General features: G+C 33.5%; 3 protein-coding genes across 5 annotated transcripts; 1 reads left to right on the top strand and 2 right to left on the bottom strand.

Moving 5' to 3' along the window:
- Positions 1-15,890: 15,890 nt before the first annotated feature.
- LOC127151307 (uncharacterized) lies at positions 15,891-30,176 on the bottom strand. 3 transcript variants are annotated; one of them, XR_007824176.1, is made up of 6 exons: positions 29,793-30,176; positions 29,602-29,709; positions 22,820-23,427; positions 22,542-22,745; positions 22,365-22,454; positions 21,993-22,288 (listed from the first exon to the last, which is right to left on the bottom strand). XR_007824176.1 is itself a non-coding variant. In XM_051090790.1 (4 exons), the coding sequence occupies exons 1-4, from the start codon at positions 22,611-22,613 to the stop codon at positions 15,974-15,976; spliced, it is 333 nt and encodes a 110-aa protein (XP_050946747.1). In that variant the 5' UTR covers positions 22,614-22,687; the 3' UTR covers positions 15,891-15,973. The 3 variants fall into 3 exon arrangements, 1 of the variants encoding a protein (XP_050946747.1); XM_051090790.1 differs by lacking the exons at positions 22,820-23,427; positions 29,602-29,709; positions 29,793-30,176 and adding an exon at positions 15,891-16,036 and having other exon boundaries at positions 22,181-22,288; positions 22,542-22,687; XR_007824177.1 differs by lacking the exons at positions 21,993-22,288; positions 22,365-22,454; positions 22,542-22,745; positions 22,820-23,427 and adding an exon at positions 28,776-29,205.
- A 3,429-nt stretch (positions 30,177-33,605) lies between these two features.
- LOC127151365 (26S proteasome regulatory subunit 7 homolog) lies at positions 33,606-37,733 on the top strand. Its single transcript, XM_051090936.1, has 8 exons — positions 33,606-33,609; positions 35,411-35,462; positions 35,576-35,588; positions 35,677-35,798; positions 36,571-36,603; positions 36,703-36,790; positions 37,429-37,539; positions 37,626-37,733. Exons 1-8 carry the CDS (start codon positions 33,606-33,608, stop codon positions 37,731-37,733), a joined length of 531 nt encoding a protein of 176 aa, XP_050946893.1.
- A 6,359-nt stretch (positions 37,734-44,092) lies between these two features.
- On the bottom strand, positions 44,093-49,615 carry LOC103500258 (cucumisin-like). The gene is made up of 10 exons (XM_008463503.3): positions 49,499-49,615; positions 49,288-49,376; positions 49,101-49,195; positions 48,572-48,818; positions 47,198-47,711; positions 46,980-47,083; positions 46,648-46,869; positions 46,409-46,520; positions 45,608-45,821; positions 44,093-44,805 (listed from the first exon to the last, which is right to left on the bottom strand). Exons 1-10 carry the CDS (start codon positions 49,613-49,615, stop codon positions 44,276-44,278), a joined length of 2,244 nt encoding a protein of 747 aa, XP_008461725.2. The 3' UTR covers positions 44,093-44,275.
- Between the last annotated feature and the right edge of the window lie 21,033 nt (positions 49,616-70,648).

The following is a 70,648-nucleotide window of genomic DNA, read 5'->3' as shown; positions in this document are numbered from 1 at the left end:
TGGCCTAAAACATTAACGACGTAGAAACTTTTAAAACAATTTGCAAATATTGTAAAGTTCTATTTTATTTTTATTTTATATTTCTAAAATACTCTTGTTTTAATTAGAGTAATGAGGATCAGTAGCATTTTTAAAAGAATTAATTAATGATATAGAAACTTGAAAACAGATAGCAAATATAACAAATTTTCTTGAATATTCTTATTATTTTTTAATTATTCTAAAAATAGTCTTGATTTCAAATGAAAAAATGAAATCTAGCGTGATTTTATTGGTCATCCTCTTAACCAAACACACTCATCATATTTGTTGGGATTCTCTCATCTTTTACTTGCTCAACTCCAACGTTTCTCTCCTCCTTTGCTCATACCAAATTTCGTAAGAAACAATGAAATTGAGAATTTGATCATTTTCTCAACAAATGAGTAGCTTTTATAATAGAGATTATTGAAAGCTTATCACAGCTAATGGAGTTTTTAACTAAAGCAACAACAATGGATCAGGTGTAATCAACTTATGAGTTTAGACTTCATGTAATCAATTAATATGTGGAATTCCAAGTAGAATATCTTAGTTTAGACTTAAGCCACAACCTTTTAATTATTGAAATCCCATTGATTTTCAATCAAAATTTTCGTTATACCTTTTCTTTGATTTAACATTAAAACAAATTCATTGGCGCCAAATTTCATCGCTTGTTCATATAATTAAATATTTCTATAATCAATTACATGAAACATTACTCGCAATAGGAGTGTTTTTATGAGAAATAACAAGATAAAACAAAAGCATGATCGATAGGAATCTATACATTTTCTTGAAAAATAAATTTAATTTTTTAAGTATGTAATTTAGTGATAAAAACTTAATTAACATTGATAATCCAAAATAAATAAATAAACAACAACGTAATTATCTTTCAAGTCTATGAAACCTATTGTCGATAGACTTAAATTAAGAACACTAGAAAAACAATAATGAACTATACCTTTACTTATTTTTCATGAAATTAAATTCAATACATTTTTCAAGTCTATCAATGTTAGAAACATGGCATCGATAGACACTTGTTAACAAGTACACTAAAATAACAACAATGATATCCATATTATTCTTATTTTCCATATGAAAATTCAACTTTCTCTAAATCTATCAATGATATAAACTGACCGAAAGAATTTTTTTTTAAAAAGAAAACCAATGAAAGTCAGCAGGTGCACCCAAGCATCCCCACTAGGTGGACACCCATTTAGAATCCTCATAATCCCCAAAAATATATTTAATAAGCTCAAGGGGAACAACAATCTCAAAAATTACAAAAAGAGCTATAAAACCTATTGTTAAATATGTTGGGGTTGATGCCCTAAATCTCGTGGTCTTTTAGTTTGTAATTGTATATATTATACAAACTTTTTATTTATCTAATGAAATGAAGTGTTTTATTTTATTTGACATTTAGTTGCATTAACCCACAAAACCAATAAACAAACATCCAAGGTTATCTTCTGTAACCTAAGCATGTATGTGGAGACATACAAGTGGATCATGTTTAAATGATAACCTAAATGATCTGTAGTAAAAGGATAAAGCTGGATATATACCTTATCAGGTGACAATATGAATACGACTTACTTTGTAGTTGTTACAATTTTTCTAAACTGCTACAAATGATTTGATCCTCATCATTCATGTCGAGACATTAGAGCGAAGGTATTCTATACAAAGAGTTTGTATAAGATCGGACCATGAAATGAATAGTCTTTCTTATTAACACCGTTATTAGTTGAGACTACATTTCACTAGGATGACCATTGGTGACTTGACCTGAATCCTGAGTCTGCCTATGAAGACGGTCCTTTGATTTTCATGGGTGAGAGTGGCCTATGTCGCCGACTCAATATGCCTACCATTTTAGAGATTTGTTTGATTAGGGAGCTGGAAATGCAACTACACAAGAAGGAATTCACTTGTTCTCTATAGATAGAGTAAGTAGAGAAATTGCTCTCCTAAGAGCTGACAATAGGACTTGAACAATGATGTGCCACACACTCTCTTGGCTCAAGAGGAGTTTAGTTATAGTGAGACTATAACTATTGTTCATTAGAGGAATCAATGGTACTAAAGGAGTTAGATGTAAATATAGGGGTAAAACGGTAATTTTTGGCCTAGCTGTACTTACGAGCAATTTGTGAAGGGTTATTGCGCTATTGATTGGTTATATCTAATAGACACAAAAATATATCTACAGTAAGAAGAGTGCAACTATTAGTCTTTAATGGAATGACTAATAGTTAATGAATAGAGATTAATTAATTAAGAGTTTAGTTAATTAATCTCATATCATTGGAGTTTCAATCTGTAGGTCGATAAGGTCCTCTTGTTAGCTCAATAAGGATAAATGAGAATCAAATTTATTTTGTTTTAATTTGAATTGTTCAAATTGATTAAAGAGAATAAATTGTATACATTGTAATATAAAGTTTTTTTTTTTAGAGAAATTAAAATTTGAATATGATTCAAATAATATTAATGATTTGAATAAGGTTTATAAATAACCTATACGTTAAATTAATATGGATTCAATTCATATCAGCACTATACATATATGAGAGATTTAAATCATTGATAATATTATATATGATATAATATAAAGTTTATATTATATGAGATATAATATGAATTAAATTTATATTAATTCTTTATTAATACATATTTAAATAATAAAGTATCTCCCACTTGTAAAGAATGAGGGAGTTATTTTGATAACTTCCCTCTATCTCTCTTAAAGTTGGTTGAGATCACTCTGAATTTTAATTGCTATGTTGTCTCTTTTTTGGACGTTCTCTGTGTTCTAAAAGAAAAAAAACAATTTTCTCCTAAATTTTTTCCTCACCAAAATTACAGAAGCCGCACAATTCTCTATTAGATTCTTTCCTTGAGAATAACAAGGAAGACTTCGTGTTGTTCTTGAAAGCTTGGAAGAAGAGTTTTACAAAGGTTAGTTTCTTTTTCTTTTTTCCTCCATAGAAACATGCTTAGGCTTTTGTTTTTGTTTTTTTTTGAATTTGTTGGTTTTACAAATTGAATTTCACTTGCACGGTGTTCATATGCTTCGGCTTTGGGAATCCATTCCTTCAAAATAATCTCTTGTTTCTTTTGAGCCAAATTGACCAAATTATCGCCACCATAAGGTTATGGAATATCAACTCCTTTTGGTCTTTGTATTTAAGGACAAAACATGATCATAAAGACTATTATGGTTATCAAAATTATCAGGCCGACCCATCAAAGATTTAACTTTATTCCAAAAGAATTATGTTGTGGTGCAAAAAAGAGAAAGATTATCAGAGGACTCACTATCTGATTTGCATAACACGCATCGGTTTGGATTCAAAGACAAAGTCAATAGTGAGGATCTCATTTTATTTCATTAGTAGAAAAACTTTGCATTTCTTTAGGACTTTAGATTTCCAAAGGTGTTTGAAGGAAATCTGTAAATTATTTTAAAGCAGAGAAGAACAAGGTGGCTATTTTAACAGATATAGTAGAGAATTTTCTATTGCTGTTCAGATTCCATATCGGGATATCCTTATCTCTTTGGTTAGAGATGGTAATAAGATTGGATTTGATTAAGAGTCACTAGTTAATTTCTCTTTCATTGAGAGGTCTTCTTGGTTTAAAGTTCCAATCATTGATGTTATCATTCTATGCATCTTTGATCGATCCATCTTTGATGAGGGAGAGAGCAAAAAGCCTGGGATATTTGAGACTAAGAGGAGAATTGCCACACCAATTACCATTCTAGAAGGAAAGATATATGCCATTGTTGACTTCCCATTCAATTTGGTCGTTAAATCATTGTATGCAATTACAAATAGCTCTCCAAGGGGTGTTTGTACTAAAAAATCTACCAGTGTATGGTATATTGCCTAAGCAAGGCTTTGAGTATTTGGCATCGATAAAGGATCTTTAAAGAGACTTCGGTTCATAGTGGTACCTTGACAACCATTTAGTTAGAAGGGCAAAATTTTGTGCTGCCAATTAGAGTGATTCAAGTCCTTCTTTCCTTCATGGAGTAGTAATAACAGACCACTTTACCTAGCTTAGGCTTGTCTTTGATGTAGAGGTTACCAAAATTTCCTTTTGATATGAAAGTCTCTCTAATGCTTTTCAATTTTTCTATAAGAAGACGTGGGGGGTCTGAAAACATATAGTTGATATGTGGGGAGGCTAACCAAAGCGGAGTTGATCAGTATAAGCCTACCACCTTTTTAAAAGAAAGCATATTTCCAATTGCTGAGTTTTTGTGAATTTTATTAGTGATATTTTTCCAAAAGTAGCAAGTTCTAGGCTTACCCCCAAGTGGCATATCCAAGTATGGGATAAGAAAAAAAATGTATGTTAATACCCAACATTTGGAAATTCTATCTTTCCTTTCCTCGTTCACATTAATGGGAGAGATAGAAGACTTAGATAAGTTGATGTTCAGTCAAGAGGTAGCTTCAAAGAGGTGAATAGTAAATTGGAGATTTCTGATGTATTCATCATTATTCTTAACAAACAAAAGAATTTCATCTGCAAAGAGAAGGTGAGTGAGATTAATATTTTTAATGTGGACCTCTTTAATTTTATTGGTTTGGCCAAATGAATAAGAATACGACTAAGATAGTCCATAGCAATAACAAAGATAAAGGGGAAAATAGGGTTTTCCCTTCTAACGCCTCTGTTGGGGTTTATTTTGCCACAAGGTTCACCATTTATAATGACTGAGTACTAAACACAGTAGAGATGCATGCATTTGTCTAATCCCTCTATTTCTGAGAGAAGTTTTTGTTTTTCATGAGCATGAAAATCTCCAATCGATCTTGTCGAAAGCTTTTTCAATGTCAAGTTTAATGACAAAGCCTTTAACTTTTCTACTTCTCCAATAGTCAATTGCCTCTTGCAATAAGGATTACATTAGTTATTTATTTTCCATGAACAAAGGCCATTTGATTTTCAGAAATAATGTTTGAGAGAATATTTTTCAGTCTTGATGATAGAGCTTTTGCAATAATCTTGTACAGAGATGTAGTTAGGTTGATAGGCCTAGAATCCGAGGCAAGTTTGCTACTCTTTTTCTTTGCTATCAAAGCAATGTAAGTTTTGTTTGTAATTTTATGGATCACCCTATTTTTGAAAAAATCATAGAACACTTCCACTTCCAATAAGTTTAGCTTAAAAATGTTCCAGAATTTTTATAAAATTCAAGGGAGAAACCATCTGGGATAGGTGCTTTCTTGCCTTCAAAGGAAAAAAAGGGAATCTCTGATATCATTGTCAGTGAAAGGGGCCGTGAGCTTTTTTGTAGTAGGTCCCTTAAGGTGTATCACTTCGAGATTATAAATAAGGAGATGATCGTGAGTATTGGTGGTATATATTGAGATGAAATGATCTTTGAAGACTTTCTCAAGCCCCACATTAGTGTTGTAGTTTCACCTCCAAGTATCATAGATGTTTGCAACATAATTTCTTCTTCTTCTAGTTGAACAAGCTTTGTGAAAGAAGCTTGTATTTTCATCACCTTCTTCTATCTATAGCCTTTTGGCTCTTTGGGCCCAATATTGAGATTCTTTAATGGTAGAATCTACCAAGTTAGCTTTCAAAGCTTTTCTTCTGTCACTATCCTCCTCAGTAAGGAGGTTATGAGCTTCCAAGGGGTCAATTTTTTCAATTTCTGATTTCCAGTGGGAAGCATTATTAATTAAGTCAATTTTTCTCTCATGCTGCCAAGACATTACTTTTTTGGTTATTTGTTTAAGTCTATGCATGAAAAAGTTCAAAGGAAAACAACAAGAGACATGCAGCAGCGGAATAAAAAGAATCATGCTTTACTCTATATGCATCTAAACAATTTAGAAGTTAACATGCATGTGCTTTACGATGGACCTAAACGAAGAGTATAAAAGGTAAACGATGAACTTACCTTTTATAGTTTTGAAATTTTTCTTCGATCCAAAGCTTCTTCTTTGCCTTAAAATCACGAGCAAGGATAACCACCAACTTGACCTATTAATCTCAGGACCAAGAACGAAGTTGTGGGACTCGGTTTTGTAAAGTAAAATTTAGAGAGAAAGGAAAGGAAGGAGGTGTATCGTTTAGGTGTTTTTTAGCAAAAACATCATAGTTTCTCATTCTGTAATGAGAAGTTTATATATGAAATTTACATGCAAATTATTTCATATAATCTCGACACCTAATTAATCCATTAACTCTTAATGGAATTAGTGGCTTCAAATTCTCAATAATCTGCCACATTGCCCATTAACTTTTAATTAATTAAGTAATTAGTCAAAGGGGCAATTTGGTCATTTAACCAATTAAGTCAAAGTTAAACTTTGACTTTTCTTAGTCAAAAGTCAACTTTTGACTTTTTGCTATTTTACTCGTCTTTACTAATTCTAACCTCCCGAGTATGAATCCACATTCATTTCTCTAAAATTTAAATCATATTTGAATATAAATCCGATCAAAGTTCAAAATTAAAAGTCAACATGTTGACTTTTACAACTTTGACCGTTTCTAAACTTTCCAAGCTTTTAAATATGAATCTATATTCGTATTTATTTAAATCATATTTAAACACAAAGCTTAAAGTTTATATCTACTGACTTATATCTTATATGTTTGTCGGTTTCTCTATTTTTTCTTAATTCGAACAATTCGAATTACTTCAACATACTTGTTCTTAGTTGAATCCATATGAGCTAGTAGGAGAACCTAATGGACCTATAGATCGTGAGCTCCAACGATTCGAGATTAACTGGCAAAACTCTTTTAGACCAAGCTTAATCAACATTAGTTAACTAAATAGTCATTCCACTAAAAACTCTTAGTTGCACTCCCCTCAATATAGATATATTTCTGTCCACCTGATATAACCATGATGAGTAAGTTGATCCTTCACAGGTTGTTCGTAATCTTGGCTAGGTCAAAATATCGTTTTACCTCCGAGATTACATCTTGCTCCTTAAGACCCACTGATCCATTATTGAACAATTGGTTTAAGGTCTAACTTATAAACCTAAATTCTTCTTGGGCCAATGAGAAGGTGGGACCCTTTGTTCAAGACTTGGATTTAGTCCTTAAGGGAACAACCTATCTACTATCCCAGAAGTGGGTAGGAGTGAATTCTGTCGTGCAGCCTATGTCTATATCTATCCACTTGGTCTTATCCCTAAAATGGGAGGCTTATTGTGCCAACGCTGATGAGCTGCCCTCACCTATGCAGATCTAAGGATATTACCGAGTGAACCGAAGTTCATAGTTAGCTCAGGATTAAAATCCAGTTACCTAGGCCATCATAAATGAAATAGTCAGTTTATAGTTTACAGTGTTATAACTAAAAGTGACTATTTCGTGGTTTCAGACTTATGCAAACCATTTACCTAGGACGCCCCCACCCTCATGTCTCTACATGAACGATTCAGGATTACATCGTTTGTACTAACTATGGAGCGGACCACATCCATAGTGTTTTTCCAAAATAAGGCACCCAACCTTATTCATACACTATAGACTATTTGGGCTATTAAATCGAACTTAATCTATGTTTATGTCTCTACATAAAGTTCAAGTGTGCTAACAAACTCAGTAAAATACCCTCGAGACCATAATTTATTGGTTTTAAGATTATAGTATTCAATAATAAATTTTATTGAATCAAATAATAAAGTACGAGTTTTAGGACACAAATTTCAATAAAAGTATCCCTGGTGGCCATCTTGTTTAGCTTCAACCCATCATCTATGAATATTGTTTTGAAAACAAGCTTCCTTGATCCAAGAATTGTTAAGTCTGAAAGGAGTCTTACCCCATTTATAGTTTAGAGATTCCAAAATAATTGGAAAGTGGTTAGAAGTGATTCTAATCAAAAGCTTGCTCAGATGATTTGGGAATCTCTTTTCCTTGTTAGAAGAGTAAAAGAAACGATCCAACCGAGATAAAACAGGTTGATTCCTCCAATTTTACCAAGTAAATTGAGCATTAATAAGAGGAGGGTCTATAAGATTCATATTAAGGATTAAAGAGTCGAACTTATTCTTGCTGTATCCGGCTGGGTTTGAAGAGGATGTCTTAGTTCTTTATCTAACCACATTCAAATCTCCCCCCAAGAGCCAGTTTGGACCACAAATGGATGCAAAATTGGTAAGCTCCTCCCAAAAGAGTTTTTTTTTCTTTCTATTAACATGACCATAAACAATAGTAATCCATAGTTGAATCCATCATGCTCAATAATGTTTTCAGAAATAGTAAAGGATCCTTCTATGAAGTTTATCATTTTATGTTTTAAATCATCCCACATAAGAAGGATGTCACCAGATCTATCCTCAACTTGTTTAGATATCCATTTTATGCCAAGTGAACTCCATAAGGATCAATCTCTTATTAACATCATGCAATTTAATTTTAGATAAGCAGACAAAATCAGAAGAATAGCAAGAAATTTCACGTTTTATTTAAGCTCTTTTTTGGGATGAGTTGATCCCTCTTACAGTCCAGGGCATGATTTTCAGGGGGAACCATTGGACCCAGATGACTTATAGCCAATTTCAACATTGTTTTCATTTTCTACATGATTTTTGGAAGTACTTAATTGTTGTTAAAAGTTTAAGCTAACTTGAGATTGTTGTCCTTTAACAAGATATAACAAGCTGTTTCTTGAAATTATTTTCATTGATTTCTTTTTTCCCAATCCAATTGTTTGATTGGCCTTCTTCATCATCACTATCAACTAAAGAAACCAGACTATCTTAGATTATTTATGATTAAGTAGGAGAGATCTGAATTGTAGTCATCATGGGGATTCAAGGCTGGAGATATGCTCAACTTCCATATCATTCGATAGAGGAGATATATTTCCAAGGTCCACCGTTAAGATTATACCTTTCTCCTTTCTGCCTGGTGAATCGGAGATGAACTGGGATTTTGGCTTAATGTCATTGCTTGATTTCACTCTATAAACCAGTCTTCAACTTTTTTTCCTTTGATCAAATTTAGATTTCGGTAGGCTGATTTGTTAGGGTTTATGTGGGTTCTGAAACTTTGGTGGTTTGCTATGTGTTGGGCTTTTGATGCGTAAGAGCTTAATTGAAGCATTGTTAGGATTGTAGAAAAAAGTTTTGGTTTTTAGGGGAAGGGAAACTAACTTTTCTTTTTTGAATTTGTATTTTGTTGGTGTCCAGCTGGTTCTTCAGGAAAGACCATAATGCCCTTACATACCCTTATCTAAGCTACCTGATATGACTGATTTGAGTCTGCCGCCATTGCCTCTGCCACCGAGTTGTGAAATATAATTATGGGCTTGGATTTTTCAGGTGAGTAGATTTTGAATTTGTCGGTTGTGGATCACCTTTTCGACTAAATTTTGTTGCCCTATTTGATTTTCCACCCTTCTTCTCTGGTGGGATTGCTACAAAACCACTAAAACAATGTTGCTCAACATTAAATTCAAATTCATCAAACTCCGTAATTGCATGTGTTGTGAAAGATCCATGAATATTTGTATTTCTTTCATCTTTGCCTTCCACAAGAGAAACCATTTGAACGGTAAAAGCCTTTGTCACCTGTGATGTTAGTTTCGACTAGGATGAATCCTTTGTAGTTGTGCCTCACTTTCAATCGAACTTCAATAAGATCAGTTTTTCTTAATGTAGATTTGGATACTTCAACTAAAACTCTACTTGCATTTCCAATTTGCTTGAAGGAATCCATGTTCCTACTGTGAAGGGTGGACCTCAGAAGCTGGTTCAGCCTCTATGGTTGGGAATGAGTTTGGGGCATTCATGTAGATCCTTTGCCCAAGCTTCAAATTTAAGGTAGAACTTACCCACAGTGATCAAGTCTTTGTTGCTACATAATAATCTTGTCTTGTAGAAAGATAATGGTCTTCTTAGCATGGAAGGGTTGATAAGTGAACCTTTATTCGATTTTTCTTGCAAGCTTGACGAAAATCCTATCCCAATCATCATGGAGGTATCTTCTAGTTATGATCATGGTTTTTTTCCTCTTCAATGTGTGTTTCTTCTCACTACTACAAAATCTACTTTACTTGACACTAGGCACTTTTACATACTTGACGCTTTTGTTAAAAAAACGTCAAGTATTGACAATTTTAAAGAAAAAACGTTAAGTATAGTCACAAAAAAGCGGAGATTTCACGGAGTTTTTCGGATAATTTTACGCTAACCTTTACTTGACGTTTTTTTCGCGTCAAGTATAAAGGAAATTTTACTTGACGTTGTATTCGTGTCAAGCATTGCGAAACATTACTTGATACGAAAACAACATCAAGTATAGTTTAAAGAAGACAAAATTTTCACCAAAATTTTCAAATTATTTTTACTTGACGTTTTGTGTCCCGTTAAGTATAGTTGAGATTGTACTTGACGGTTTTGTCGCGTCAAGTATAGTGCAGATTTTACCTGACGTTGATTCCGCGTCAAGTATAGTTGACATTTACTTGACGTGGAAATAACGTCAAGTATAGTTAAAATTTTTATTTGATACTTTGAAAATTAATATTTTAAAAATGTCAAATATAAAAATATAAAAACATTAAATATAAAAATAAATTTATTAAAATAAAATTACTAAAATAAAGTTATTACAATGTTATTAAAATAATCTTATTAAAACAAACTTATTAAAATAAATTTTCCAAAAGAAACTTATTAAAAATTAATTTAGTAGAAGAAATGTATTAAAATAAATTTAATAAAAAGAAATGTATTAAAATAATTTTTAGTAAAAAGACATTTATTAAAATAATAAAAAAGTTTATTAAAAAATTCCCTCCAAAACAACCTTTCATTTTCCCCATTTTCTTTCCCAAAACCCTTCAATCTCTCTATCTCCATCTCTATCTCCACATCTCTCTCCAGCCGTGACGCCGACGACCCAGACGCCCGTCGCCCAAGTCGGCGACAACCGCCGCGAAGTCCATATCCCAGCCGACGACCGCCGAAGACCACGCCGCACGAAAACACTCGCCGTGCGAAGACCCCCCCCCCCCCCCCCCCCCCCCCCGCCGAAGACCACGCCGCTCGAACGCCTTCAGCCCGAAATGCCACCGCCCGAACACGCCCGCCGTCCGAACACGCCTGCCGCGCGAAGACCCGCGCCAACGTCCCGTTTTCAACCCTCGTTATCTTGCATCAACTTTTCGGTCACCAATTAGCAAGGTTTCGAGCCTTTTCGGTAAGAGTCGGTAAGGATTATTGTTATACTTTCTTTTTCGAATTGGATTTAAGTATTTGAATATTCATATGAGCTATTGGAATTCGTTTGTTATTCTGTTTGGGTATATTACTAACTGTCTGACTAAGATTCAGCAAGGTTGAACACATTTTGGACTAATTCGCACTTGATTAAAATGTCTTAGATTAGTTTTGAACCGGAAAAGTTTGTTGGGCTTAGTTCTGAATTAATTTGGAGTGATTAATTAAGGTTTATGGTGGATTTTGGATAAGTATATTACTTTTGAAATCCCATGGTGTTGATTAAGGTTGATATTTATCATTTAGGCTTTCTAAAAGTTGGTATTTCTTCAAGTAAGTGGAATTTTGGATTGAGAATTATATGATTATTGAGCTAAGTAGTTTCCACATCCCATCTACAAAGTAAATTTTGATAAATATATGTTTTAGTTAGGTGTAGAGCACTTTTATGATTGCATCGGACAAGACTATTTTATTGTTTGGATCATCTTGAATTTCTGATAATTGGTGGGTATCGTAAACTTTTCTAGATTTGAAATATATCAATAGTTATATAATTCAAACTTAAAAGTAGACATAAATGCCTTGTTTAACGAATCTTGCATTAGAAACTTAGATTAATGGGTGGTGTTGGAAGTAACAAGGATGAATTGGTTCTTGGCTTTTGATATGTTTATTTTTTATAATTTTGTTTTTCTTTTTATCTCCACTTTTGGTTTGAATTGGTTCTTTTTGTTTATTTAATTGGAACTTATTTTCTTAAGAAAACAAACCAAACCATTACAACACTTGTTAATTTGAGCTTGATTTCGAGTAGTAGAACACTTAGGCTAGATTGGGATTTGTTTGTTGATAGGATAGTAAGTTGCATGAGTTACCTGATTTTGAATATTGTAATTTTTTTTATAGATCCAAGATTATCATATTATAAGTATTGATAAATCATGGATGTCAAAGAGTAGATTATCTAAAGAGTTTGAGTTGGGTGTAGAGAACATCATCAGATTTGGATTTTCCAATACAACTAATACTTTTATACATTGCCCTTGTTTAAAGTGTGGAAATTGTCAAAAACATAAAGCCAATGATATAAGAGATCATTTATATTTTAATGGCATTGATGAAAGTTATAAGACTTGGTTTTGGCATGGTGAAGAACTTCCTAATTCATCATTTCATGGAGAATCCTCTAAGTGTATGTATGAGGAGAATGATGTTGGAAATATCAAAGAAATGGTTGAAATAGCTCATGAGCAATATTCAAAGGATCCAAGTAGTTTTGAGAAATTGCTTAATGATACTGAAAAGCCGTTATACGAAGGATGCAAAAAATTCACCAAGTTGTCTACATTAGTGAAGTTGTATAACTTAAAAGTTAGACATGGATGGAGTAACATTAGTTTCTCAGAACAACTGAAAGCGTTAAAAGATATCTTACCTTCTCCTAATGACCTCCCTACATCAATGTATGAAGCAAAGAAAACGTTAGGTGCATTAGGAATGGAATATGAAAAGATTCATGCATGCCCTAATGATTGTTGCTTGTATCGAAAGGAATATGCCAACGCAATTGTGTGCTTTAAATGCGGTGAGTCTAGATGGAAATATGGTAGAGATGCAAATAAGAAAAAGAAAATCCCTGCTAAAATAATGTGGTACTTTCCACCTATTCCACGATTTCAACGGATGTTTAGAAGTGTTGAATGTGCTAAAAACTTAACTTGGCATTCTACTGAAAGAGAAATTGACAATAAATTAAGGCATCCTGCTGACTCTCCAGCTTGGAAGTTAGTCGACACCATGTGGCCAAATTTTAGTTCTTAACCCAGGAATCTTCGTTTAGCATTGTCAGCAGATGGAATAAATTCTTATAGTGATATGAGCTCCTAGTACAGTTGTTGGCCAGTTGTGATGGTGATTTATAATCTTCCCCCATGGTTATGTATGAAACGAAAGTTCATGATGTTATCAATTTTGATTTCGGGTCCAAAGCAACCAGGAGATGACATTGGGATATACTTAGAACCATTGATTTATGATTTAAAACTTTTGTGGGAAAGTGGTGTGCAATGTTATGATGCCTATAATGAGGAACTATTCAACCTAAGAACAGTTCTACTATGGAAGATTAATGATTTTCCAACCTATGGAAACCTTAGTGCATGTAGTGTGAAAGTGTATAAGGCATGTCCAATTTGTGAAGATAACACATCTTCAATACGATTGAAATATGGAAAAAAATGGCATACCTTGGGCATCGAAAATTTCTACCACATAATCATCATTTTCGGCGTCAAAAGAAATCGTTTAATGGTCAGCGAGAACTTGGAAGTATTCTTGAACCTTTGTCTGGGGAGGTTGTATTTGAAAAAACTAAAGATCTTGACTTTCAAAGAGGAAAAATAAACAAAAAAAGAAAACATTCTAAATGAAGCACCAAGAGTTGTTGGAATAGGAAGTCTGCTTTTTTCGAGCCCCCCTATTGGAAGCATCTTCATGTTAGACATGGTTTAGATGTGATGCATATTGAGAAAAATGTTTGTATGAATATTTTAGGTACATTTCTCGATATTCCAGGAAAAACTAAGGACAATTTGAATGCTAGACGTGATTTAGCTGATTTGAAGATTCGACCTGAGCTTACTTTTATTAATGGGGAGAAAAAAAATTTCATTCCCCCTGCTTGTTATACACTTACTAAGAAAGAAAAGTGATTTCTTTTGAAGTCGTTATCAGAAATGAAAGTTCCTTGGGGTTACTCATCCAATGTTATGAATCTTGTGTCAATAGAAGATTCAAAACTAAATGGTCTAAAATCTCATGATTGTCATGTCCTCTTACAACAATTGCTTCCTGTTTCCATCAGATCTGTGCTTCCAAAACATGTTCGATATGCTATAACTCGTTTGTGTCTTTTTTTTAATTCTATATGTAACAAAGTTATAGATGTTACACAAGTAGAGAAGCTGCAAGAAGACATTGTGATTACATTATGTTTACTAGAGAAGTATTTCCCTCCTTCATTCTTCACGATAATGGTCCATCTCATTGTACACCTTGTTAGAGAAGTAAAACTTTATGGGTCCATTTATTTGCAATGGATGTATCCATTTGAAAGGTTCATGAAGGTTATAAAAAACGCTGTGAGAAATCGAAATCGTCCAGAGGGTTGTATTGCTGAAGGTTCTATATTATAAGAAGCTGTTGAATTTTGTTCATAATTTTTATGTGGAGTAGATCCTATTGGACTTGGTTGTCAAAAGTTAAGAGACAATTCTGACTATTCAGAACTTGGTAGACCATTGTCAAGTGAAGTTACTAGCATACCTGAAGGAGAGCTTTTATATCAAGCTCATCGATATGTTTTGGAGATGTGCAACCATATATAGAGTAAGTTCTTCTGTCTATAATCCATTTATTTCATTGAAATTCATGAAACTACAAGTAATTACATTCTTGTTGTACTTCATAAGGAAACATTTGATTGCATTGCAACAACAATACCGAGGTAGATCAAAGAACCAGAAATGGATTCAAGATGAACACAATCGAACCTTCGTATCTTGGTTACGAGAGAAGGTATAACTTGAAATTAGTTATTTAACATTATCCGTTCTCATTTATATTCTAATTGTTTCAGACGTTGTCACTTAGGTTGAAACAGAACTTGCAATAGGAGATGTTGAGGTTTCAGATAACTTGCAGTGGATTGCTCATGACCCTCATCCAGATGTTACTACTTACAATAGTTACGCTATTAATGGATGTCACTACCACACAACGTCGCATGACAAGAATAAAACTGTACAAAATAGTGGAGTTAGTTTAGTTGCAAAAACAATGCAAGTATGTAGCTCGAAAGATAAAAATCCTATAATCGGAGAAATGTCCTTTTATGGCGTGATAGAAGAGATTTGGGAACTTAATTATAATTCATTTAAGGTTGCCATTTTTAAATGTGATTGGGTTGAAAATAGTGGTGGTATCAAAACTGACGAGCTTGGGTTTGTGTTAGTTGACTTAAGTAAAGTAGGGCATTAGAATGATTCTTTTATATTTGTAACCCAAGCAAAACAAGTGTTTCTTGTTGAGGATCCAAGTGATAGTCGGTGGTCTATTGTTCTTACTCCACCACAAAGAGATTTTGCGGATCAATTAATGATGACGAACTTGGAGATACAGTTTTAAATTATCAAGGAATGCCTAAAGCTACAATAGATATTGAATCTATACTTGATTTAGACGAAAATACTCCAACATATGTACGAGCTGATTGTAAAGGCACATGGATTAATAATGAGTAAATGTTTGGGTAGGTTTATACTTATTAATTTGTATGAATATGTTGCATCTTATACTTAGCTAACTAAACTTTATTTTTTTCTCAGATTCATTCTTATACAATGGAGCTACTAACTGATGAGGACTTAACACTTGGATTGGACGAGGTTGAAATAGGTTTGGATAATGCACATACGGATCACTTAAAACAAGTTGATGCATCAAAGAACGAGAAGAAGAAAACAAGAGGACTAACATTGATGCATGATGTTACAAGAATTAAGAGTACGGGGGAGAAAACAGTAGTTGAATACAATGAAAATGGAATACCTATTGGGGAGAATGGGCAGAAGCTTCAATCTTTCATTGGATCTTGTGTGCATCATCATTTCGTCAATTCAAGAGTTGGTTGACAACTCAATATATTATCTCTTTTATGGATGAACCACAACTCTTGATAGATCCACCTTCGTTGTATGCTCGCATAATTGATAAACCTGTTTGGCAAGAGTTTGTTAGGTCAAAAATGTCTTCAGAATTTTAGGTATTAACCTTTTGTCTTGTAATCAAATCAATCATAGTATAAAGCACATGTTTTTTATTTTAATCTTTTTACGTAAAATTTGTATAGAAACTGAGAAGGGAACAACAAGATCGAAGAAAGAGGAGTAAATATACTCATAATATGTCAAGACGTGGCTATGCTAATCTTGCCGAGGATATGGTAATTAAAAATGTTGTTGTATTTTACAAATATCCTAAAATTTAACTATGGTGTGCTTAATGATATACAGAAAAAGGGTTCTTTTAAAGAATAAGATTTTGGACGAGCTAATATGTGGAAAAAAGCTCAGACAAAAGAAGATGGAGGATACATAAACAAAGATGTACAACAAGTTGCCAATGAAATAGTAAGATTCTCAATGCTACATTTGCACCAAATCACATGAATATACTTCTAACGTATTACTGGTCATATTTAATCTTTTTTAGGATGAGATTTTGGATAAAGCACCCAATGAGGAATCACCCAATGATGCATTGACTCAAGCGTTGGGTACTCCAGAATATGGCGGACGAGTACGTGGTGTGGGTGGTTTCATTACACCTACTGTTTATTTTAATCAAACAAAGCCAAGAAAGTCAAACAAGGTGGATACAACCCAACAAATTATTGATGAAAATGAAGCACTTCATAAACGTATTCGAGAGTTGGAACAAAAAGTTCAAAGCATCCCAACGTCAGAACATGGTAGTTGCTCCAAGAGCAAAGTCCAAGAGAAGGTAAAATGTTTGTTTCTAAAGCAAAGTTACAATATTAATTGTTTATCAAAGTGAAGCTATCATTTACTTGTGCTTTGAAAATATTGATGGTTTTAGGAGAAAGTTTTAGAAAATGTAGTAAAAGAGAAGAAAGGGATTGCTTCTAGTGTACCACCGGTATCTCTTACATCAAAGAAGAAGGTTGAAGAAGAAGAGGAAGTGAAAGAGGAGGAAATGATTGCTACTACGCCGATGACAAGGAATGAGGTAAATGTGAAGGTGGATTGTAAGCAAACAATTTTACGTATATGAGTTCTTAGATTGTTACTTACTTGTGTTAGGTAAAATCTTCAAGGCCGATGACAAAAGAGGTGGAAGTTACTAGTGAACCATTAAATGTACCAATACAATTGAAGTATATTCTTAGATATGCTGAAAGGGTAATGGTTGATGGGTCTAGTTTTTCATTTCAACTACCTCTTGAGTTATTTGGTATATCTCGAAAGAGTTATGTTTTGCGAGAAGATGTTATTGATTTTTGCAACATGCAAAAAGTTAAGACTTTATCAATGGTGGCTTATATTACGTAACTAAATGTTACTTCTTCATGATATATATATTCACACTTTTTAGTTAGTAGTAAGTTGATGTATGCAATTAAATGTTACTTCTTCATGATATATATATTCACAATTTATTGTAGGTACTTATACTCACTCATTATTGATTTAAAGAAGGTTTCAAAGTACGTTTTTGTAGATCCATCTCTTATTTCAGCTGGCCATAGTACTCGAGAGATTAGAGCTCGAAACCTTTGTAGTAGATTAATGACTTCTAAACAAGATCAATTGGTTGTTGCTCCTTATAATCCTGGGTAAGTATAATTTTTATCAATTTAAACTTGCATTAGTATGAAAATACTAATTACTTGTATATTTATTTCATTTAGGGATCATTGGTCATTAGTAATTATTAATCCATATGATGATGTGGTGTACCATCTTGATTCCTTGAGAACAAGCTTCCGAGATGATATTAAATACGTAACGAATATGTAAGCTAACTATATTTATGTTTCTTTATTTTTAATCACTAAAGAAATTAGTTCATTTTAATTTATACTATACTTTGGAAAATGTAGGGCCTTGACGATTTTCCAATCTCAGAAGAATTTGAAAAAGACCAGAAAAACAACATTCTGGAAAGCGGTAAAGGTAAATATATTTATAAATTTATTTAAATTTTAATTTAGCACATAACTTAATATGCATTTTTATTTGGTTTTGTGTTATAGTGTCCTTTACAGGTAGGAACTGTTGAATGTGGATATTATGTCATGAGATACATGCGCGAAATCGTGAGCAAGGACACAAGAATTATTACTGATGCGGTATGTTTTTAAACTACTTACATTGTAACGTTATAAATACTATAATATGACTATTTTTTTAACAAAGTGTCTACTTGACTTTTTATGCTTTATAGATTGATACAAGAAACTCGTACTCACAGCTTGAATTGGATAAAGTATGAGTGGAGTGGGCTGAATTTTTATCCCGGTACATATGATAGATACACCTAGATATGATCTTCTTCTTAATTTTGTAAATGGTTAACATAAGAGAATGCCCATAATATTTTTTGTGTAAACGTTTTGTTCATAGCCATTATACTTATAGATGGTGTAATAGATGCAAGGGGATAGAGACTTTAGTTTTGGTATACAAGATAGCTATTATTATTGGTTATATAAGAGGTAGCTATTATTATTGTTGATTTTGGAATAGGCCACAGATAAGAAATTTTAGTTGGCTATATTTGGATTGGAATTATGTAATCGTTGATGACATTGGTGAGAACAAATGAAATTATTGTTGGTTTACTTAATTATTTTGTCATTTTCTTGTTGCGTAACTATACTGGTTCTGAAAATTTTATTTTATTGAAACAAATGTACCTAATGCAAGAACCAGAAAATGAAAATTGTGTATATTTAATATATATTAATAAATAGTACTATACATAACGTTACATATATGTCAAGTATACGATATTCCTTTACATGTAAAAACGTCAAGTATATGTTTACATGACACGTATAAGGCGTCAACTATACAACATTACTTGACACATAAAAGGTAAACTTTGATGGATTACTTGACGTTAATACAGTGTCAAGTAAACGTATACTTGATGGTTTTTTAGTGTCAAGTAAACGAATACTTGACGGTGGTTTAGTGTCAAGTAAACGTATACTTGACAGTGTTTTAGTGTCACGTAGACGTATACTTTATGGTTTTTAAGGGTCAAGTATACTTATACTTGACGGTGTTGTAGTGTCAAGTATACGTATACTTGACGGTTTTGGAAAAAAGATATTTAGTAAGGGAGAAAAAGTAAAATAATTATATTTTGGGAAAATATAATTATTTGTAAAAAGATAAATAATAATTAATTATTGTGGAAGATAATTAATTATTTTTGGAGAAAGATAAATAATAATTAATTATTGTGGAAGATAATTAATTATTTTGGAGAAAGATAAATAATAATTAATTATTGTGGAAGATAATTAATTATTTGGAAGAAAGATAAATAATAATTAATTATTGTGAAAGATAATTAATTATTTTGGAGAAAGATAAATAATAGTTAATTATTGTGGTAGATTATTAATTATTTTGGAGAAAGATGAATAATAATTAATTATTGTGGAAGATTATTAAATATTTTGGAGAAAGATGAATAATAATTAATTATTGTGGAAGATGATTAATTATTCTGTAGAAAGATAAATATTAATTCTGGAGTGAAGTTGTTATGGTTGGGTTAAGATAATTCATGTTGGAAGTTATAACTGATTTATTGGAAAAGATTTGATTGATTAAATTAATTGAGAATTTAAGTGAATTTGAGATTTTTGGAGAGAATAGTGATTTAAATAAATATATATTTTTGTTGTAGATTTTGGTGAGAGAAAAATAATAATAATAATAAAGAAGCATTATTATTATTATTATTATTATTATTAATGGTTAGAAATGACTAAGATTTTGTGCATTAAGGCATTTATTTAAGAGAGATAATGGGAATAAAGATATATATATATATATATATATATATATATATATATATATATATATATATATATCCTAAAAAGAAAAGGAAAAGGAAATAATAATAATAATAAATATTATTGTTATTATTTGGGTCTATAAATAACATCTGAATGCTTAAGTTAGAAAGTAAAGGAAAAAGAAAAAGGTTCTTCATCTTCTTCTCTAAGATAACCCTCTACTGTCGCCGCCTCAGTTGAAGTTAAGATTGGTCTCTTTGGAAGCTTGAGGATTTAAAGTGATGAATTTTTTTCCATCAAGGATAAGAGGATTTTTCAACCTCCATCTGAGTAACCTTGGTAAGCTAATGAAATTAAATTAATAGTTTATTAATTTAATTTTGGATCTATTTTGGGTTTCTTTAAAGGTTCAATTGGCTAGACTTTTTATGATCTAAATCTTGGATATTTCCCAATCAAGGTTGAATTGGTTTCAACCCTTTTTGTTTGAGAAGTTAATTAATTTGGGGAAAATTTTTGGATGTTAGCCAATTGCTGATTTCATTAATTAAGATACTGAGTTTTCCTTTTATGATTAGGATCAAGTTAATTGGAGACTTTTTTTTACTGTCAGATAGGGAGTACTTTGTTTGGCTAAAATCTCCAGGTAAGAGATTCTCCTACTAGACCTTCAAACTGAATTTAAGAGACCGCATGTAATTATGATTATGCATTGATGGTAGCTAAAATGCATAATTCATTATATTGATTGATATTGATGACTGAAGTCATGTTAATAACTGGTAGTATGTTGTTGATTACTGTTGATGTTGATGCATGATATATTAATCACATGATTAAGGACGTTAAGATTAATACTCATGCCATGTTATGATGTTATGTTGTGCTACATGCTATGGATAGGGTGTTCTGTTAACTTTGTCTATTAGAGTCGTACCTGCATGAGTGTCATTCGGGATCACCACCTATTTAGGACTGCGTAGTCCGACGGGACTGCCAGTCTAGCATGGATATAGATATGATTCGAGTGATTCGACGGGATGCTCGCAACCCGATTGTCTTAGTGTTTCCTCCGGGTTCGCTACAGACCAGTATGTCCTAGGTGCTCCCTCGGGACGTCGAAGACCAGATTCTGTTCCTACGGGAGCGCATGTTGCACGTGTTCGGGAACGTGCCAGTTATTGGGTACCTTTTTCAGGACTCTAATGGGAAGTTAATAAACACCTAGCGGGACTAGTAGTGGGTCCCTTGCTGAGTATATGTTTATACTCACTCTTTCTATGTTTAACATTTCAGGTGAAGGTAAAGGTAGAGGAAAGCTGGCGAGCGACAGAGAAGGATCCGTGACATGCCATATGGGGACTCAGTTTTGCTTCGGCGTTTATGTTTCAGTGTTTTAATATTCTGTTTTTAAAGAAAATTTAGTCTTCCCTCGCTTCAAAAAAAGTGTCTCTTGTCATTGTTTCTTTTTAGTAATGACCTCAGCTTAGTATAAAGAGTTTGGTCGTTACAATATCCTTGAACGAACTCACAGCAGGTTTGATGGAGATACTGCCTCCAACTGACTCAAGGTTTAGACCACATCAGTTAAATGGAGTTAGCAAATGCAGAGAAGTTAAGACTTGAACAGTTGCAGAGACAGGTACTTTAATCCATACTATTTGATAAAAGTTAGTTAGAGCAATAGAGTTTTGATATTCGGTCCAAATTTTTGCACAAGCTAAGCTTGTTAGCACTTAAAAAGTAATTTCAAATATGCACTTTCTTGAATATTTTTCAACCAAAATTTTGATAAGATGGATTGTATTTGTATCTAAATGTCTCACAAAAGTTACCATACTCTCTTCGTTAAGTGTAATGAAACCACCATTTTCTAGATTCCTAAAATACATGATCAAATATATTGAGATATAGTAGGTGACCAAACTACAAGACAAACTAAGTTATTTGATGTACTTGGACACTCCCCTTTGTTTATAACCAAGTAGTCTAAGTAAGTAAAGTCCTACCTTTTTGTTCCCATGATCTAAGTGGGAATTTTTGCTGTAGGTATTAACTTAGCTTTCTCTCAAATTGTAGTATTAGCAGCAGTAGTAGAAAGTCAAAATATTCAATACTGTATTTAATAACTAATCAGAGGAAGAACAAAGCATCATGCACACAGAAATAAATCTCATAAAACTAAAGATTCCTGCACACAGAAAGACCCAACAACATATATAATCAAAGATAGCAAGATTCAACAAGGTTACAACGATAATAAAGTCTAAGAACAAGAACATAAATTGCAAAGAAGACATACAAGTGTCTCGGCAACTTGTGAATTCACCGGTTTTCCATCCTTCCTTTTGTGTGCTTTAGTCCATAATGCAACCCTTGTGACCGAAGATGGATCTGAACTAATTTTTCTCTACAAAGTGAGATTTATACAATGAAACCACATATACGATATGGAAGCAAAATTGAAGTATAGTAACGAACTTTACCATCTCTTCAGCCAAACGAGCATACCCTTTTCTACTATATGTATGTGGGAGTTGTTTTTTCTTCATGGCTTTGTACTTTTCACTTTTCAACTACTCAAATAAAAGACATTCAAACTTCACACAAATTAATAATAATCAAATGTAACTGTATATGTTTTTAAGTAGAGATTTACATACCTTGAAGTTTGCACTAGTCTTGTCACTCACAAAATCCATCCAATCATCTACAGATTGCAAATTATCAGGCATCAACTTCAAAATTGCATCCTTTGTTGAGGCATCTCGAATTTATTTTACTAAACGAAATTTTCCAGCCCTTTATAATCTACCTATCTTTTGTAAGAAAAACTTTTTTTGCCAATCTTCCACATTGTACCTTGACTGAAGTATAAAAGAGTTAGAAATGAAAAGCAACCAACTTATTCTTATTAGAGAAAAATAAAGTAAATTAATACCTGGATAGATTTTCATAACACGACTTTCAATCTTGTTGGTAGTTTTAGCCAATTCTCAAGATTCACTGGTACAACCTCCCTCACTAGTGGTCCAAGAAAAGAGGCCAATCCTACCAATTCATCACCAATGAGTTGTCCATATTCATTGAAAAAAGTGTCCACTCTTGATTGTTTTTCAATGGCTATTCTCTTCATTTTTGTAGGTCCTCTTGTCTTTTTTGGCAAAGGCATCGTTTCAAATGGGGGTTCTTCATTGACAACATGATCTTCAAGCGCCTTCTCACTAGGAAAAATTGTCTTTTCCAATGGAGGTTCTTCATTTACAACATGATCTTGAACTGGCTTCTTATTAGGCAATGGCTTCTCATTCACGATAGAAGTTGTTGCTTGCCTATGAATTGTTAATCTTGTTCGAGCAGTTGGTGAGTGTAATATAGGATTACCTTCAACTATCTTCTCACTAGGCTTGGGTGATAAACTTTCCTTGTTTTGCTCATTTGGAATAAGTAGACTATCGTCAATAAGCTTCCTTCGTGTAGACCTTCTCTTTCCTTTTACTTTTAGTCCCACGGTATCTTGTAAACCTCTCTCCATTTCAACCTAAAGGACTTGAATAGAAAATAACTTATGATTAAGGAAATGAAATAACATATGTAAACAAGCATTGGGAATAAGCAAACAATGGATTGCGAGTAAAAGTATTAACTGACCTTTGGCAAACTATGTTGGATTGAAATGGTGAAAAAGTAACACAAATATAATGATGAGATGAAATGGAAGCACACAAATATATGTTTTTAGAAAAGAGTGAAAGACCTGAAGTAAGGAGTTTTTTGACATAGCCTTTGTCTCCATCTCCATAATTCATATGAAGTATTTTGCAAACCTTAATATCCATTTGGCCTTTGCTTCTTTAATTAGGATTTGGTGTATGGAGGGAGGGACCCTTTTATCTAGAACTCTATCTCTTCATCCTTTCCCAATATCCATATTTAATTTATAATATGCTTTTCTAGGTGAGAACAGTGTCATTAATGGAGTCCCTAGAAAAATTAATAGCTTTTTAAAAGTGTTTAATTTTCAAATACAGGGACCCTAAAGAACTAAAAGGAAACAGTAGGAATTGATTTGTTTGTTAAGAAAATTTTAAATAAATTTTTTAAATTGAAAGCATAGAGAAAAGGTAGATGCAGACTAGATTACAGCTATGTATTATGTAACCCTACCCAGTGAGAGTGCAATAATACACTGCCATGTTTCAGATAAATATAACTGATTTATCATAAGTCATATGATAATATACATAAGTCATATGAAAATACATAAAAAGAAAAAGACAGAGGGAGTATAACTAGATATAAAACAGAATATAGTGCTTACTGATGATTCACATTTCACATAAACGAAGAGGCTAATTCAAATGAAAACACATATATAGAGAAAAGTGTATATATAGTATCTTGCTGCAGGTTAGTTTGTTTACTTCTCAAACTAATTCTCAAATAAAAACACCTTCACAATCTTGTCTTGCATACGTAAGCTCGTCACTTTCATCAACATCTTCAACCGCATTACTTATGTTTTCATTACTAACCAAAGTATCATCCTAATTCTCATCGTACATTTCCAAGTCATGAAACCCTCTCGGTGGTGCTTTTAATACAACATACCAATTTGAAGTGTCCTTTTCTCTAGCATAAAACACTTGTTTGGCTTGGGAGACGAGTATGAAAGGCTCTCGTACAAACTTGCTTTGACTTTGATGTAAGTTAACAAGAACGAATCCTTCCTCAACTTTTACTCCATTGCGAACATTTTCCCAATCACATTTGAAGATTGGAAGCTGGTAGACATAATAGTTTAACAAGATTATTTCTTGTAACACTCCGTAATAAGCAACTACATCCATAACTTGAGATTAATCTTTGGCACTAGATCTACATAATGTTGTAGCATCTACAACAACACCACTATTCTGAGTTGATTTTTCAACATTCTTTGTGTGAAATCTTTTCCCATTTATAATGTACCCAGTGTAAGACATCGTATTCTTTCTTGGTCCATTCGTAAGCCATTTTAACAAGTCAGAGTAACCTTCAAAGGATGAATCTAATTCAATTTGATAAGAATAAACATATCTACCTGTTAGTTAAAGTATCTTACAGTTTCATATATCCAGTGTTTGATAGGATGTTTACAAATTAGTTAGTATCACCTTAGACTTCGACCATAATGGAAATTGTTCCGTATGAATCTTCCAAAGTAGATTGGAATCTTTTTCTAGTCTCTTATCTAAAACAATGAGTTCATTCATATGCATCCTGTCCCAATAAACTATCATTAATAGACTTAAATTACAGTATTAAATAATATTGTTTAGGGTTATATCTCACTCTATAAATGGTTCCACCTCCGATGTGTTGAATAAGACATATCGATGTGCATTTTCAAGTATATCATCAGATAGTTCAATTGAAGTTCCAGAAGATATAGGATGACCCTCTAAGATGACATCGTTTTGGTATTCTTCATTACGTTGTTGACTATTCGCTACTTCAACTGATTGTTTAAAATACTTGTTTGAAAAGTCAACACATTCATCAGCTAAGTAACATGTTGTAATGCACCCTTCTGGTCGTGCTTTATTTCGTACATAACCTTTCAATACCTTCATGTATCTAAAATAAATGTTATTAGTACGCCAAAAATCATAATTATCAATAGACCAAAGACATGTACCTTTCAAATGGGTACATCCAACGAAATTGAATTGGTCCACATATGCAAGCTTTGTGACCCAAATGAATTACCAAATGTGTCATTATGTCAAAAAATGACGGAGGAAAGTACCTTTCAAGAAGACATAAAATGTCCACCACTTCTTTTTCAAGATCCAACATAACCTCTCTATTAATTATACGTTGGCAAAGTCTATTAAAATATGAGCATGGCCTGTATATTGCATGTCTTGAACCTTTTGGGAGCAAACCTCTATACAACACTAATAAAAGTTGTTGCATCAATACATGATAATCATGAGACTTCAAGCCCATCACTTTGCATTCATCTAATGATACACACTTTGAAATGTTTGAACTGTATTCGTTAGACAACTTCAGTTTGTACAACCTTGAACAAAATAATTCCTTCTCGAACTTCAACAATGTGTGTGGAGCCTGAGGTAGATAAGTTCTTCCTCCACGGTCTTGAGGATACTGGTCAAGACGAATTTTCAAAAGTTGTAAGTATTTTCTTGCATTAATCCCATCTCTTGACTTTCCATTTATATCTAATAACATACCTATAATACTCTCACATACATTTTTCTCCACGTGCATGACATCCAAGTTGTGTCGTATTGGTAATTCCTAGACAATCAAAGTTTCAAATTGTTTATGACGTAGTTCAAACCATACTAATTCAAAATGTAATAAGATATATCATAAAATTAAAGTTGGTTTACCTTTCAATATGGTAGATCGAAGAAAATCGATCGCTTCTTCCACCTTTGATTTGACGATTCTTTATGACTTTTGCCCTTTTTCTTTTCACGTTTTCACCAACAATTATCAAAATTTTGAAGTTGGACATAAATTGCACTACTTGTAGCTATTTTGGGAGGTAACTCTTCTTCTATTCTACCATTAAACAATGCTTTTTTTCTTCGTTATGGATGAGCCCTTGTTAAGAATCGTCTATGACCTATATATGCAAATATTTTACTATGTTTCAACCAATAAGAATGAGTACTATCTCCACATGTTGGGCATGCATAATTACCTTTTGTAGTGCATCCAGCAAGATTTTCATATGCTGGAAAATCATTTATAGTCCACATAAGAATTGATCTCAAATTAAAATGTGAGTTATCTACAATATCATAAACTTGTATTCATTTCCATAGTTGTTCTAAATCTTCCACAAGGGATTGTAGATATACATCAATATCATTTTCGGGTTGTCTAGGACCAGGAATCAACAGTGTCAACATGTTTTCTTTTTTCATGCATAACCAAGGAGGAAGATTGTAAGTAACAAACATGACCGACCAAAAACTATACCGACTACTTAAATTGGAGAATGGGTTAAAACCATCGGTAGCAAGGCCCAACCTAAGATTACGTGGATCCATTGAAAACTCAGGCCATTTTTTATCAATTGTTTCCCATGCAACAGAGTCAACGGGATGTCTGATCTTTCCATCAGTACTTTTATGGCTCCAATGCCAATGTAAACTTTCACTAACTTCATGTATTTTAAACATCTGTTTATGTCGTGGAATGATAGGAAAGTATCTCAATATCTTGGCGAGCACACCTTGTTTGATTTGGTTTGTTCGTTCATCAATCTTCCATCTTGAACTCGCACAATGAGGACAATTTTCTAACTTTTCATTCTCATTTCTAAATAAGCAACAATCTTTTAACACATGCATGAATTGTTTGGTAACCTAAATCAAATTCCTTAAATTATTTTCTAACTTCATAAATAGATATTAAAATAACATTGTCCATTCAGAGCATGTCATGCAAAAACCCCAAAAGGTTAGTGAATCTTGTATCTGACCAACCATTAAAAGTTTTCAGTTTGTACAATGTTACAATTGCTGACATCTTTGTATACTTCGTGCAACCACCATACAATGGCGTATTTGCCTCTTCCACCTTTTGAGAAAAATTATTTTCCTTCCTTGATGTAGAATTGTCATGAATGATATCCTCTTCTCCCATATATGTGCTCTTATAGAAGTTCGTTGCTTCACACATAAAACTATCATCAACTTCATTCTCCATTTCATCTCCTTCACAAACTTCCCCATGATGGTACCAAAAATTAATGTAGGATTCATTCCCTTAATGACCAAGTGCTCATATATGATTTGAAAATCATAACGCGCCATGTTTCTACAATCTTTACATGGGCATAAAAATTTAGTGGCATTTAGCTTCCTTTTCTTCACTTCTTGCAAAAAATCCCATGCTCCTTCCATATACTCATTAGTAGTACTTTTAAATAAAGTTAATTTAGTTAAATATGCATTAGAGGTTAACTCAATATTAAATGTTAGTTAGTTTCATACCTATTTAAATGTACCCAATCATTGTTGAACATTTTTGTACCCAATATTATTCTCGTATAGTCACTTTACTGCAACTGTAAAGATATTAATCTCATCAATTATCAATACGTTTGTATGAGATTAATATATGATGATAAATATCAGTTTAAGTTTTAATTATCAATACTTTAGTTTCTCTTAGAATATGGTGTTTTCTCCAACAAGTTTTGCAAGAGGAACAAATAAAAACACAAGTTCATGACATCAAAGGGAGCTGGCTACTATAAAAATGGGAGAAAGAGAGTAGTTGAATTGCAATTTTCCAACGACTAGCAAGCAAAGAGAAGCATCAATTTTTGAACAAGACAATAACTTATCTTGTTCCATATCTTATTATAGTTAAAAAAAATAAAAGATTTTGGGAACTTATTATCTATGCGCACATGTACGAACTAATAATTTCATATTACCTAGAGAAAAAAAAAAGGAAATTTTTTAGCAAATTATTCCAAACCTAATGCTAGTATGTTTGACGTAATAGTGCACTTGTGATTTGTAGTTTTTCCCAATGATACATATATTTCAGCCAAATGCTTAGACTCGAAAACATTTTCATGGAAAAGAAGAAACAAAGAACAAAGATTCTTATTTAAGATTTTTATTTTGATATTTCCTTTGGAAAAGTCACAATCTTTATTATTCAGTCCTACAAAATGAACAATATCTTTCGATATGACACCACTTGATAATGCAGAAATAGATTATGTTCATTTCACTACTACTTCCAACTAACAATGAACTTTTGTATAAATCATAGGCAGATTCTGGCAAGTAAATTCATCAAACTGAATTCCCATCTTTTTTAGAAACAATAAGATCGAAAAACCAAAAACAGCGTAAACATAAGTTGTAAAATATTCATAATAAGGAGTATGAATAATGAAAGACTCCTCCAAAACTGTTTGCATAAGGTAGTATACCAAATACATTTTAACTACAACGAACATGAGAAAGGGAGATAACCCTCTACCCTTAGCCTTATCAATAGAGAAAGAGATAACAAAAACGTCATATTGGTGCATTAGTCAACAGATATAGCACCTTTAAATTCAATCAAAAAGTTTGAAAAATAGAGTCAAATACTCTCCAGCTCAGGACAATGGTTATCCCAAAACTATTTCCTAACAATGATAAATACAACCAAGTACGAAATCATTGCAAAAACAGACCATCTTCTTCACACATATCTTATATGCACACTTACTGATTCCCATTCAGCATACCATTTCTGACTTTAGTGCTAGAGAATTCAAACCAAACCATAGACCTGTTAAAAATTTCAACCCTATTTGATAATCACGTCATTTTTTCAATTTAAAAGATTAATCATACACTAATTCTACTCGTAAGTTTTGGTTATATTCATTAAATATTAATATTTTTAAAACACCCAAACTAAAACACGAAAAAGAATAGATTTTATTTTTAAACTTGGACTAAAAATTAAAGTATTCTTTTCAAAGAAATATGAAAACAAAGAGTATGAAAGATTGCCAATAACTTTCAACACATGCATGTCTGAAAGTAAGTATTTCTCTGTTATTTCTGATGTTTGATGAAATGTCTAGCTCAGTACCATGGACCAGATCTCCAATAAGTTTTACCAATATTCAAAATCACAACTTCAGAAATATTACGAACATCCAACAAAATGTAAAATTACCTGTAGATGGATCAAAAGGGGAGTTCCACGAGGTATAACCCACGATTGTGTTGTTGGTTGCTGAAGAAGAAGAATAAATATTTGAAGACGATGGTATATTGGCAGAATCTAAAACCACAAGACTTCTATTCTTAGAAATAGTGAAAATCCAAGAAGTATTATTAAGAGAAATGAATAGATGGAAAAATTACTTTAAACGACCCACATCCTTGATTCGAAAAACGCAAAAATGGGTTTCAGTTGAACGATGAACAAAAATCTGGTATCGTCAAAAAGTATTGTTTTGGCGTGGGTTTCGGTTGAATGACGAACAACGTGGCCGTTAGGCTTTGATGACAACGACAAACAGGCCGATTACATTTCAGTGGCCGGTTGAATGACGAATAGGCCGGTTACGTTTCGGTGGCCGATTGAACGACAAAAAGGAGAGTGACGATGGACGAAGACAACATCAGATGATAGAGAGACGACGAACTCACAAACAACAATAATGTGTTTTACGTGTTTTGAACAATGAAGAGAGGAGAGGGAGATCACAGTAGAACATGGAGTAGCTATCGCGAGTGTGAAATGGAGAAAGAGTGTGCAAAAAGAAGGGGGGTCGGGAAAGGTGAAAAATTGGGCGGGCTTAAATTAAGTTTTTTATTTTTTCACTTTTTTTCAATAGCCCAATTTAAAATGGGCTATCTTCCAAGGCTATTAAAAGTCTTATTTCTTGTAGTGTCTAAAGACTTAGTTGGTGATGTTTCCTTCGTTAGAGAAAAGTTTTTTGAGCTAGCAGGATTGTTTGTCTGAGGAGAATCAAGCTATAGTAGACCATCACCATCATCTAAATGACCTTTGTTTGTATATCTGTGATCGTTGACAATAACATTAATAGTCGAGATATAGTCCTCTGTGAGACTTTGAATCGCATTTACGGTGATCTTCCCTATCACTTAGGATATAACATGTGCTTCCAAAAATATGGGAGTATTTAACATTGGGTTTTCCATTTCACAGTTCATAGTTTGTAGAGGATATTCTAGGTCATAATGTGACTCAGTTATGTATGTGACAACCAGCAAATGATGTCTCAACCATCTTCTATAATGTTCTATTCTTTGGCTCTACAACTCATTTTGTTGTGGTGTCAAAGGAGAATAGAATTCATGGAGAATACCTTCAGATTTACAGAAATCATTAAAGTTGCTATTTTGGAACTCTCGACCATGATCACTCCTAATACGAATAATGCCTCTACCATTTTCACATTGAAGCTGTAAACACAAGGCACGATAAACTTTGAATGTCTCTGATTTTTCTTGAACAAACTTTATTCATGTACAACGAGAGAAATCATCTACACATACAAAGGCATACTGCTTGGCACCAAGGCTTTCAACTTGCATTTGTCCCATTAGATCTATATGTAAGAGTTCAAGTATGCGAGTGGTTGTATGGTGATACGTAGCTTTATATGAAGATTTAATCTATTTCTTTGTAGGACAACCTGAGCAACATTTGTGTGAATTAAATTTTAATACATGAATCCCTAGAATGGCATCAGTATTAATGGTTTTAGAGATTGACGAACTACCGATGTAACCTAATCTTTTGTGCCATAAATTAGCCTTATCAGTTTTTGAAAAATTGCACACATCCATCTTAGAGTTCTAGTGATAACAGTTATCTGATAACCTTGTACCATCAATGATAACTTGATTTTTTCTATCTATCACTTTTCACTTGTCTATATTAAAACTGACAGAATATCCTTGATCACGTAATTTGCTGATGCTAATCAAATTTGAACATCATGTAGATATGGAAATCCTGATTGATCTATAACTCATTTTCCAATGCTTTTTCCTTTCACACCATCACCAAACATAACAGACCCTGCTGGCATTCATTTAACTCAGAGAAAAACATAGCATTCCCTGTAATGTGATGCGAGCATCCACTGTCAAAATACCAGTTAGTAGATTTTGAATTATGAATAGATGTGAGAGCAATCTTGCATTTGTTAAGATTCCAATAGCCTTTTGGTCTCCATTCCGTGCGAGAATACATATTCAGCTTACTTTTTCTAGCGTTGGATCCATTTATGTGGTAGAGATTATGGAACATATCACATAAGAGACGTATAAGTTTAGATCTCCCTCAGAAGTGACAAATTCACTTCTTTCTTCCATTGGAACCTGAATTCTTGACAATAGGGATATCAACGTGATTGACAAATTCATCGCCATGATAGCAACCTCCATCCAATCCAACCATGATAGCATACTAAATATACAGTCCGGAATAGCTCATACGTGATCTATATCTACAAGGAAACACACAGCCAAATAGAGCTCACACATAGTTAACACCTACCACAGTAACAACATCCATCCAATCCAGCCATTATAGCATACTAAATAAACGACCTGGAATATCTCACACGTGATCCACATCCACAAGGAAACACGCGGCCAAACAAAGATCACGCATACTTAGCACCTACCACAGTTAACAACATCCATATCTCTCCTATGTGCACATAGAGCCACCGACTATGGGTTATGGTAGGCTCAAAGCCATATCACAATCCTCCATCCACATCCTCACCAAGACTTAGGTTCTCGGATCTCTGGTCACAACCTCTTTTAGCCATGGAACCCCCTGCAACTATAGGTGGCGCTATGGAAACAAATTCACGTAGCCTTGGGGAAATCACCTTCTCGTTCACCATAAACATCGATTAAATATATTTCAAACCAAGTATAATCAAAACTTGAAATACAAACTTTGAATTCAAGCCATGCGCATTCTTAAAATCGAGACGGACAAACACATCGTTTAAGTGTAAATGAAAACAGGAACTTCAAACCCGCTTATATAAAATTCAAGTCATAAACATTCTTAAAATCATAACGTGTAAACACATTATTTAAACATAAACAAAAATGTGGTCATAAAAAGTGTAAATCATGGTAGTTTCCAAGCAATATCATGAGATAACATGTATAAGTATAAAAAAAAAGCTTGAAAATAAGCCATTCACAGTCAATAACTCGATCCCCCGTGGTTATACGCTTTCTCCACTTCAATTTGGCCTGAAACAATGAACAATGACCCTCAGTTTTCTTCGCATATTAGTATATCACTACTACAAAATCTGCTTTACTTGACACTAGCAATTTTTAAATACTTGAAATTTTTATTAAAAAAACATCAAGTGTTGACCACTTTAAAGAAAAAATGTCAAGTATAGTTTAAAAAAAGTGGAGTTTTCACAGAATTTTTCGAACTATTTCACATTAGCTTTTACTTGACGTTTGTTTCGAGTTAAGTATAAGGGAGATTTTACTTGACGTTTTATTTGATGTCAAGTATAGTGAACATTTACTTGATGTTAAAAAAACGTCAAGTATAGTTTTAAAAAAGCAAAAATTTCACGGAATTTTTCGAACTATTTTACATTAGCTTTAACTTTACATTTTCTTCGCATCAAGTATAGTGGAGCTTTTACTCGACGATTTTTTCACGTAAAGTGTAATGGAGATTTTACTTGACATTTTTTTACGTCAAATATAGTTAACATTCACTTAATGCAGAAAAAAAAAGTCAAGTATAATTTTAAAACATAAAGAAATAATTATTCACGAAACTTAAAGAGCCTTTCCTTTTTAACAAAAATGAAAACCATTCAGTAGCCTTAGCCTTTGCCGAAAATGTTGAAACAAAAATGTTTACGCAGTGCCGCAACCTGTGACAAAAACGTTTACAATCGGCCTCCTTCGATTTTGCAATGCCTCACATCTCCTCTCTCCAAATGCTTCTCCTTTTCTCTTTTAAACATAAATTCATCATCAAATCTCAGAACCCATCTGAATCTGAAACCCATTTCAAAAATTGTTGATGATGCTCTAATTGCAACTTCATCCAAGCCATGTACCTCATCGTTTAAAGGTTTCAGCTCTTCAATACCTCAATCAACATCCATGAGCAAATCAGCTCCAAAGGATGCGATGTAGATGGGTAAGCATCAAAGGGCATCCATTACCCATTCCCTAACAACTTCATTCCTCTTCGGTGAGAAACTATCGGTATAACATTCTAAAATTCTTTTCCAACTAGTTTAGGGTCTTTTAGATTCAATGGGTCGACTTCCACTTTTCTTTTTAACTTGCAACATTCACCACATGCTTTAATTTAGCCTAAAAATTTCACTTTTGGACCCTTAACCTCAACTTAAACTCCTAACGCCACAAGCAGCCAAATTTAAGTTGTATTTTAAAATCTTATGCTCATATATCACATAACGATGCCTAAGAGGTTTAAATCCATTAACAAATTAATATCAATCGAACTAGTCAAAACTGAGGAAGTTACCAAAACTTATCTAAAACGATCTTAAACGTGTTGATCAATGTTTCTTAGTCCTCCAAATCTTCAATCTTACTTACATAAGAATATGAGTAATATCAAGTTCATGTTACAATTAAATGGGTATTCATTAAACTTACCAAAATTACTCAAAATCTTACTAAACACTTATTGAAGTAGCTTTTATCCTAATGGATAGCACCTAGTGATTTTCTACTTCAAAAACAAGCATCCACCATCATGAGTCATTCAATTTTAACGCTTAAACTTAATGGGCATTGAAGAACTCTAAAAGAACTCAATAAAATTACTCCAAAACTTATCAAGAAGTTAACCAAGTAACCTAAACTTCAATGGACAACACCAATACTACCTTCTAACTTCGAAATCTAGCTTACAACACCATGAGCTATTCAATACTATCAATGAAGTTAAATGGGTACTCAACACCCGCTCCTAAAAGCTTAGAAAATTACCAAAGTGGTGTCAAAATGCCTAATTTTGAACTTTTGAATCGCTGGACAATGGCTCAAACTCCATTAATATTCAAATTTAGCATTAAAAAGTAATGGGTATCGTGAAAACCAAGTTGAAACTTAATGAATAATAGAAACTCATTAAGAAATCCAACTAAAATAAAGAATATTTACCCCAAAACTTAGATCTGATGATAAAGAGTTGGAAAAGAACGAAGTTGGCAGCGATTCGACTTGTAAAACGATGGTTAGGTGATAGGCAACTTGAATGACAACGAAATCCTTGGAGGGACTCAAACAGAATGTCTTGATCGAACCCAAAGACTTTAAATTTGTGTGACCCGCGAAGGGTTCGATGTGGTGTGGCTGTGATTGAAGGCGTCGTGGCTGACAAGCAAAGAGGAAGACCTAAACGCCGGTGTCGACTAGGTTACGTTGGCCGGCGAGTCCAACGCCGCAAGGGGTGGCTGATGGTGGCATCGACTACAGGAGAGAAAGAGAGGCACTAAGCCCGTGGAGAATGCCACTAGAAGAAATATGGTCTTTAATTTCGGTTGGAAAAAATGGAAATGGAGCTTTAATGTCGCTTTTTAAAATGTGGATGTTTAATGTCGGTTTTAAACCGACATTAAAGAGAGAGCTTTAATGTCGGTTTCAAACCGACATTAAAGGTATAGTTAATTTTTTTTAAAAAAAAAAAAACTTAAGTATCTTCTCCCTTACTTTACTCTTTTCTTTCTCACGATGCCACGCCACATGATTTCTTCCCTCTCCTTATCAATTTCTTCCATCTCTTCTCAATCTCACTTTCAACCCTCTCTTCTCTGGCGAATAGTCACCTCACATACAGTTGTCATCGTCCCTCGTGCCCAGCCACGGTTCTTTTGTGTTAAAGCATTTATGTGTGGTTTTATCCTTTTAGGTTTAATATACACATATGTTCCTTTAACTCTGAAAATTGAAAATTTGATATTCAGATGTTTACGATCAGGGAAGCTTTATAAATCTTATAGCGAAGCATAGAAAATGGTTTGTAACTTTCTTATGTTTAGATTTCAACACTTTTCTTTTGTATGCTAGTTTAGTTTAGTTGCTACGTTGTATGTAAACTCTAGTTGACTTATTTCTTATACTTTCATTAGGCTTTTCGACTTGGTATGGTGCTTCTTGTTTTGAATGCATCTTAGATATTGTCATTTATCTTGTTTGTTAATTTTTCAGATTCTTTTCTTGGGGTTTGTAGGCTACTTTGGCTGATTCCTTTCTAGCATATCTTGATGAACTCTCTAATGAAAACAAGTTTCAGGTTTCTAAAGGCTTTTTACTTCTCCGTGTAAATGAAGTAATAACTATGTTGGTTTTTATGTAAGTGAAGTCTTTAATTTGTTTGGTTTACTTAGTGACTTTAATTTGTTTTGTTAATTTGATGGAGTTAATTGTTGTAATGTTTATAAGATTTGACCTTAAACTTAGTTTTGTAGCTATATTTATCAGTTCTTACTATAGCAAATAACTTTCTTATCTTAAAGTTTTGATGAGAAATTTTCATGAGATTTTATTTTGACGATTGTTTATTTTAAATTACTTTTCATAACTTAGTATAACCTTTTTGTTGTAGTTAAGGTGTTTGAAAAATATCTGAGAGATATTCACTAGATTTTCATAGTTACTAATGTGGCAGCTATTGGGTCTCCATGGTTGTCATCAAAGTTTAACTTTATTTTGAGATGTATTTACGAAACTGAGAGCTATAAAATATGTTTTCTTGTCATGTTCCATAAGTAGAAATCTTCATGGAGAGTTTGAAGACTTGTCACAGACTTAAGCTAATACAATTTCGTACTCATCTTTTTCATTAGAGAAAAGTCATTCTACTGAAAAAAAGAAGAGATATTCTCCCTCTCTTCCTTTTGTTGTGGTGGAACTCGTAGAAATGACTTTTCCTTTTTCGATTTTGGTTTTATAGTAAGTGAATGGTCTAGAGGGCTTTATAAAATAGCTGGAAGCAAACCCAATGGCTTGATTCCTTGGTCTTGGGGGTGTCTTTGAGAGAAGAAGGTATCTACAACGTCAATCTAATGACACTCGTTGTTGTTGTTACTTGGCTTTGAGCTCACTGTGGTTTAATTGCTTACAGATATCATGGAAGTATCAAAGAGATACATAGGAGGTTCATTCTATTTTAGTATGCTTCCTATTCATCTATTTAAGCTATGAAGAATTGCACAAGGTGATTTTCTCTTTCAAAATTCAGTTCTTTTTGGTGTAGAATAAATGAAATTCTCGAGTTATTTGTTATCAGAAAGTCATACATGACAATTATAGCATTTGGGTCTACTGCTCTTGACATTTATGAAGTCAGTGACATTATGCCATCAAAAGGCTGGCATTTGAATGCCTTGCAAAAGCCTAGTAGGTCAGCTTTCTCAGAGATATCATATTAGGATTACATTTCTTCTCACAACAATCTTTCAGTTTCCTCTCATAGGTTGTTAAAAGAAGAAGCTTGATTATTGAAGATTGATTACACAAAGATTGACATGTTCTCGAAGTGTCAAAATGGACAAGAACAGCTGGAGTGAGACAAATCTAATCACAAACTTTCATAAAAATCTTAGGTTACCCTTATAAATATGGTGGCATGTATGGAGCTGAAAGTCCATGGATGTTATGCATTTTCGTGCAAGCCATATAATTAAAAACTTTAGTATATATTACTTTAAGTCCTAAAAGATGTATTTTAGTTTAATACTCAGAACTTAACTTCTAAAACATAGTTGAAATATAGGTTCTTATTTATGAAAGAAGTTAAATTACAAGTTTAGTCTATAAATTTTGTTTCAAATAGATCTCCAAACTTTAAAGTAGGTTTATTAAGTCATTAATCTTCAATTTTGTATTTGATAGGCAAAAATTTGAATTGTTTATGTAGTAGCCCTTTAGTATCAACTCTCTTTAACTATGATGACCTTATGGTATATTTTCTGTAATGCAGTCTCATTTTGATATCTTAAAAATACATTCGAGAAAAATGAATCCAATGCGAGGGATCGACTTGAAAGGGATTGCTGAGAAGATGAATGGTGCATCCGGTGCTGAAGTTAAGGTCAGTTAGATTTTTACACGAAACATTCCTGTTTTTTCTACTTCAGGTGAACAAACTTTAATGTCAATCTTGTTTCATCTTTTCAGGCTATTTGCACAGAAGTTGGAATGTTTGCTCTAAGAGAAAGAAGGGTTCAAGTGACAGAAGAAGATTTCGAGATGGCAATTGCAAAGGTTATGAAGAAAGACAAATAAGAACATGTCATTGTGATTGCTTTGAAGTAGTAGTTTTACCGTTTGATCCCACACTAAAACTTTCAAACCAAGAAGAAAATGAAGGCAGCGACACAGTTTTCCACAACCAACCTGTTTTGGGAATTAAATGCGGTTGTTGCGTGTGAGACCAGTTTAAAAGACTCTCCACTCCAATCTAAGCTTCTTCTCTAAGTCCTTATTGCACACTTTAAAACGTGTCTCTGCCAATTCCAACTTTGAAAAGTAAATACTTTGAAGGGCCCTCATCAGCTATCGTATATCTCAATAAATAAACCTGTTGTTTTGAAGGACATCCATGCTTTCTTGCAATCTTACTTTATTTTCCAGGTCATCTGGGTGAAAGATGGCATCATGTTTTCTTCCAAGTACACAAAAAGTCACATTTATAGTAGTGATTATGAGGGAGTAATTGTCTAAGATGTTAACACTTGTCAGGTGGTGGTGATGCTTTAAATTTTGATGGCGATGCTTTAAATTTTGAAGCTAATGGAGTGATGCTCATTCTGAGTTGGCAAACGTCGGTGATAGCATTGAGGATGAAGGCAAGGAGGTGGACAATTTTGATGGCTAGGAACTTAAGGCTGTAGAGTCGGTTATGCCTAAGGGTGATGATCAGAACTCAAAGGTAAATTAAACATAGAAATCAGTAACAATGTTCAAGGCTTTTTAAGGAAGTTGAAATTAAACTCCATGAAGTGGTTTCATTTTCAAATTTGTTGAAGTTTCGAATCATTGGAATTGAAATGTAAGTTTATTAGAGTTTCAACATATTAAAAGTAGAAGATAGTTAAACATAGATTAAAAATTGAAGCAAGTGATATGAAATCTTTTTTTAGTTTCAAATTTGTTTTCGTTGGAAGTGTGGTTTTCTTTGCTCTGTTTAGTTGAAGATCGTAATTAAGAGTTATGTCTTCTTGTGTGTTCTCCTATCTACTATGTTTTCTCAACAATAATATCCTGGTATATGATAGTTTCTTAAAAAACATAGCACACCATGGATTTACTACGTTTCGTTTAGTTTTTCTTACTGTTTTATTTCTTATCCAAATTTGAAGGTTGTTGCAGAATAACAACATTTTCGGTCCAATTCCCATTGAACTTGGAACTGTCCTATTGCTTCAAACATTAGATCTCTCAAACAACCGGTTCTCTGGTTCGATACCAACATCTTTTGCTCAGCTAAACGGTCTACACTATCTGCAAGTGTTTGAAAAATTTTGCCGGTCATTTTTTTCTGTTTGGGTTTCTGCAATATAGAAGATGTAGAAAACACCTCAAAATTTTCACTTTTTCCAGAGATTTCATCATTTTACATGTGTGACTCCAATGATGTTTTGATTTCTAAGGTTGGATTTTTTGATATTATTTAATGCTCTTTATTCTCAATTTTTCTTAGAGGTCATGTACTTGATGCATAAGTTGTTGCTTGTCCGTTTGCTCCTTTTCTGTTATTTATAAAAATTACTTGCTCTTTCTTACTTTGTCTTGTAATGAGTAGCAGGCTGAACAAATATCTTGACGTTGTCTTTCTAAAGCTTGATTGCAACCAAGACAATAAGGTTCATCTCATGATCCCTAATTTCTTGCTGGAAATTAGAAATGTATTTGCAGAATAGTTCATATAAGAAGTAAGAACACTTAAATTGTCTTTATCTGGCAAACATTGGCAAAGGAACTTGGGATAAAAGTGGTGTCAACTTTCAAAATTCTAAAGGATAAGAAGGTCGTTAAAGAACTAACTGGAGCAAAGTTCGATGATTTGGTTCATGCCATTGATACTATAAGATCCAGCTAAAAACTCTCCTCTCATCTCTTCTTTGTAAATTTAAATAATATGAAGGGAAAAAGTTAGTATCAACATAATTGGGAATAAATCCTAAATAAACATTTTCTTTATCAAAATAAATCTTAGATTTTAGCCGAAAGTATCCATCTTGAGTTTTAGTATGTGAACAAATACCCACATTGGCATGTAATATGTAGGTTGTTGCAATTTATCTTTTTATTTCTTTTTGGTTTACTCCTAACAGTTTTGGTTATGGGAATCATTGTTTTCATAACAATGATCACTAACTTTTAGAACCATCCACCAGGGAAGTCTGCCGCTGAACTTGTGATTTCCATCACTAAGACACAAATAGAAGTGGAACTCATCCTTGAAGGTACTAAAGTTTGAGGAAGGAGGTATTCTTTGTATGCACACAACACGAAATACCTATTTGAAAAGTTTGATTGTCTTTGAATTTGTTTTTGTTATTTGCATAGTTTTGTGTCTGGTTATGACATAGAGGAATCTTATTGAAGAGATCTGGAATTTAACTCATAATCACCTACTTAGTATCAAGGGCAAATTCTTTTATTTTTTAGTAAAAGACAATAGGATGTGAGAGATTCCAATAGCAGATGGGTAATTTTTTATTCAGCTAGCAACTACGTAAAGTTCATGACAATGTTTCCTCTTTATGTTGAATGATTGAAGTTATATTGGGTTGAAAGCTGAGCGATTGTATAGATAGCCAAGCGATCGTTGAAGGTTGAAGATTGAAGGTTGAGAAGACGTTTAGAATTTTTCTTATTTACATCTTGTATTAGGATCTTTTTTCATGTACTGATGTAAGATGTATATATAAACACAATATTAAGTTTTCATTTTGTGTATACAAATGTAAAAGATAAATATTATAGTTTCTAAAATAGTATTAATTTTATTGATTTGTTGGAGCGAGAAAAAAATATTTATCTATATGGATTCAATGTTGGTTTATAAAAAATGCACAATAATACAACAATTAAATAAATATAAATTTCTAAAAATGGACAAAAACAAGCCTTTAATGTCGGTTTTAAACTGACATTATTGGCCTCTTTAATGTCGATTTTCAAACGACATCATAGCCCAATGACATTAAAGGGCTTCAATAACACTATCAAAGATGTCGGTTTAAAACCGACATTAAAGCCCAACCGACATTAAAGGGCTTCAATAACACTATCAAAGATGTCGGTTGAAAACTGACATTAAAGGCCTTTAATGTCGTTTTTAAACCGACATTAAAGAGGCCTTTAATGTCGTTTTTAAACCGACATTAAAGGCCTTTAATAACACTCGCAAAGATGTCGGTTGCCAAGTGACATTAAAGCCCTTTAATGTCGGGTTTAAACCGACATTAAAGGTCAAATTTCTTTTAGTGTGGTCAGTGGAAGAGAGATTTCTAGAGAGGGGATGGGGGGGGGTTTCACGATTTTTGGAGAAGAAGAAGAAATTTTCTTCTTTTCCTTTTTTTTTAACCTTAATAATAATAATAGAATGACCAAAGTGCCCCTCACTTCAATTTAAACGTACTTGGTTTCCTTCTTCATTATTTTCAACATCTAAAAAAAATAATTTAAGTTTTAAACCCAACTTAGAAGATATGAAATACTCCAAGAATGTCAACAACAACTTTATCACTCTCATTACTAAAAAGGATTGTTGTTGCAGACCAACTGGCTACAAGCTTATCAGTCTCATTACCCTCCTTGTACAAAATTATAGCCGAAACAATGGCAGAAAGACTAAAGTGTTCACTCCCTAATACAATTTCAAAAAGTTAGCTTGCTTTTTTTCAATGAAAAGCAGATAAAAGCTTTTATCTTTACGATCAAAGAATGGTGGAATATTGGAGGAAGCAAGACTAAAGGTTTTGTTTTAAAGCTTGATATTGAAAAGGTGTTTGATTCAATCAGTTGGGATTTCATAGATTTTATGTTGATGAAAAAGAACTACCAAGAAAGATGGAGAGAGTGGATTCAAGCTTGCATCAAAAATATTCAATACTTAGTGATGATCAATGGAAAGCCTCATGGAAGAATCATTCCTGACAGATGAATCAGGCAAGGTGACGCAATATCACCCTTCATTTTCATTATTGCAATTGATTACCTAAGTAGCCTTCTGAACTTTCTACAAAGGGAAAAAGCCACAAAAAGGGTTGATCTAGGTGGAAAATGCACTCTTAATAACATCTTCTTTGTAGATGATATCCTACTTTTCACTTAGGATGATGATACCTTTATAAAAAATCTACAAATGGCAACTCTTCTATTTGAAAAAGCCCCAGGCCTCACCATAAACCGTTCTAAGTCAACACTAACTCCCATAAATGTTATGGATAAAGCCAATCAAGTAGTAGCTAAGTGGAACGTCCCTTGCCAACCATTGCCAATTAAATATCTTGGTGATCCTCTGGCCGAAAAACCTCTCTCAAAATGATTTTGGGCAAACATCAAAAGAAAGAATACATAAAAAATTGAACAGCTAGAAATACTCACATGTCTCGAAGGGAGGTAAACTCACTCTCCTTAAAGCATCTCTTGGGAGCTTGCCAACTTATCAGCTTTTAGTCTTCAAAGTACGTGCATCCATACATAAGGATATTGAAAGACACTGGAGAGATTTCCTTTGAAGAAGCAACAAACAATCTTGCGCATCCCATTTGATCACATGATTTGTCATCACTAGAGCTAAAGATAAAGGGGGTCTTGGTATTTCGAGCTTAAAGAACACTAATTTTGTTCTCTTGAGTAAATGACTTTGGTGTTTCCTAACCGAAACTTATGCTCTTTTAAGAAAAGTTATCTCAACCAAATATGAAGCTTCCTAGGCTGGAGAGATCCCTTCTAAAGACAAATATAGCAACTGGAGAGCTCCTTGGTTTTCCATCACCAAAGGACTTATTGGTTTGAGAGAAATTACAAATGAGATGTTAATAATGGCGAAAATCTATCATTCTGGCATGCTAACTAGACAAACAGGGGTCCCTATCAAAAGCTTTTCCTAGATTATTTGCTTTAGTCATTGATCAAAACGCAACAATCAAAGATAGATGGGACAACTCTCTGTAGGAATGGACGTTGGCCACAAGAAGTCCCCTTAATGAAAGGGAATCAAATACTTGGAACCAAATCAAAAGTGATCTACAAATCCCTGCCCCTAACAAAGGTTACAACAAGCCAAAATGCATGGATTCTCAATAGCGACCACAACTTCACTATAGCCTCTATCAAACGGAGCTTCAGATGCATTACATAACTCACAACATAATGATGGGCAGGTTTTCTTAAACTTATAGAAATCTTCTCTGCCAATGAAATGTAAGTTATTCTTCCTATGGTCCTTACTTCATGGAAAAATCAATACAGTAGATGTCATACAAAAGAAGTTTCAAAATTCTTGCTTGAATCCACAGTTATGTGTCTTATGCATTGAGAATAGTGAGGATATAGACCATCTTTTTCTCCAGTGCAAGGTAACCAATCTCTAGAATAAATTATGCTAAAACATTGGCGACTTTGCAAATAGAAGTACTATCCAATCTCTCAGTAATTCTCTATGCTCACTCAAGCAAACAAGTGAGGAAAATGTTATCAAACTTAGTTGGGGTGCCGCTCTTCTCTAGACAATATTATATGGAAGGAAAGAAACAACAAAATTTTCAAAGAGAAGCAAAATCCAACCATTAAGATATGGGAAGATATTTGTAATTATATTGATTTGTGGTCTAGTAGAAATAAGCTATTCACAAACTATAAACCGATTTCTATCTCTTTGAACCTTCAAGCTTTCATTCGCTAATCTGTCTCTTTTTAGGCTTCTCTCTAGCCTTCAAACTCCTTCTGTTATGTCTCATATCTAATTCATATATTTGGAGCTCTTTGTGCACCAGTCTCTCTAGAAGTTCCCTGGTTTGTAGTCTGAATTCTATTGTTTCCTTCTAAAAAAACAAAAACATTTTAAAGAGCGCAATATCAAAATTGGAGATCCAAAGGGAAAGAAACTAAAAAGTTGTGGTTAGTCTCAATCAAAATGAGCATAGTGTTTGAGGTTTAGTTGTTTGTGAGAATATGTAGCATTCGGACTTCCAAGTGTATTTTGGTTATTTGATAAATCCTTTTATTTTCAAATTTAAAAAATGCACAATCTCGGTGTTGATCACGGCCGAAATGGACCGAGAAATTAGATTACATTCAAAGAGCTTTTTAAAATTTTTGAAGAATCTCGGTGTTGAGTTCAGATGAGATATATTGACCGAGGAAAACAACATTACGAGTTTTCCGAAATTATGCTACTTTTGAAATGAAAAACTAAAATTGTGCTGCTTACTGTTATTTGCTCAAATTAATGATAAATTAAGCAAATCTTATAAGCTTGAATGTAAGGTTGTTTTATTTTTACCCCAGGTGGATCCTGAACATGGTAATACCATAAAACAAAACACCTCAACTATTTTGTGAAATTAAAATGGTCTAACAATCCAGTTTTTCATGGTAAAAGGAAACATATAAAGCTAGACTATCAGTTTGTGCGAGAAAAGGTAGCTGTGGGTTTTCTTATATTACAAGATATTGTAGCTGACATATTAATAACAATTGTATAATTTGACATTTTGCGCCACACAGGCAGAGCCAACAAATTTATTAACATACAAGTCCAACTTAAAATTAAAAGAAGAAAAAACGCACCGACACAAACCAAACCAAACTTAAGAGACAACATATATTGTAATAGGGCTTCTCACATCGTGAGAACTGTCACTCCACACCAACGAAGCAGATACTATACTTGTAGGATCAATACTTCCTTGAATTGTTAACGTAAATGTGTTCTTTTCTCCCATGCCACTGAATGACAAAACCTTAGGGTTCACTGTGATTGTGAGGCCTTGTGGTGCGCCAAGAATCGTAGATGTATATGTTGATGCATTTGAATCAACACTTGTTAGAGTTCTTGTGAAGAATTGGTTGATGGATTGTGAAGGGGTGGAAGAAAGTGCAAAAGAAGGATAGTTTAAATCCCATACTCTACCAATGTTGGCTGAATTACAAAGAGTATTGTCATTGGAGAGACTTTGGACCATGGCGGAGGTGTAACCTTGGCCACACAAGAATTTCACGTAGTCAGATTCATTGGCATCATAGACCAACCCTGGATTTATTGCCTTTAATGGGTTGATTTGGCCTGCACCATATGCGAATTCTGCTTCTACATTGATATCAGGTTTCAATGGTGTAGCTAAAGAAAATGAAGGGAAAATTGCGAGTTAAAACTATTTTTAGAAATAGTTTGTTCATATACAATCAAAGATGAACGAAAGAACTTAACCAATAGAGAATCAACATAGAAATTTCAGTAGTATGTTAGCTACGGTCTGAGGTAGAGAAAACAATTTTATTATTTTAGAGTGGCAAAATCTAGATTGCAAATCAATATGCATTGTTGATGGTTCTGATACAATTAGAAAGAAACATTGCCCAAACCATCTATGAACTCTGCAGTCTGTTATATCCAATCATATTCCTAAACTTTTTAATTTGATTATTAATCGCTCCTTAGACTGTGGTTTTTTACAATTACACCCAAAACTTTTAATTAGATTAATTAGCTTTCTATAACTTGTTACGTTGTTACATTCAACCCTATGTTAGCAGTGATATCGATATATATTTGTAAAATTAAATTTCATCAATATAAAAACAGTTGAAAATATATGCATCTCATGAACAAGGGTAAATAGAAAATTTTAATATACTTAAGAGATGTTCAGCTACACCTATTGATGATGACTCCTCTCCATTAATTTCTTGTTCAGTTTTCTTTAAATAAAGTAGACTATTAATTGTTACAATTAACAAACTAAAAGGGTTTAAGTGATCAAATTAAAAGTTCGTGAGTGTACGTACTTCTAACAAAGGACAAATTATTGTTCGATTGAAATTAAAAGTTAGGGTGGGTTCATGGTAACAAATTCCATAATAAATTTAGAGTGGTTTGTGCAACTTTAAATTAAAATTGACGTATCCTATTATATCATTACCTGTAGTCATGAGAGCTGACTTGATCGCGGCGGGAGACCAAGTGGGATGGAATGTTTTAACGTACACAGCAGCTGCAGTGGCATGTGGGCAAGACATTGATGTTCCTGAGATTATATTATACATTGTTGTCCTCGAATCTATTACTCCGCTTGAGACCGGTCCAATAGGAGACCATGCCGCCAGAATTTCAGCTCCTGGAGCCGTCAAATCCGGCTGCATATATTGATCTTAGCAAAATATGAAAATGTTATAAAAACAAAAAATGAACACATAGAGAGTTTCTTTTCGGGTAAATCAAATATTTACGAGGGGAGTAACTCGTAAAAAGACTGCAAGATGATTTTTCTATCTTTCCAACGTGAGAATCATCAAAGATAAACACGAAATTTTATCTTAAAATCAAATGACAACGAGAGAAGTATCTCATATGTCTTGTAATGGCAATGGTCGTCGTTGAGGTTTCATCATTATTATCTTTTCAATAGATCCTCAAGTTTTTGTCCCTCTCTCTTCAAGTATGTACAAAATATTATTTTGAGCTTTGTAGTCTCTATATTGATGAATTCATTTCACAACTAATCGACATCTTATATAAAGAACTATAGAACATGTAGTGATCTCTCAGTTTTCTTTTAAATGTGAGATTGATTCTCAAAGCCCATCAAATATACGCAGTACAAAACAATATTGCAAATCACTTCAAATTTCCCTCCACACGACCACTTTAAAAATTCAATTAATTTTATGATAAACTTCATGTTTACTATGTACAAATAACAATCAACAGGAGAAATACAAACCTTGAGAATGTCCAACGTTTCGGGATTAGGTCCCCTAGAGGAAAACGAAACTACGAAAGGAGCATAACTATCATTCACTGCATCACTCTTAAAAATTGTTGCGGTCGGAACTCTGTCGATTGAGATCACATAATCAATCGGAAGTCAATATTAAAACATACAAGACTATCAAACTTTTACTATCAACGCACACTAACATTACGTCGAGAACTCAATTTTCTGAAAATATGGAAGCGTACCCGTTTGAAGCCATGTAGGTTTTAATGGCGTCACCATCCACCGTCTGGAGGTAGGAAGAAGGCAAGGGATAGGAATTTGAAGGATACTTCACGCCATCATCATTCATTACTACGCCGACTGCTTCACTAAAATAAACGAACGCCGAAGGGGCCACTATGGAGTCACAAAGAAGGATTTTTCCACTAACAAGATTGGCATCAACTGAGCCTTCAGAGCAGAATCTATTTTGAACAAAGTATGAAAAATGTTAGTAAAACAAAAACCCGAAAACTCACTCCATAATTATATATTGGAGAGTAAAAAGTAATAATTCTTTTTTCCCTTTCGATACCTGGAGATGGAACCAGTAAAACCTCCATCGATATTGGGAGCATCTCCAGCATAGATTAGAGGATATTGTTTTCCCAAAGGATCAAATGTGTTGATTGTATATCCCTGAACCCAATATTCAAACATATTTGTTTAGCCATTAAAATTTGTAGTTGTATATTATAATTCAATCGATATTCTCTCCCACTTACAAAATAATATCCAAGTGAGAGTCACTACCTGATAAACATTCGTATTGCCAATCTCCACTCTTGACACCAACTTCCTATCTGTAGTGCTTGCAGCAACAGAGAGAGACCATGGAGAGAAATTTCTAATGGTGAAGTAGTCAGGGCCGTCATTTCCAGCAGAGTTGGAGGTCAATATTCCATGCTTCATCGAGTGGAAAGCTCCAATGGCGATTGAGTCGTTGAAGTAATACCGTGCTTCGCTTCCCCCAACCGAAAGAGAAATAATATCAACACCGTCAGCGATTGCATCATCAAACGCTGCAAGAATGTCAGCGTCACTGCACCCATCAGACCAACATATCTTGTAGACAGCAATACGAGCTGAGGGAACCCCTCCTCTGGCTGTGCCAAGTGCAAGACCATACAAACTTGCTTGGCTCACTAGACCGCCAGCTACGGTCGATGCAGTGTGCGTCCCGTGGCCGTTTGAATCTCTAGGACTTGGAATGTCTGCCGTAGGAAACACGTTGTCGCTACGATATGCTCGAGCTCCAATGATTTTTCTAATAATAGATTGGAAGGGTTTATTAATTAGTAATGCCAATATATATTTTAGTCTTTTGATGTTTAAGTCATTTTTTATTTCAAATTTTCTTCTTAATTTCTTAAAAGCTTTTTTTTTTTTCATGAATTGACTTTTTTTTTTTTTTTTGGATTGAGTTTGTATTTCTTTAAATTAACAAAAAAAAAAAAGAAAAAAAAGATGATGTAATGAATAATATTATTTGAGTTGAAAATGTTCTCTATATTGTTTAATTTGATGATAAAATAGACGAAGTAGTCTTTCATCACGTTTTCTTTCTAAAAAACTCATGTTAGTACTTACCACTTGGAAATTAGTTTATTGTTGTAGAATAGACAATCTCATGAACTTATACCTTTGAAGCTTTTCGGTTTGTAATACCATTTTTTAGATTTAATTAGTTTCTATTTGGTCCAATAAACTGAGTAGGATATATACCATAGAAAATAGGTATCAAAAGATGCACCAAATGCATCCATTATGAATTACAAATGCACTCTTGGAAGAACTTCGATAGTTCTTAAAATTGACCTTTCAATTAGGCACAAATTATTAATTAAAAGTGATAAATTTTAATGTTTTGTTGAAAATAGAATCTAAATTTATATCAAATAGTTCAATTAACTTCATAGGTTATTTATTATAAAATTATTAGATGTAAAATTGAATCTTGATGTAACTTATTCGAAAGTGAAAGTCTTACCCAAAAGAAAGTTTAGAAACTTATTAGAGCCATATTGGGTCAAATTTTTAGAAAAATATATATTTTTTTTATTTCCTCTTTTAGATGTTATTTATTATTATTGTTATTATTATTTAAAAACATGAATGAGTGGTTACTTGTTGCAGGTAAAATTGGCAGAAGTTTGGCAAGTGCCCTTCCATTTAGCAGGTATAGGACCATAACCAACGTCACTGAAGCTTGGATTTTCTGGCCATATTCCTGAGTCCAAAACTCCGACCACTATGTCACTTTCAACTTGATTTACACGAGGAACATCCTTTGTAAAACCAAGGAAATCCCATGATCGTGTTGTATGAAGATGCTTCTTTCCACTTGGAAACACTGACACAACGCCCTCCTTTGCTGAAAATATATACATGTCCCAAAAAGAATTATATGGAATATAACTAGTTTGAGTCTTAAATAGGATGAATTGTTGGAATTATTATATGAGGAATACTTAAGACGCATCCTACAGTACTACACCCATGTTTTAACGGTCCTCTCCAAGCGTTAGATATAGTTTGTGCATGTGAAAGATTATGATTGGATATTTGGATGAGTCAGAAAATAGATGACTATAGTATTTCGTTCATTTATCTTAATTTGTTCAATTCACTCCAATGGCAAATAGACAAAACATACCGGAAATCCTATGAGCTTCTTCTTCGGTGAGCTTCACCACGAATCCATTGAAACTTCTCTTGTAGCTGTGGAGTAGGGATTCTGGGGCGAAATTGCTAAAAACATTAAAAAAAAATTGAGTAATTAATTTTTTTAAAAAATCAATTCTAAATAAAAATTTCATTGTAGTGAAAAAATGAATATGAACCTCCCAGTGACTTCTCGCAACATCCTCATATGATGGGAAGGAGTAGAAGCTGTATCCTGTGGTTTATTCCCCATGTATACAATATAAATCTGCATAAACAGTTTTACGCATAGCACACCATTTTAATTTAGCTAGGGACACAAAATTACAGAAAATAAAAACATTAAATTTCTAACATAATTAGACATCTAAGTCTATCAATGTTTTAGACCTTTCGATCAACATTTTCAGAATCGAAGCCAGAAGCGAGCAGACTAGAGACAAGGCCGAGGACGAGGACAAGCGCGAGCTTGAAGATCAGAGAAGAGGACATGATGTTTCTTGTCATTACTAAGGGTGGAAAAACACACATACATATATATGACAAGTTTAAGAAGAAATTAGATAAAGTGAAAAGGAAAAAATTAAGCCTCTTTCATTGAAACTTAAAGAAAGTCAAATTGCATATTACAACCGAATCATCTTCGAAATTCTTCGTTGATTACAAAATTGATATTACAGCCGACCCTTTCAAGCATTTGGTTTAGTCAATCATATATTGAAGAACTTCAACTTCTAGAGTTAGGAGATAGAGGGAAACGGCCCTCTTGATCACAATATTTTTAAAGGTATAATGAATAAAATAACAAGCACACGATATTACACGTAAATAACTTGTTTTAATATTGTTTGAATTGGTCGAATGTATGTTAAAGTTTAATCATTTGGCATGTAAATACAGCTTCTTTTGCAACATGATCTCACTATTGATAGCTTCCTAATCATTCGTGCTTAGATCATCCATATATATTAATTTTTTTTTAACAAAAATACTAAACGGAGATAAAGGATGAATAGAGACATCGATATATCTCAACTAGACTGACACATTTGTAGCATGCTCGTAACACACTAAAGCCAATGGGAGATCTTCATTACACAACTATTAGTATAAAACTTTGAAAGCTCTTGTTTGACAATTGTTTTTCTTTTATATGTCTCATTTGGTAACCAGTTTGCATTTTTAATTTTATTTTTGCTTTTGAAATATGTGATTGCTTACTCACTCTTCTTTTTTAAGTTTCACATGAATCCGTTTAAGCTAACGTTAGAACCTGATTCTGTTTTGGTTTGATGAGCAAAAAGATAGAAGTAGTGTTATAAAATTTATAAATAAATCCTAATACATATAATTTAAAAAAAAAACAATAGTATTTTTTAGATAGAAAGATAGAAGAGAAAGGATTAGTAGGTATATTTGGACATCTAAACTTGGTTACATCCTTTAGCACCTTAATCATATCCAAGCTAAAAAACTAATAGTATTTATAACATGACATGGTGCATTTATGAATATGTAAATATAATATTTTATTTTTAAGCATTAAAATTTTAAATTTAAATACACTAAAAACATAAAATTGTTTTTTTTTTTTAAGAATGTTGATCTTCCGAATTTCATTGGGCAAATGTGAACTGAAATAATTAAACCGAATCTACCACGATGAACCAGCTGCCTTAGTGACAAAATAATTGGGTCAAACACAGGTAGTATGTAAATTTCTCAATCAAATAGTTAAAAGCGCAAGAGTAACTAAATGGGAGGGGGAGTGGGTTGAAGTTGTTTGTTGCAATTGCAGAGAATTTAAATAGAAATTGAATTAGAATCATTAAATGGTCTACCCTAGATTTTTGAGTTCTTTTTCGAATTATAAGGTTAATTATAGATTTATCGAATTAAAAATATTCTATTTTATCTAAGCTTAACTAAATCACATGGAACAACCAAGCGAGAGTCTTAATTGATCAATTAGCTAATTTAGTTAGTTGAAAGAATCATAATTAATTTAAGCAAAAAAGAGTTAAGAATCAGTATTACGCTAAGGTAAATATCAACTGGGAAATTAATATTCATTGTGGTTCCTCCTATGGTTGATTAGAACAAACAAGCGAATTTAACCTTTTTGCCACTTGGGTTGAATCACAATTATATGTCATCTATTATGTTTAGATGCCTAGCTACCAGCAGTACGTACACATACAATCATAAACTTAAACATAGAAAAGGAACAAACAGATGAATCATACAATTATTATATATATCTAATTCTGCCAGGTTAAAATATATATTGTTTTTAGAGGGAAACAGTGCCGCCTATGAACAATAGGCCACCCGGGAGTGGACCTAAATATGAACATGACGCAAACTTCTATTAATTATCGAAGAGGGTACACGAGGGGTTAGAGTGAAGCGCGTAGTCCTTAATTACATAATGGAGCGAAATTGAGAGCTAAGGAGCTAGAAGTATAGTTCTCGAAAAGGGTATGAGGACTGCACCATATGCCTATGAAATTGCATGAATCTTCTCAAAGATTTAGTAAAGTTTTGGGTTTGTGATTATTTGAGAATATTCTGCTATTTCTTTCAATCCATAAGCACCATAAGACTCCAACAACTGCATTGCACACTAGAAGAATTTTGGCCTTTAATGTCGGTTTTAAACCGACATTAAAGGCCTTTAATGTCACTTGGCAACCGACATCTTTGTGAGCGTTATTAAAGGCCTTTAATGTCGGTTGGGCTTTAATGTCGGTTTAAAAACGACATTAAAGGCCTCTTTAATGTCGGTTTAAAAACGACATTAAAGGCCTTTAATGTCACTTGGCAACCGACATCTTTGTGAGCGTTATTAAAGGCCTTTAATGTCGGTTGGGCTTTAATGTCGGTTTAAAAACGACATTAAAGCCCTCTTTAATGTCGGTTTGTCAATTTTCAACCGACATCTTTGATAGTGTTATTGAAGCCCTTTAATGTCGGTTGAACTCTGATATCTCGGTTTAAAACCGACATTAAAGCCTAGTTTTTTGATTCATTTTTACAAATTTATTTTTATTTAATTGTTACATTATTGTCCTATAGATCGATATTGGGTCAATGTAGACAAATATGTTTTTCACACGCCAACAAATCAATGAAATTCATATTATGTTAGAAACTATAACATTTGTCTTTTACATTTGAATACACAAAATAAAATATCAATATTATGTTTATATATACATTCTACAATAGTACATGAAAAAAGATTCTAAGACAAGAATTAAATAATTAAAAATCCTAAATGCCTTCTCAGTCTTCAATTTTCAACGGTCGCTTGGCCATTTCTACACAATCGCTTAGCTTTCAACCCGATATCACTTCAATTATCTACAAACAATATCAAATAAACCATTTATATGAATAACAAAGCTGTTTGAAGTACTAAAATTGCAGAGAAGGATGAAAAGTTCTTAAGATTTTATATCCACACCCCAATCCACATAACTCTCTTCAGTCTACCTCATCCATCAGGCTTTCCTAAATCTTTTCAATCTAATATTAGAAATATTCCATAGATGCAATCATATACAATCCTTTTCCCAAATAAAAAAAAAAAAAAACATTTTATGTGGCAACCTATGAAATCTTGTAATTGATTAGCTCATAATATTGCCCACCAAATGAATAATCAACATTTTTTTACATAACGTTATTATGAAAACCAATATCAATCTATAAAGAAATAAGCAACATCAACACAATAAGCTAAAAAGTAAAGCACAGTTATAGTAACTTCATACTTCATTATCTGCTGATACTTGAAGATGAATAAAAATGAAAACAAAAACCTTATGATTCAAGACAAAGAAAAGCTACTTTACGTGAAAGGATTAAAAAAATTAAAATAGAAGAAAAAGACTAAGAAAAACTACCCGACACCCTTGAAGTAATAAGACCTTCAAGCTTCATGACATTGGGGTGGTCAAGCCTACGCAGGATAAGAATTTCCCTGGCCATAAAACGAACACTTTCAGGATGCATGTTAGCAAATTGTACCTTCTTCAATGCAACAATCTTGTTTGTTTCAATGTCACGGGCCCTATACACACTGTTGTACGTTTCTTGTCCAATCTACATTCGAGTTATTCAAAACATAAGCAGTATAAACTGAGTGTAAAGGCCAAGATATATATCTTAATGAAAATTAGTGTTATATTAAATTCAATATTTTCTTTTGAAGCAAGAACCACCATGGAAAAATATGGGCTCAAATGTAAAAGAGAATAAAACGAACTTACTTGAACAAAACCAGTTCTATAGGTTGTACATCTGTGTCCTTGAGTTCTAATGTAAAAGAGAATAGATGACAAAGAGAATAGATGACAAAGGAAGACCCTTTGAGGTATCGGATAAGAGGTGGTAGTATTCAAAGTTGTTTAACTTGTGAATCAGTGCATGCATCAAAACTAAATTTAGAGTATTGTAATAGAATTTTTTTATTAACAATTGAAGTTAATATATGTACAGTTAAAAAACAACAAAAATTAAGAAAGGAAACTAACGAGCATAATCCTAGTTTGAATTTTTTAGTTAAAAAATAAGTCTTCAATAAGAAATACAAAAGAATGTACAAATGCAAACCTACCAAAAGAAGCCGCCCACCCTAATTAAAGAATGGATCCCAATGTAAAAAATAGACCAAACCGGTAATTAGAAAAACATACAATGAAGAATTAAATTTAATAATCGTTTTGAGGAGCCAAAGGAAGGGATATGCCTCGTTAATGCAACAGGTCTCCATTTATAACTCAGAATCCAATGGTGTCATTAGTGATGATAGAACTAATTACAAGGAGGTCATTCTCAGAAAAGCAAGCATTAATAAGGTACAGATAAGAGATCACCTTCCCCACCTTTAACTTAAAAACCCAATCCGTCCACCACCAACAGAAACTAGCATGCTTAGGTTAGCAATAGAAATTTCCCTTTCATATCCTTTGATTGTGAAAGAATCATTATCTATTGAGGAACACTTCCACAAAAAATGGTGTAAACTCGTGATTAAAATTTAAACTTCTTTTAGGAACCTTAAATTCCAGATATGATTTATCAAAGAATCACCAATCTACCATGATTTGGAGACAAAAGAATTATAGATGATTTGAAGATGAAGTTTTTGGACGTATACCCCTTCCAATCAATTGGTCTTCAAGTTGGTTAAGGCTTTGTTTTTCAAATTTTCCAACAAGGTTCAACTATTCATCAGGCTACCTAATCAAGAAAATTTGTTCTCAACAAGTCCACATCCAAGTTGTCTTCATCACAAATATCTGCCACTATATGGCCTTTTGTGAGAGAGCTGAGCATTCCAAAAATACATTTCCTATCCACCAACCCTCTTAAAAAATACATTTCTTTTCCCTCCCCCACACCAAAACAAACAAAGTGAGAGAAGGAAGGGAACTCGAGGAGATATCCTTCCACAAATTTCACTGTGCATCTTTATTCCCACCCACCAGCTACTCAAAAGTGTGAGACCTGTACTTACTCCCGGTTATCCACCACCATAGAGAATTAGACTCGAGGGATGCCAAAGCCATTTCACCAACAGGGCTTTCTTAACAGTCCTTGGATTTCCAAGTTATAGCCCTCTTGAGTTCACAAGCTTCTCAATCACCTCCTAGCTCACAAGGTGGGAGCCTTTTCCTTCACTGTATTTGATAATTGGTTAAGGTTCAACTCGAAGTAGCACTTTGCTTCTCCCCATCAACATAATTGAAAATCATTACAATTTCCCTATGGATACAAAGCTTGGGGTATGTATTCTGAGAGTTGGGCAGACAATGCTTATATTTTTATAGGTGGGATGCCAAATCCATTCTTGTCTGTAATATTCATTATAGTAACTAAATTTTGATCCATTTTCCATGAAAAGGATTACAAACGCATGTTTATCTTAGGGCAATAGATTTGATTTAGAGTACACACCTACAAAGCAATAGCCAGCCCACAAATGGCAAAAAGATGTCTATTCACATGGTCAGGAGAAGTAAAACCAGTGGTTTCAAAAATTAAAAAAGAAAAAAAAAAAGGAGCATACAAACACCATGGACTATAAATCTAAGCCTCTAAGAAGAAGTTTCTATTCTGCCCAATTCAGGTTACGCTCATATCATAAAAAACACCACAAACTATAAATCTAAGCCTCTAAGAAGAAGTTCCTAGTCTGCCCAATTCAGGTTACGCTCATATCATAGAAACAAAACAAGTGCGTATGTAAAGAAATGTTGCAGAAAAGAGTGCAGAAACAGATCAATAAATGTAAAACTATTAAAACTAACCTTATCCAACTTCTGAAAAGAGTCTGCCTTTCTAGGAACTCATCCATTGATTGCTTCTCCAGCCACAGATGTCAGCCAAGAAGGCCATCCAGCAATAACCAAAGCCCCTTTTTCCCCAATTACAACGCTGATTATTCTAGGTGTTGCATTGTTATTATGTACTCCTAATCTCTTTATTCCATCCTCCATAGTTGGCCGTTCTTGACGCAGGGGCTTGGCACTGCCAACTTTTTCAATGGATGTTACCTTCTCAGCACCATCTGATTCCGTTGTTGATCCAGCATTCTCTTCCCCGGGTTGATTTAGTATCAATCGCGCCATTGCATCACTTTGCCCTCCATCAGAATGTAACACGGATTCTTCTTTCCTCAATGAAGTCCCATGTCTGGAAGATCTATTAGACTTCAAATGCCTCTCTTTGCAATGATTCTCAGCAACATAGTCGTTTGCAACCTCTCTAAAAAACACATCATCTTGAGATCCAACATCACGAGCAAATCTAAAACATCACCATTGAATCCACGAAGATTAATACTAATATGTTACCTAATGTTTGGCTCATAGTTTTCATGATGGTTTTTTTTTAAATTTTTTCAAAAGTAAAGCATAAAAGAGTGACTTTCAAGCACTAAGCCAAATATTACTAGCACATGAATGAATCCAAAACATCACCATTGAATCCACGAACTGCAGAGGCAACAATTTCTTTGGTGCGAGCTTGATAGACTTCAAAAGTCTTACAATCTTCACCGAAAACTCGGTCTTCAAAAAAAAAAAAGCAAAAAGGAAGTAAGAAAAACAGTTAGGAGGAGAAAATTGGGGGAGAAATAGAGAAGGGTAAAGAAGAGAAATGAATGGAAACTTGCCAAATTCAAACTTGTTAGGGTTATTATGAATGAAAATGGAGTTTCCAGAGATTTTCCAAGGGCTTGTGTTGGAGTCCGCCGCTGAGAATGGTCTTGGCTATTGACCAATGATTTTTAATGGTTTTTAATCACAAATAAAATATTCCACTTCTATAAGTTAAAAACAATTGAAACAATAAAAACAAGAAGTTCACCATTTTACTGATATTTTTCAAAACAATCCCTTTTAAAAGAAGCTATGAAAAATTACTTGGTCCACAAATGCATATAAATAAACTATCTACTCCAAAACAATAAAAGGGAAAAAAAAAACTTCATACCTTCTTCTTCTTCTTCTTCTGCCACACCCCGACGCAAGAGTACGTGGTTCCAAGATCGATTCCGACGGCCATAGTAAATCTTCAAATCATTGATGGAAAAAAGAATTTACGATGATAGGAAATGAAAGCAAGAAATTTTGATTAGGGTTAGAAGATTTCAAAGTTATAAGGAGGAAGAAGAAAGGAGGAGAATTTATATAGAAACTATTAAAGAAAAAAAAGGTAAAGTAAGAGAGAGAAAACTTGATTTTTTACCAAATTTAAAAAAATAAAAAATTACAAAGGGGCTTTAATGTCGGTTTTAAACCGACATTAAAGCTCTCTCTTTAATGTCGGTTTAAAACCGACATTAAACGTCCGCCTTTTGAAAACTGACATTAAAGCCCATTTTTCATTTTTTCCACCCGACATTAATGACCAGATTTGTTGTAGTGGCAGGTGATTATGTTTCTCATATTGGTTGAACCCAATTGGCTAAGAGACTTGCATAGTGAGATCAGCATATCTTTATAAGGAATTTGATGATTAATTTTCTATTATAGAGTACCCCATAGATAGTTGGTTGATCTATAGTGGACAAAGAGATGATCATAGCATTTGTTACTGAAGTTACACAGAACACACCAATTCGGATTTAGACAGAAATTCGGCAATTTGCGTTGCAGGACTTCCATGGTGTTTATGCCCTCGTGAATCATCATCTAGATGAAAATTTTGCATTTTTCGGATGCATGACCTCCAAATATTGAGAAAAGTATTGCCTTTTTTACCCATACTAAATGGAGAACATCTTGTTACTTTCAAGCTTCCAAGTTGGCTTGCTGATGCCATTGTCTTCTCGATGAACTGGCAAATTGTCACTAATTTAATTCCATAATGTGAGTTCTCTGTCATTCATGGTTCTTCTTGGATTTATATTGATTCATTGGCCATCATTTGCATTTAAAGCTTCTTTAATTGTTTGATCCTTAGATAGGGAGAGAGGAAAGAGTACTCGAGGATATCTGATAGAAAGGGGGTCATCTTGACTCCAATTGGAATTCCAAAAAGAAATTAATTCACCGTTGTTCACCTCCCAAGCATGATTATTTTCTAACTAGGTAAGCCTCTTGATAATGGATCTCCATGGAGCTCTATTAAAGCTATACTTTCCTTACGTAGGAATAGAGCTCATGAAAGTTCCTTTATATTTGGCTTGAATCATTTTTCTCCATAGGGCATAAGGTTCCATGTGATACCGCCAAAGCCATTTTGAGAGAAGGGAAAAGTTTGTGCTACAAAAGGCTGGTGATACCTAGCCCTCCTTTTTCCTTGGGGGTTGTGACTTTCGACCAATTGATAATATGTGAGCCTTTGGCACCACTATTGTCTCTCCATAGAAAATTCTTCGAGAATCTCTCAATGCTTTTGTAGACCGAGGTTGGGGCTTTAAAGACAAAGAGTTGGTAAGTAGGAAGCTACCTGTAATTGATTAAGGTGAGTTTTCCACCTTTGAAAATTTGGGAGTATTTCCAGTTGCTAAGCTTTTTGTTGATCTTATCTTCAATATTTATCCGGAAGGCCTTAGACGAATTAGAATTGTCTCCAAGAGGAACTTCCAAATAGGATAGGGGAAGATCACGACAAGAAATATTCCACTCTTGAGCAACTTCTATGACACAAGGATTAGCCACATTGATGGAGCAAAATTTAGATTGAACTAGGTTGATATTCAAACCTGAATCCTTCTCAAAAAGTTTGATAGCCATTTAGAGGTTTTTGAGATAAAAATCATTATCTTCAATAAAAAGTAGAATGTTATAAAAAAAAAAAAGAATATGACAAAGTTTACCGTTGTTGTTGAAGGAAACTCCTTTTATAGACCCGCAATCTTCAAGATGCTTCAATAATCTACTGAAGTAATCCATTGCAATAACAAAGATAAACAGAGAAATGGGATCCCCTTGCCTTATATATTCCTCTATTATCTTGAATTCTCTCCCATGTGGTTTTCCACTAATGAGAATGGATTAATTCACATTGCTAATATGCAAGCCTTAATCCAGTCCCTCCAAGTTTCTAGATAATTCTTAACTTTTAGCATATAATTGATAAAGTTACAATTGAGTTTATCGAAGTTCTTTTCAATATCAAATTTTAGAATGATCATTGGTCTTATTAACTTTCCAACAATCAATTGCTTCATTTGCCATGAGGATTACATCTATGATCTGTCTTCCTTTAACAAAAGATTGCATCTGTGATACATCTTCCTTTAACAAAAGCAAGTTGGTTTTCAGACACTGTTAAGAGCAAAGAAGGTTTCAATCTATTAGCTAAAGCTTTAGCAATGATTTGTAAAGAGAGGTTGTTAGGCTGATCGGTCTGAAGTCTTTTGGCCTGGGTGCAGTCTTTTCAACGATGAATGTGTTATTCAATTTTTTTTTATAATTCCTTTTTCATGAAAATATTTGAAGACTTCCATCATATCAACCTTGAAGATATGCTAGAATTTCTTGTAGAATAAGAGAAGGAATTCGTCTAGACCAGGGGCTTTATTTTTTTCAAAAGAATGAATCATAGTTTTGACTTCATCTTCTTGAAAGAGGGGACAAAGGTTAGTAATTTCGGTTATTGGGATTGGGTGCCAACCAAGATTTTCAATTAATAAAAAGTCTCTCAATTCTTTCACCAAAATAAGGTATTGTAGTAGTTGATGAAGATGTTGGCAATTGTCACATTGGAATTATGATGAATTCCATCATTATCAAGAATTTCACAAATGGAACTTCTTTTTTGCTTAGCAGTACAGACCCTGTGGAAGAAGGAGGAATTTTCATCCCCATCTTTGAACCACAGTTTTTTGCCCTTTGCAACCAGAATTGAGCTTCTTTCTAGGAGATATGACTTAACTCATTTTTTATAGAAAGTCTCCTATTCCTGTCATTGATATCCATGGTGTTGTCCTCTTCATTTTCGTCAATTAAGTGGTTTTCTTGTGAAATGGAATCTTTGGACAGTTTCAAAGAGCACATTTTGTCAGTTTGCCAGTTTTTTATGCCTTTTGCTAGGATTTTAAGTCTTTGAATGAAAGTAAAACCTGGGTAGCCTTCCTACTTCGTATTTGTCCACCATCTTTTTCAATATACACTACAACAAATCTGGCCTTTAATGTCGGGTGGAAAAAATGAAAAATGGGCTTTAATGTCGGTTTTCAAAAGGCGGACGTTTAATGTCGGTTTTAAACCGACATTAAAGAATGAGCTTTAATGTCGGTTTAAAACCGACATTAAAGCCCCTTTATAATTTTTTTTATTTTTTTAATTTGGTAAAAAATCAAGTTTCCTCTCTCTTACTTTACCTTTTCTTTTTCCTTAAAAGTTTCTATATAAATTCTCCTCCTCTCTTCTTCCTCTTATAACTTTGAAATCTTCTAACCCTAAATTCTGCAGCCACCAATCAAATTTTCTTGCTTTCATTTCCTACCATCGTAGATTCTTTTTTCCTTCGACGATTTGAAGATTTAATATGGCCGGTAAATGAGAAGGTCCTGCGACCGTCGTGCCGTTCCGCCTTCAAACGCCGCAGGTCGTCGGCGTCTCTCTCTCTCTCTCGACCTTCTGTAGGAAACTTCACCAGCAACTGTCGTCGAATTCCAGTTTGCGTCCAGCACCGATTCCGATCACTAGGGTGCGATTGTTGGGTCTAGCTGTCAACGGATCTCGCCCGGCTGTGCCGCATTTCGTCGGGATTTGATCAATGACAGCCATTACACGAGTAAATCAGTGCAAGGTCGAGAGTGTAACGGAGACCAATTCCCCGAAGCGGAAACTGAGATCCAGTAGTGTGCAGAGGCAACAAAGCCCTGTCTCTACATCGGTGAATTGGAAATCTCCTCGTCGGTGCCTTAATTCGAGTCCAAAAAGCCCTCCAGAGGTAAGTTTGTTAAGATCATTTCAGAACAGTTTGCAGTTTCTCACTGTCTTTAGCTTACGGCTATCCTTTGAGCGGATATGATGACGAGTAAAATTAAACGGAAGAATTTGAAGTTTCTTAGTTTAGTTAGGTATTACAAATTAAATTAAGATTTTCTGCAAATGAATGCATCCTTTCTTAGCCTCGTATATGATCAAATGATGAGTGCGTCTGAGATATCATTTCTTCTAATTATATGCAGAGCGATGGGAAAGCGGTTAATGGTGGCTTTTCTAACTCACTTACTTCACCGATAAGATGCTTGTTGAAGGACCTTATTGTCAAACCAGATTGGAATCCTAAAGGTGAGAATTAGTTTGTATGTTTCTAATTATATGTTTCTACTGCATTTCTAACAGGTTTTCGTTTACTGTTCATAGACCCATAGTTTGCACTCATATAGGACCGTTATTGGTAGGTATATCCTGCTAGGATGGTTGCAAGGCGGTTTGACAGACTTCAAAATGTCTTTTTTGTTGCTAGTGGAATTTAGATTTCACCTTGTGCTATGTGAAAAAATGAGGAAGATGCATTCTTGAGTTATTAGTTTATGCTCATAAGATGTTTGATGAAATGTCTCGTAAAAGTCTCTTTTTCTTATGCCTTGAGTGAGCATTTTGTTTGGTTTTTTAGTATTATTTTTGTGAATGTAGGTTGTTCGAAAGATGCATTGGGCTTTTGTTTGGTTTTGTTTGGTTTTTTAGTATTATTCTTATGCATTGGGCTCTAGCAATCAAGTTCTGCCATATATAATTGGCATTGTGTTTTACTATTATTGGCAATTCATCCTAGTATCACTTTGTTTTCAATCATCAATGGTGGGGAAAGTGTTTCTTGTTTATGAAAAATGGAACCAAGTACATTTGAGGAGACTTCTAGAATTACCGTAGCTCTTCGGAATTTCCTCATTTGTTTTTTGTTCCTTCAATAAAGTGGTATCTCTTATAATATGTATATATACATAAATTTATGTGAACGTCATTGTGTGACCTCTAGGCTTGAAATTTTTTTTTGAGAGGTAATTTTCATGTGAGTAGACTCATATCTCTATAAAACGTTATGAAGCCTAAGAATTGTCAGTGCTAGGATGTGTACTACTCATGGGATCTTGAATTTTTTAAGCTGTGGACAAATTATATTCACAAGTCTTGTTGTAATATGGTGCTGTTCATAGATGGGTATAAGCTCAAGAATTTTTTTTGATTATGTTATGCTAATTAAGTCACCAAAATGGATTTTGTAAGTTGAAGCTTTATGGTGATTGTATTCTGTTTCGATTTGTAAGTTTAAGCTCAGGACATTTATTCATTCTTTGTTATATTAATCATCTTGGCAATTTTCTACCCATTAGTTTTGACGTGGGAGTCAGTTTGAGTGTTACTTGACATTTGTTGGATGTAAGAGCTGACATATTTAGTAATTTTGTAAACTGTTTGGTTTATAACGCCCCGTCTGGTTCAAGGTTCCTTATAGTGATTCGTACCTTCTTTGCATCTGTATTTTTAATCTGTATACATGGGTTAATTCTATAATATCGAGGAAACTCTTCCATGATTATGATGCCTTGCCTTTGGGTAGTGCTAGACTGCTAGTAATGAACTTAATGAACTAAAGTCGTAATCATGCAGGGATCTATGGTGGAACCTACCGATATACCATCAGCAAGTGTGCCCCAGAATTTGTTACATCCTAGTCATTCCCTTCCTATCAAGGTATCTTCAATTTCTACCACAAATGAAAATAAGGGAGTTAGTATTACTAGATCTCATGAGGTTCATGGAAAATCTAGTACAGATGGGACATCCTCAACTGCTGGGAAAAGTGGAAATCTCTCTCTTGATGCTTTAACAAAAGCTAAGAAAGCTTTACAGATGCAGAAAGAATTAGCCGAGAAGTTGAAGAAAATTTCCCTGGTAAGTTAGGCAACAGAGATACTTCGATCCATGTTAGCTATTTTCCCCGCACTTTGATGTTGGTTTTACATATACAACGAATGCAAGAATCTATTTCAATATTGCACAAAAAGGTGAATAACTTAGTTTTAGAGTAATTAATGTTTTGGCTTCATTAATTATTCATACAGGACTATAATTTTTTATTTTCCATGGTGTAAAATTTGGTTCATAAAATGATTGTAGGAAAAGGCATTGCAAGAGGAGAACAGGCAGCTAGCAAATAAGGTATAAAATTAATTATGTCCTATATATTTTCAGTGCTGCATATAAATTAATTAAAGTAATTTAATATTGTTGAATAGCCTCTAAGAATGTAATATGTTCATATAATTTGAAAATTTTGGGTAAAGGAAAATGAGAAGGCTTTGGTTGAACGTGGATAGGAAAATTTTAGGTAAGGGAATTGCTTATAATATTAATTGATGACAAAAAAAGAAGTTAAGTTTGGGGGCAGTAATTCCATGGCATAAAATGCATGAATGTGAGCTTGTGTTGTGTGTTGATGTTTTGTTTGAAAATTAAAGATAAGTTTCTAAGCATGTTACCCCTTTTTACGTTTTAAGTTAAAGATATTCATATAATTAATTATGAGATAAGGGTTGCTGTTTCAAGAACTAAGTTAGTAGGATCATGTGGTTTCTTGACTATTTTGGAGACTAATGCACCTATAGGATATATGATTATATGATCTACCGCACTACTGAGCGCTAAATTTCCATAATTTCTAATAGTCAATGTTGGTTATGCTTTCTACTTTTTATCTTCTCTGCAATTTTAGTGCTTCAAACAACTTTGCTATTCTAAATAAACGGTTTATTTGGATATTGTTTGTAGATGATTAAAGTCATATCGGGTTGAAAGCTAAGCGAGTGTGCAGATGGCAAGGCGACCGTTGAAAATTGAAGACTGAGAAGGCGTTTAGGATTTCTAATTATTTAATTCTTGTATTAGGATCTTTTTTCATGTACTTTTGTAGAATGTATATATAAACACAATATTAAGATTTTATTTTGTGTATTCAAATGTAAAAGACAAATATTATTGTTTCTAAAATAATATGAATTTCATTGATTTGTTGGCGTGAAAAAAATATTTATCTACATGGACCCAATGTTGATCTATAAAAAATGGACAATAATGCAATAATTAAATAAAAATAAATTTGTAAAAATGAACCCAAAAACTATGCTTTAATGTCGGTTTTAAACCGACATCAGAGCTCAACCGACATTAAAGGGCTTCAATAACACTATCAAAGATGTCGGTTGGAAACTGACATTAAAGCCAAACCGACATTAAAGGGTTTCAATAACAGTATCAAAGATGTCGGTTGAAAACTGACATTAAAGACCTTTAATGTCGTTTTTAAACCGACATTAAAGAGGCCTTTAATGTCGTTTTTAAACCGATATTAAAGCCCAACCGACATTAAAAGCCTTTAATAACGCTCACAAAGATGTCGGTTGCTAAGTGACATTAAAGCTCTTTAATGTCGGTTTTAAACCGACATTAAAGGTCAGATTTCTTCTAGTGATAATGTTTCATTTAACACTACTACAAAAAAGGGTTTACTTGACGCTTTTTACCTATCAAATATTTTTTTACATGACGCTTTTCAATCCGTCAAGTAATCCAGTGTCAAGAATAAGTGAGGTTTACTTGACAGTTTTTAAGCGTCAACTATAATTTTACTTGACAGGTAAAAAGCATCAAGTATATGAGATTACTTGATGGTTGTTACACGTCAAGTAATCCGGTATCAAGAATAAGGGGGTTTTTATTTGATAGTTTTTACGCTTCAAGTAAAATTATACGTGACAATTTATAAACATCAAGAATATAAGAATTGTTGACATTTTATAAATGTCAAGAATTTGTTTATTCTTGACGCGATTTGCATGTCAAGTTTTTTTTTAAAAATGAAAAATTATATATTTTAAAATATTCATATAATTTATTTTGCACTTGTTTTGAAGTCCAACAATGACGAACAAAAATAAAGCAAGAGAATACACAAATGTGCTAAACTACACATTAATTGATCAATTGAATCAACTCAAACTTTCCATCAAAGAACTAATTATATTTCCATCAACTCAAACTAATTATACCTGTCAAGTAATCCAATGTCATTACTTCTACCATATGAAGAAATTGTTCTACATAGCTTTATGTCTAATATTATATTTATATACATGACAACTCAACTTTCAATAAACACAACAATTAACCTATTCAGACCAATAAGAGTGGTATGGCTATTAATGACTCTCTACAAATTACGCTCAATTTACAAAGATAAATAAAATTTCTAACTGTAAGACTCTAAAACATTAAATTATATTTTATATCAAAGATAACTACGGCTTGTCTTTTGAAAGTTCCATGAAGATGCACATCCCTTTTAGTGAGCCATTTTTCATCAGAGTGAGCCACAATTTGTATAATGAATTCATTACCTTCCTCATAAAAAGTCTTGATACTAGCAGGCAAGAAACCAAAATAGTTGTACCTGACTTTAATCTTTGCTTCAATCAGATTGCTCTCTTCCTTGGTTTCCTCGGGAATTTTAATGAATCCCCCGCAAGCCTTCCCAATTTGTTGAAATGTATTCATATTCCACAAATGGAGTGGGATTCCTCTGAACTTGGTCCACCCACCATAGCTTGGGATGAGTTTTGGAGAGGCATGAGGGAATAGGACCACTTTTCAAACTACACAAAATATTTACCTACCGTTGACCAACCACTGTTTTGACAGAGTAGATTGGTAGGGACTAGATCCTTCAAGTTGATTAATGCCTTTTCAGAATGAAATGGGGTATATGTAAATTCTTCTTCAGTTTATTTCTTAAAATTACTCATAATTTTTTGCCAATCGTCATGAAAAAAGCATCTAACTAGAACCACTACATTATGTGTAAGATCAGTAGGAATTTGTGAACAGGTGTGCTTGTATCTGAGGAATAGCTTAAGTCACTTAAGCTTCCTTTTGATACTGCCTTTGCATATAAACGTTTACAATCGTCAATGCTTGAAGGTGAGTAATGAAGATTTAGACTGTTGTAAGGCATAAAAGAAGCTGGAGCTTGGAGTTGTAATCAAAGTTTTCATGGTGCGTCTAATCTAAACAATAGCAGATGGGGACTTCTATTAAGAATGACTTGTGTGCTCCCATTTCAGTTAACCAGTAATGAATGGATTTTGAATACTTGTCTAGAGATAGCACGAACTCTTTTCTTTCGATTTTTAATGAACGTGGGAGAGTATTGAAGAATGCCATTTTTTAGAGTACTTGTTTTGCTGTTTGTAGTAAGGAATGTAGGGATGATAAGCTGAGTTAAGGATAAAGAAGTGTAGCATTTAAAAGCAAATATTGTATGACAGCTGCCATATTGAATGTAGTAGTTGCTTTAAGGTGCTATGCAGTTAATTGAGGTAGCTGTTAGTTTTTTCTACCAATGGTTGAACTTTTGTAGAATCCGACAGATGATGTGCATTGTTGCGAACGATTGGACTTCAAGGAGAGAGAGAGACTTTTCATGTTCTTTTTTTTGCAAACACCAATAGCTCTTACACAACCATCTCCCATGTTATAATATAGAAAAATTTCTCAACACTTAAGCTAGAAAGAGTACCTAACTCTTCGTCAACATACCGATTAACGATGGGTTTCATAGGTAAATGACCTAAATTTAGTAAAAATTAGATATATATATATATATATATATATATATATATATATATATATATATATGGATGTATCTATGTATAGATGGATGGATGTATGTGTACATATACAAATGGATGTATGTATGTATACATATACATGGATGTATGTATATTGTTGGAGCGTCAGGATGCTACGTGATGTACACGCTCAACCAAACTTATAAGCATTATAGCACTCCAATAAAGTGTCGCAATACTTCACCCTTTTGAAGGCTACTGGATTTTTCGTCAACCTACCATTAGGCAAGTGCCCTATCTCCTCTTCTCCTAGGTAGCTTCATCTATGTGTTTCTTTTTTTCTTTCTTTCTTTTTTTTTTTGCTTACTTTTTTGTATAAGCGCAATTTGGTCAATAATGTCTAGTTCTATCTTTTTTTTAAAAGGAAACCTGGAAAATATGGGTATATCATACCCATATCCCACATTTTATTAACATAGAGTTGTGACATTGTGTGGCTAGAAGGCAGCCAATGAATGAGAATAAGCTACAAAGAGCTTGAAGATTCAGAGAGATGGTATTTTTTACTATAGTTTTCCAAAAGCATGTTTCTAGTAGACCATAGTCCTACAAGATTGCAGATGTTCTCCTAACAACAGACTTTAGAGACTAATATTTTTTCTCATTGAAGATTATGTTGTTTATGTCAATCGAGATAGCCAATACAGCAGCTGCAATTGTGTTGAATTTGATTATGGAGCATATGATGTTTTGATTGATTTTGCAAAGGTTTGTGCATAAAAGCTTTACACTACTTTCTCGAATTGTTACTTTTGTAGCATCTTTTACCCTTTACCAAATACTTTTTGCTTTTCTGCAATGGATGAATACGCGATCAAGATCTTTTGTAGTAGCTTTGCAAGAAAACACCAATTTGGATTGAGAGCCATGTTTGGGCATCTCCTTTGAAGAACATCCAAAGTGTTTTGTCTTTCATGGAACATCGTCCATAAGAAGAATTTTCGCTTTTTGTAAATGCTGGCTTTCCATAAATTATTGAAGTTGATAATCTATGTATTTGAGTTAGCCACTACTGATTCATCACTTAGAGATCTTTTAACAGAGGCAATTGTGAAGGACTCGTTCCTATTTAACAGCCATAAAGGCTTACTTGGACCTTTAGTGATATCAAGTGAAGGGAATGAGCATTTAATGTTATCGAATTGGATTTCTTCTCAGTCATTTATAGCTCTTCTAGCTGAAAGAATCCAATTGTTTAAACTAAAATTCCACATTTCTTTCACAAAGGCTTGTTGGTTGTTGGATAGAGCATATAACCTCGGGAAATTTCTTGATAAGGGGATGCTATCAAGCCACTTTGTATGCCTAAAAGAAAGGTTTTCGACATTGTTTATCTTCCATTTAATTTTTTCCTCAAACCAATCTCTTCCTTTGGTAATAGACCTTCAAGGTGCTTTAGTTATGTTGTATTTTATATCAGATGGGAAGGTTCCTGGTATTTTGTTTGAGTATTTAGCCTCAATGATTTATTTCCACAAAGACTGTTCTTCATGATGGTACCTCTAGAGCCACTTGCTAAGGCAAGCAAAATTTGTATCCTTTAATTTTGTAATACCAAGCCCTCCTTCATCTTTAGGGTGGTACAAAAAGCCCAATTTGTTAGATAGTTGTTCAATCTCTCACTACTTCCATTCCATAGAAAATTCTTCCAAGTTTTTTTTATCTGCTTTTGTATCCCTTTGAGGGCCTTGAAAATAAATATAAGATAAGTAGGAGTACTTGCTAGGGAAAAATCAATTAGTGTGAGCCTATCTCCCTTTGATATTTGATTGTATTTCCATTCATTGAGTTTTCTGTCGACCTTTTCTGTTTCTTGTTTCCAAAATAACTTAGAGTTTGGCTTGCCTCTAAGGTAGGTACCAAGATAATTGATAGAAAATTTTTTATGGGTGATTCCCTATTGATCAACAATTCTTTTAGTTCTTTCCTGGCCAACATTTATTGGGCTAATTGTAGACTTAGTTAAATTTATCTTTAGAGCTGAAGCTAATTCAAACAATTTAATTGCCATTTGGAGGTTCTTCAAGCTGGTATTGTTGTCTTCAATAAAAACTAAAATGTCATCAGCAAAAAGAAGGTGCTTGATGCTACAGTTTTCATTAAGGATGACACCATTGATTGGTTTTCTACCTTTTAAATGGTTCCACAATCTGCTTAGGTAGTCCATTGTTGTAACAAAGATTAATGGTGAGATGGGATCTCCCTGCCTGACTCCTCTTTTTGAACTGATTCTACCATGTGGTTTCCCATTTATAATAATAGAGTATTGCACATTACTAACACAAGCCTTTATCCATTTTCTCCACCTCTTGAGATAGCTTTTCATTCTCAACATATAATCAATGAAGCTCCAATTAATGGTATCAAAAGCTTTTTTAATATTAAGCTTCAAAACAAAACCTTTTATTTTCTTCACTCTCCAATAGTCAATGGCCTCGTTTGTTATAATAATGGCATCAGTAATTTGTCTACCTACAATGAATGCCATTTGGTTCTCAACAATTTTCTCCTTTAGAGTGTTCTTTAGTCTTGTAGCCATGGTTTTTGAGATAATATTGTAGAGTGAAGTGGTTAAACTAATTGGTCTATAATCAGTAGTTTTGATCCAGCTACTTCTTTTTTTCCCAATTAGAGTAATGAAGTTGTTTACATTATTGATGATGCCTCTTTTATGAAAATCTTCAAAGACATACAACCATTAGATCCTTCTAATTTACAAGATTCCAGCATTTTTTGTAGATCATGATTGTAAAACCATCTGGCCTTGGGGCCTTTCCAATATTAAAAGAGTCAATGGCCTTTCTCACTTTAAGTTCATTGAAAGAAGCATAGGGGTCATTGTGGTGGGAGTGATTAATTGCATTCCAACATCCATATTGGGACTTCCAAGTCTGCTTGAAATAGATTCTGGAAGTGAGTGATAAAAGTATCAAAAATTGCTGCATTTGTCACATGTTTTACACCTTTGCAATCCTCTAAGGGCTGAGATTTGATTTTTCCTCTAATTTATTGAGCAAAGTTTGTGGAAAAAAGTAGTGCTTTCATCCCCATCTGAGATCCAAAGCTTTCTAGTTCTTTGTGCCAATTGATTTTGCCTTAACTTAATTTCACTAAGATCAGCCTTTAGAGAGAATCTTTTTGTATGAAGAGTTTCTGTCATCTGATCCTTAGCTTCTAACTTGTCTATCTGGTCTATTTCCTTCATTAATAGATTCTTTAATTCAGTAAAATGATTATGTTTGTTGTATTGCCATGTTTTGACAATGTTTGCCAAAACTTTAAGCCTGTTCGTGAAGTGATAATCATTTTTGCCATTTTGAGCAGTATCTTCCCGCCATAATTGGATGTTTTTCTTGAAGTCTTTTTCCAACAAAGAGGAATTGTTTAAGCAAAAAGGGCATGGACCCCATTTGATTTGATTTGTTTACAACACAATGGGGAAGTGATCTGATAATGATCTGACCAACGCTCTAGAAAAGTGTTGGTTACAACTTTGTTCCCAATCTTTTGTAAAGAAAAAACGATCAATTCTCGAGCAAGTTGGATTCTTTCTCAAATTTGACCATGTGTATTTTCCATTAGAGAGTGGGGGATCTCTTAATTGGTTTCTTTGGATGAAGGCATTGAAATTGCTTATACTGACCTTATCCAAATTTTTTGCATTCGATTCACTAGACCATTTGATGGTGCTAAAATCACCAGCTAACATCCAAGAAAGATTTCATTCTGGTTGTAGAACCTTTAATTCATCCCAAAAAAAATCTTTAAAGGAAGTCTGAGAAGGGCCATAAATAGCAGTTAACCACACCATGTCAAACTAGTATCATCTTTAAATTGAGCGGAAAGAGTGTAGTTTCCTTTAATTGTGTTTATATACTTGTAAGTAAAATCATTCCACATTATTAAGATGCCCTTAGAATTTTCATTTGAATCAAGGGCAAGCCATTTAGTGTGAGACAGAGACCAAAGTGACTTAGCTTTGAAGTTATTGAAAGATGAGAGTTTTGTCTCACTGAAAATTGCAAAGTCAAGCATATAATAGAAAACTAAACTTTTTATTTGGACTGTTTCTTAGGGAGAGCCTAACCATCTTACATTCGAACAGAGTTTTCTTCTTGCTCTTGGCTTGTTCCAACGGTCGAGTGCTTTAGAGATAGTTTTAGTTTGTTGTCTCTAAGCCAAATAACTAGTTTATCCTTGAAAGCTTTTTCTTCATCTTCCTTCTTTTTTTTCTTCTGCTTCTTTGTAACCATCCAACTCCTTATACTAAGTCGAAGCCATTACTATTTAAAAAGGGTATATAAGTTTGTAAAGTTTTAAAAATAGATTAAGACAAAAACTTCAAATTTTCAAATAATAAAAAAATAACCAAAGAA

Source organism: Cucumis melo, chromosome 10, assembly GCF_025177605.1.
Source record: "Cucumis melo cultivar AY chromosome 10, USDA_Cmelo_AY_1.0, whole genome shotgun sequence".
In the NCBI taxonomy this organism is placed as follows: Eukaryota; Viridiplantae; Streptophyta; class Magnoliopsida; order Cucurbitales; family Cucurbitaceae; genus Cucumis; species Cucumis melo.
This window is presented reverse-complemented; position numbering and strand designations above follow the sequence as displayed.

Bases quoted from the DNA above. Each gene is read 5' to 3' on its own strand.
- LOC127151307 (XM_051090790.1), bottom strand. From the start codon at position 22,613: ATGCCTGATAATTTGCAATCTGTAGATGATTGGATGGATTTTGTGAGT. The intron at 22,455-22,541 runs GTATGTAAATCT...TTATTTGAGTAG, and splicing joins AGACTAGTGCAAACTTCAAG to TTGAAAAGTGAAAAGTACAA. The intron at 22,289-22,364 runs GTAAAGTTCGTT...CTCACTTTGTAG, and splicing joins CTCGTTTGGCTGAAGAGATG to AGAAAAATTAGTTCAGATCC.
- LOC127151365 (XM_051090936.1), top strand. The intron at 36,604-36,702 runs GTTCATTCTATT...TTTTTGGTGTAG, and splicing joins ATCAAAGAGATACATAGGAG to AATAAATGAAATTCTCGAGT. The intron at 36,791-37,428 runs GTCAGTGACATT...TCTGTAATGCAG, and splicing joins CTGCTCTTGACATTTATGAA to TCTCATTTTGATATCTTAAA.
- LOC103500258 (XM_008463503.3), bottom strand. From the start codon at position 49,615: ATGACAAGAAACATCATGTCCTCTTCTCTGATCTTCAAGCTCGCGCTT. The intron at 47,084-47,197 runs GTAGTGACTCTC...TATTGGGTTCAG, and splicing joins GCAATACGAATGTTTATCAG to GGATATACAATCAACACATT. The intron at 45,822-46,408 runs GTTTGTATTTCT...CAATATATGCAG, and splicing joins AAACGTTGGACATTCTCAAG to CCGGATTTGACGGCTCCAGG.